Source organism: Dysidea avara, chromosome 4 (assembly GCF_963678975.1).
Source record: "Dysidea avara chromosome 4, odDysAvar1.4, whole genome shotgun sequence".
Taxonomy (NCBI): Eukaryota; Metazoa; Porifera; class Demospongiae; order Dictyoceratida; family Dysideidae; genus Dysidea; species Dysidea avara.
In genome coordinates, this window is record NC_089275.1 from 4,296,304 (window position 1) to 4,368,392 (window position 72,089).

At 37.9% G+C, this 72,089-nt stretch overlaps 1 protein-coding gene and 1 long non-coding RNA gene across 3 annotated transcripts; one reads left to right on the plus strand and one right to left on the minus strand.

Annotated features, from left to right (window-relative positions):
• The first annotated feature begins 994 nt into the window (after positions 1–994).
• LOC136254454 (uncharacterized) lies at positions 995–36,009 on the plus strand. 2 transcript variants are annotated; one of them, XM_066047143.1, is made up of 4 exons: positions 995–1,132; positions 29,009–29,118; positions 29,424–29,544; positions 35,769–36,009. In XM_066047143.1, exons 1-4 carry the CDS (start codon positions 1,015–1,017, stop codon positions 35,786–35,788), a joined length of 369 nt encoding a protein of 122 aa, XP_065903215.1. In that variant the 5' UTR covers positions 995–1,014; the 3' UTR covers positions 35,789–36,009. The 2 variants fall into 2 exon arrangements, 1 of the variants encoding a protein (XP_065903215.1); XR_010700500.1 differs by lacking the exons at positions 29,009–29,118; positions 29,424–29,544; positions 35,769–36,009 and adding an exon at positions 19,583–19,777.
• A 7,616-nt stretch (positions 36,010–43,625) lies between these two features.
• Positions 43,626–46,164, minus strand: LOC136254455 (uncharacterized). The gene is made up of 3 exons (XR_010700501.1): positions 46,062–46,164; positions 44,381–44,452; positions 43,626–43,870 (listed from the first exon to the last, which is right to left on the minus strand). It is a non-coding gene; the product is annotated as an uncharacterized lncRNA (long non-coding RNA).
• Positions 46,165–72,089: the final 25,925 nt, after the last annotated feature.

The following is a 72,089-nucleotide window of genomic DNA, read 5'->3' on the forward strand; positions in this document are numbered from 1 at the left end:
AATAATTACACAAGATTTTACAAAAGGTGATGATTAAACAGTATTTATTATTTTATGGCTGCGCAGTACAGACTTTACAAAAGCAAAGCTTACCTTAAATCGTCACCTCTTGTGTAGTTATTAAACACCAATTATCACTCGCCAGAGTTGGCGATTTCTCGGACAAAAATGGTATGGGCATTTCACCAGACCCTTTTGGAGGGGGCGCTTATAATCTCTAATCGATAAGCGCCACCCCGGAGAATGGGTCTGCGAGGACGAGACTACATGCAGAGAGAGATTTATTATCTCTAAGTACCCCAAGTGGACCCAAATGGACACTGATTGTTTAATTTGCGTGACGTGCAAACCAAACGCTCCAAGGTTGGTATTCTGATTGGAGTGCTGGCTACTGAAAATCAACTCCAGATCTTGCTCCAAATACTCTCCAATCTATTGGTATTAAATCTCCAATGTATTGGTATTGAATAGAAGGCCGAAGGCGAATCTTTGCCACAATGCCCGGCTTGCCTCTATTATTAGTTGTACTACAATTACCTACCTGGGGAAATCCCCTGAGAACTGGAAAGGGCATTCTGAGAACTTTGACTCTGGCCTGAGCTTGAAAGTGAAAGAAATCATGACTTTTACGGTGAGAATTGGTAAAATCCGTGAGTTTAAAGCTACTACTTGTGAGACCTTGAGCTTGGTAGTGAGTCTCACGGTAAATCCGTGAGGGTTGGAAGGCCTGCTTATGATAAGTAACCTAGACTAGTTTACTATTCTACCGTTCTCGTTACACTACAGCTCCCGGTGTTTATGAGTACAATACTGGGTATTTGTCATTTTAACGTACGATAGTAGGTTGTGCAGCAATATGCCATGACGGCCCACGGTTCCAGTCGGCCATCTTCGTCGTTCTAGCCTATCAAATCGCAGAATTAAAAAGCGTCTGATTGGTCAGAAAACCTACCCCAACGCAGTGGGTGGGGCGTGGGCACGAGACTAATATCAATAAAGAGCCCCGCCAGTAAAATGTCTGTCTTAGCCAAGGATCAATTTGAGCGAACTATCAATGTACTCAGCTGTGATGAACTGGCTGAATGGTTAGAAGAATGTGGTATACCGAAAGAAGCATGTCAAGTCTGCAAAGGTACTGACTATAGCGGCTCCTTTTTTTATCCTTTGAGTAGTATGTTAGTTGGGGCACTTTCAGGAGCGTGACCAGTACTAGATTTCAGTAGCTATAATTTCTTAAAGTTAGAGTAAATTGACATTCACTGTGATGAGACTTTCTAATTTGAAGAAACATAACTTGAAGAGCAGTTTCAAACGCAATGGACCACACCCAAATCGCCATGTTTTTGTACCAGACTGTTTGATGCTGCAAGTTGAATAGACACTATCCAAAACCACGCCCACTTTTCGGACGCCATTTTGAATGGGGCCAATTTCAATATCACTGACTGCACTGCATTGAAATTCAGCGATGAAGAAAGCTCGAACTAAGTGGTATTGTCAAACAATAGTCCATGAAAGCTTTCAATGCTGTAAATTCTTTGTTCTGGCTAAAAGCAGGTGATTATCAGGTGATGAACAAGGCGCGAAGCGCTGACGACACTAATTCCTTTGTTTACCTGTACAAGGAGCGCCTGGATGGTCAGCCGCTACTACAGTTACTATCACTAATAATTTACCGCAGTAATGGATACTAAAATACTATCTATTTGTTTTGCAGTGCTTCCTGTGTGGGCCAACCAGCAATTTGGGCTGTCGATGCTTCGCGCCTTGTTCAACCCTGATAACCACCTGCCCCTAACCAATTTACAACCTTGAAGGCTTCCACGGCCAATTGTTCGACAATGCCCCCTAGTTCGAGCTTTATTCATCATCGGATTTCAATGTAGCGCAATAGTAATAATTGATACTGGCCCCATTCAAAATGGCGGAAAGCTGTTGCTATGACGATTACGTAGTTTTGGATTGTGTCTATTCCTCGCTAAATTCATGCCAAGATTTATTAAAACGTAAGTAAAATACATGCCAGTGATAGAGTAAAATGTGTAGGCGAGTTATTAGGCATTAAAAGCTTCCCAAGAGGGCAGTTTCGTAGGAAAGAGAAATGCGTAAAGATGAATTAGGCCAAATTGCGACCTATTCACTGCCCAAAGGTGGTTACAACTAGGAGAAACTTGCAGTATAGGTCTTTATCCAGTACCACAGCAGCATACAACCACATCCAGCTATCCCAGGATTAGGCCACTCCAAATAAGACTAGTTTCCCGTCCTGAGGTTTACGGTGCGGCGGGAGGCTTATCATTATTCATTATTAAAGATTCGAAGAGTATCTTGTTCTTGAGAGGATTTCAAGGTCATGAAAATGGCTTTTTTGCAAGCTAGCAACCATTAGAACCGTTCATTTTAGGTTTCATTGTGCTTTTTAGCAATGCAAAATAAAAGGCTCCATGAGAAGTTTCCAGAAAGCAGCACAGGAAGTGGTTATGGAAAAATAATAACAATATTGACCATTTAATGTGGGTGCCCAGACGTGATGTGGGCGGAGGATGGGAAACTACACTCTCATTTGGAGTGGCCTTAGCCAGAGCTCCTGAAAGGCACGAGACTAGTGATGGTGTACTACCAAATGGTCTTATTTCGCTGTCTGCTTTTTCACACAAAGTGGAAATCCCAGCACATGAGCGATTCTGGCTAACCTGGGGATGGCAGGATGTGGCTGTACAATGCTGTGGTGCTGGATAAAGACCTATACTGCAAGTTTCCCCTAGTTTTAACCACCTTTGGGCAATGAATAGGTCGAAATTTGGCCTAATCCATCTTTACGCATTTCTCTTTCCTATGAAACTTCCCTGTTGGAAAGCAGTACGGATCTTTTAATGCCTAATAACTCACCTACATAGTTTAATCTATCACTGGCATCTATTTTACTTACGTATTAATAAGTCTTGGCATGAATTTAGCAAGGAATTCAACTTGCAACATGAAAGAGTCTGGTACAAAAACATGGCGATTGGGATGTGGTCCATTGCATAACTTTTGGTTATCATGGTTTTGAAACTGCTCTTAAATTTAGAAGTAACCAAGGATCACTGGTGAGAATGCACAGCAAAAACTGGTGCTCTTGAAACAAATATATTGTACTCAAGGGGTCTGCAACTAGGCAGAAATCCAATAAATTGTGTACGAGATTTTGAAATCTTGAAATTTCCTGGGATTTCAAGATTTCTAGGGATTTCCACACGGATTTCTTTGAATTTCAAGATTGATTGATGAAGTTTTAAAGCACGAAAATTGGCCCTGGATGGTTCAAGCAGGAGGTTTACTCTGGCAGTATGACATTTATTATAAAACTATATGTTCAGCATTGTTTGTGTAGGTGTGTGCCATCTTCTCTGCCGGTGATTAGTCCTCTCGATTAAAGTCCACTGAGATTTCAGCCTAGACTCCTTGCTACAGTACAGCTCACGGGTAACGTCGCATGTATACGCATGACGCGCGTGACGTGCGCTTGAGTGACCCGTGTGGATGCAGCAAGGCTACAGTAATGCTCCACGATATCTAACTTTACTTGAGAGCGTCTTGCAAGACCAGATAATAGGTCTCAGCTATGGTCTTGAGAGGTGGAACTGGCTCAGTCCCTCCAGCTGTGAAGTCGATCTCCTATTGCAATTCCTGTGTTGTAGCTATACCGAATACTTGGTAACTTAGCTACTGACTTGACCTCGACTCTGTCACGGACTATACAGTCAGTACTGTAGCTAGCAGCGGCAGCTACTGTAAACCTACTGTAGATGGATTGGTTGCCAAGTAATGCCACAGAAACCCAGTTAGTGCATTTTTCTAATTCGTATTTTTTTTATCTAGATAGTTAAAGCAATGGTCAACCGAAGTTTCAACTCTAGAAGCCAAGAAATTTCGAAGTTACAGCGCAATGAATTGCTAACAGCAAAAAATCGATTTGTACATGCAGTGACAATAAACTACAGGCATTTAATAAAACGATCATGACATACGGATGCAGTCCTGTACCAAGATGAAACATGCACCATCGAATTCTCCATGAACAAGCAAATCTATTGCTGGGTAAGTTTTGTCTTCCAGGCCTTTTCTACGTCCACGGGGGACCGGCGAAGGCGAACGAACGTTAGAAAAAGCGATAGTGAACCGCTCGTCCAATGCAAGGCACACTAATGCTGATAACTTCTGTCTCTTTGAGAGTACTGACACAAAACAAAGATTTTGGAACTCCTCTTGCTTTTGGGATCACAATGCTACCAAGTCTTTTAGTGTTATCACTTTCCTTCATTGTGAAACAAGCGCTTTAGAATTTACAGATTTTTTTGTTTTCATAAATATTCCACTCATTGCGTTCTGCGGGCCCAGCGTGCGTTTATTGGATTCTACTGTATAATTAGCTACAGTAGCTACGTAGGCTTGCACGAACATAATTATGGGACCGATTACAAATGTTTATGTGATTTAAGTGTTGTATGAAGTGACTAAACTCAGTAGCGAGTGTTCTCATGTGTGGCGAGTTTCTCGCGCGGCTAGTGCATATCCACGCGATATTCCACAGGTATTGTACAGTACATTGCAAAAGAATGATCCCACGAGAAGATGCGAGCATTACTTGCATGTGTATACTCGCGACGTTACCTGTGAGCTGTACTGTATATAGCCAAGGGTATTAGTTGATGAATTCACTCAGAGTACAATAACTGTGGCTGTTACTGCGCTACATAACCAGCCAGCACTTGTACTGCTATTGCACCTTCCAGAGTAGCAACTTTCAAGCTGCTTTACTAACTTATTAGCTACATAGCCCAGGAAACGTCTCTTACAGTAACAGATAAAAAAATCGTCATCATAACTACAATGTAGGAGCAATTTGAGATTGACGCGAGGTAATTCAAACATAATGATTTGAATTTATTTACTGATAACTTACTAAACCATTGTAGCTGGCAAATATACTTGTAAATCTTGTAATTCTTTTTTTTTCCTGTGCACATCAGCAGAGCTACCTGCCCAGTAATAATAATTAAATAAATGTGACCCAGTCTGGGAAAACCAGTTTTTTCACCTATTTAAAAGTATCGAGAAATGCTGGGTTTTAAGTATTTAGTGTGTTGTAGCTCGCCAATGGTTGAAGCTATGTTTACAAATTTTCACATGCTTTGCACCAATTCATTACCGTCCAGAGCATCCACTGTGCAAGTAGCCAACTACTAAGTTTTCCACCATTTTAGATAGTTTTTAAGCCAAGGTTGACTGTATCAGGCGAGCTGTAAAAGGGATGGGAAGCAGGGGAGCCTGGAAGGCAGGCAAGATGGTATTTAAAAATTGAAAAGGAAGGTGTAGGGATGAATTAGGCCAAGTTTTGGGCCATTCAGGTTTAAAATTGGTTAAAATGAAAGGAAATTCACAGCAGATGTACTTATTCAACACCACAGAGCTATACAGCCACATGCAGTCATCTCCAGGCTGACCAGAGCTCCATTAAGGCCCCACACCACACGTACGGATTGCCACTGGGCTTGGGGAAAGCAGTTAGCAAAACCAGACCACTCAAGTCTAGCTGATTTTGATTGTGGAATTAGATAGTTTATTCATGTAGCTTTGTGTCCTGGGTGAAAAATCAAATCTGCTGACATGGATGATAAAACCGGCTTTCTCAGACTGGGTCACAAATACAGATAGTTGAATCTGGACGTTACCATCCATTACGTAAGATTACATCATAGAATACCAACATAACCTAAAATATATGTGACCGGATCTGCTAAAAAGAGACATAATCGCACAAGCCTAAATTTACTGTATGGATGGTAAATTTACCCATTGAATACATTGGGTGAAATACTTGCGTATTATTGAAAAATTCCATAAATTGTTAACCCCTCTTTTAGTGAAGGAAGGTATTAACAATAAAAACCTGGATATCATCTTATTCGCCTACTCAAGAAGAGTTAGAAACACTTTGTTTCGTTCCAGTAGACCCAAGGACACGTAAGTTATGAGTGTTTGTTTACGTCATGTCGAAGCGATCGTACTCGATCGATTTTTCTTCATGAATTTCGCCTTTGTATGCAGTGAAGAAGGGCAAGTAAAGGAAAAACTTACCCAGTAATTTATTTCCCTATTCATGGCGAACACGATTGTGAAAAGTTTAGAACTGTATTTTGATCCGTTGGTAAGTTACAACCATTTTTGTAAGCGCCTGTAATTTATTCTCCCTATACTTGCTGTACAAATCAATTTTTCTGTTGTTGCTACTTTGTAGGGCTGTAACTCCCAGAGTGTTTGGCATATGAAGCTGAAATTTTGCCAGTGGGTACACTTGGCTACATAGATTATAAATAGTCAATAAACAGGAATTCAGAAAAAATGTGATTATGTCCTGTTTTTGCAGATCTGGTCACATATGGCAACAAAGATGCTAAGGATTTCAAAATTTCTTGAGATTTTGAATGTAGTGTACAAGATTTCAAGGGAGTTATGGGCCCCTCGAGTGTACTCTTGAAATAGTCTTGCTTGGCCAGACCACTTTTTCTAGGCATGGTGCTTATCGATTGCATTATAAGCGCCTGCCCTGTTTTGAGCAAGCGCTTATAATGCAATCGATAAGCGCCGTGCCGAGAAAAAGTATGATTCTACTCTTAAAACTACTGTAAACGATTTATGTTCCTTGGGGCAAGCACACTTTTCTTGATTTAAAGATTAGCATGCTAATTATTAGAAGATATTAGGCCACTCCAATTGGTAATTATGTTTCTGGTCCACCGCCCGCATCCTTTTTTGGAGAATGTGAAATTTCAGAAATACATGGGAAAAATGCCCGCATCAGCTATTTGAAAAACCTGGATTTCAGAAACAAATATTGGGCTGCAACAAGTGTGCTAGATCTAACTATCTAAGTATTTTATCAGTGAAAACCTGCAAGAAATGGGTGGAGTGTATAGCACTGATCGATATACTCTAATAGAACAGTCAGTAAATCACAAAAAATACTCTAATTGAGCAGTCACTTCATTGTTGCTTCGTTGCTGAATTCCGCCCGCCCGCACCTAAAACTGATTTTCAAAGGACCAGAAACATAATTACCAATTGGAGTGGCCTTATACTAACAACAAGTAGCTATAAGAAAAAATAGGAATTTAAAACTAGAGTAGGGATCAAGTAGAATAAGTGCAACGCCAAAATAAAAGCTTGGGATAGTAATTTTTAAACCAGGAGCGTGCCCAAAGCTGTGGGTGCGTGCCTGGTTTACTGAATTTTTTTCGTAAAAGTTTGTGTGTGTGTACCTATATACCTATCTATGTTTGTCTGTATGCATCCACATGAGCAAAATTGTTATAGTAATGGTTAAAAATGTGAAACTCAATCCCCCTTTATATAGTCAACTCCCCGACACACGATCAGTTTTGTACCCTCTTCGATATTCACACCTGTGCATTATAGTCACCTTGATTCCTGCACAGTACACCAAATAATAATAATAATAAGCAGCTTTTACGCAAGAAGTAAAGTGAAATGAAGTCTATATTAAGTTATGCAAAGGTTTCTTTTTTTGTGGTCTGAAATACAAGTGTGGCAACTCTCTTCAGACTTTGTGAATTACCTTCCCTTCAGGCTTTACAGGCGTTTAACAATTGAGAAACAACAGTGCAGGCCTCATAGACTACCAGGAATAGCCTATCCCTTCGGTTGAAAAGGGAGCATATCCTTACGTATGTGAACGAAAATGAAGAGCAGCTTTGAAGCTTTGTCGAGAGAATTTGTAGGAAAAAACATGATAGTCAAACTATAAAACAGTTTAGAAGATACTTCTGTGTGTAATATGTTGGTAAAAATGGTTTGTTTAACAAGCACTTGCATAGCAGTGCATAGCAACGTAGTCTAACATGTCCGGACCACTTTTTCCGTGTATTGTGTGGGGAAGAAAGGGTCTGGTGCAACTCCAATATGTAGCTGTTTATTTCTGAGCTGTCCCCAGACACTGGGGACGCTAATTGAATAACATTGGCTGCAAAGGAAGCGCCAATGATGTCAGTAAGTAAACTTGAGATGGCTTCGACTTTTTTATCCTTTAAATGAATCTTAATTTGCTACGTTGTTTCTTTTATATCATCTTGAAAGTTCATCCTCGTCGCGTAACAAGACTCACAACCAGAGAAAGAGTGTATGAATATTTCATCGTTTACTGATGTCATGGCGGCTCTTTTGTGAGCAATGTTATTCAATTAGTGTCCCCAGAGTCTGGGGACAGCTCAGAAGTAAACAGCTATTGGAGTTGTACCAGACCCCACCCTATACATGGAAAAAAGTAGTCTGGCCACACGAGACTAATAGCAACGTGATTGAAAGAATTACAAAATTTTCATGAATTACTAAATATGAGAATTACACACACTAATGGTATGTGAGCCACAAGGTTTACTACAAGTTCTATTATTAGTCAAAAACAAGTCACATGCCATACCATATATAGTAACTACTTAACCATGCGTGTTCCTACTATACAATAATAATTGCAACTCTACATGTTTAGTCTGGTCCACATATGCCCCTTTCACTATGAGCTTGTTCTTAAGCTTAAAGGTATATAAAACTGTGGTGGTCACTGGTCTCATGAGAGGTAACAGTGCGACAAATTGACTGTCTCTTTCTAAAAATGTTCAAGTAGAGGTCCACAATGGTGTTACATTCTTGGTCATCGTGCTCTCTGAACTGTCAGCTGCTGCTTGAAAACTGTGTCTCAATCTATTACTGTGAACCACTTTACTCTTCCTGCCTTTATTGAATTGGATTGTCACTGGGCTCTTGACTGACATCACTTTCCAGCCACCTTCCCATCTTGGTTGCAATTTTCCAGCAGTGGGTACTGAGAGCCATACCTTGTCATGCACAGCAAACAAGGGTTCTGTGGACTGCTCATCATAGTGGGTCTTCTGTTGGTCTGCTGCCTTCACTAAATTAAGACTCAACAAAATCTCGTAGTTCAGCAAGCTTAACTCGAAGGTAGTGTTGGTAGGAGCCAGGATCAAAAGTGAGTGGGGAATCAAACAGAAGGTGTAGGGTTCCCTTCCAAGCATCAGTATGTGTGGGGATACACCTGTAGACGAGTAGACTGCTATCCAGTATGTATATAGCGCCAGAGGTAAGTGCCGTTACCACTCAAATTCTTTTGTCAATGTACATGCAGAGGAGCTCCAGTAGAGAGTGATTGAATCTTTCAACTAAGCCAATGCCTTGTGGATGGTAGGCAGTTGTACGTGACTTTTGTAAGCCAAATGCATCAAGCGTCTGTTTGAGTACAGTACTTTCAAAGTTCTGACCCTGGTCTGAGTGCAAAATCTGAGGTAGGCCCATAGTGGAAAACAAGTTGACAAGTGCTTTTGTGATGGTAACAGCCTTCTGATTTGGCAGAAGTATGGCATCAGCCCATTTAGTAAAATAGTCTTGCACAACGAGTAGACATTTGTGACCCAGTATGGGAAAACCGGGCTTATCGCCTATTTAACTAGAGACAGGACAGCTAAAGGAGGATATTACTACAAGGGTGATGGGGTTATGGGCCTCTTGTGGTGCTCGAAATGGATTAGGAAAGGAACCTGTGAGCCTGATTGGAATGCCCGGACAAGCTTGTGATAAAAGTCTTGTCTAACATGTAAGCATGTCCTGATAGTGATTTCAGGCTTGAATAGTTCCTGTAAACTACTGACAGTTTTGGAGACATTTTGGGGATAACCCAGCCACTCTTTGGAAAAATAAAAGTAAGCACCGCCCATGTCACATTAACCTACAGTTAATGGAAAGACGTAGAACAACCCAAGGGGGGGAGGGGTGGGGCTTGAATTGAACAACAACTCCTGAATCGTGTTTACTCGAATGAGCTTGCACACCTTGGGATTGCTTTGAAGTGAGCGCGTAAATGATAGGAATGCTACCGAGGGGGGTAGTCAGACAGGTTTAGAGCCTGAGCAAGCATTTTGGACTTGCCCTACTAGTTAACCCTGTTTAACCTGCTGTTAAACTTGCATTAACTAGAGACAGGACAGCTAAAGGAGGATATTACTACAAGGGTGATGGGGTTATGGGCCTCTTGTGGTGCTCGAAATGGATTAGGAAAGGAACCTGTGAGCCTGATTGGAATGCCCGGACAAGCTTGTGATAAAAGTCTTGTCTAACATGTAAGCATGTCCTGATAGTGATTTCAGGCTTGAATAGTTCCTGTAAACTACTGACAGTTTTGGAGACATTTTGGGGATAACCCAGCCACATAGGATGTGCTAGCCATGGCACATCAGTTTTATCCCCAAACTACAGTATATGAGAGCACCGTGCCCATTAGACCATTACCCACCAAAGCAAATGATGATATTTGCAGTTAACCCGGGCTAGAAAATATAAAGAAAACTATACCACATGAGAGCAATGAGAGATCACTTATCTGCTTATTTATCCCCAGTTACCAGGGGGTAAGTTGAGATTACCATGACTAGTATGTAGAAACAATACAATATGGCAGCATGCGTACAGGTGAATATTAGAAGTTGTCAATGCTGTTCAGAGTGGACATCTGGAGAGTACTGGAGAGACTTGAGCCAATGCTTTTGGATGAATCTTGATGTACAGAAGATATGCAGAGCTTTTCCATCTGCCTAGAGTTTGGATTGTGGAGTCTTGGATACCTGCCATTGCTGCAGTTGTTGCTGCCCCTCTGCGGAAACTATGCCCCGCGAACTTATGAGCTGGAAGTTTGGCAGCAGTGAGAGCTGCCCTAACTTCCTTCACAAATCTAGGCTTGGACAGAGGAGAACCATCTTCCCACTGGAACAGAGGGCCAGGCTTGTTTCCTCTTAGTGCCAGGTAGTGTAGGAGGGCTGACACTGGGCAAAGTTCATCGCCTGTCTTACTGATGACCACTGTTACCCCTTTCCTAGTTTGGTCTGTCTTTGACTGCTTGATTAGCAAGGAGATTGTAGAAGGTTGTGACTTGTGATCTGCTTGAAGGTCCCCAAGAGACAGATGGGTATTTGGGTCATAGTCATTATCTCGTGGAACTGTGAGCTCTCCTGACCTGTAGAAGGAGAAAAAGTTGGTAGTGGAGGCTGCCCAGAGCAGAGAGGACTTGTAGGATGTGCCCTCCTTTTCAATGAACCATTCTGCTTTCATCTTTCGTAAGATTGTAGGGGTAATTGGAAGACGAGCTCTTGGAGCTTTACTTCGTTTACCAGCCTCCACAGCTATGCCTCTGAGTATTTGTCTGAGCCGAGGCATCTGACCCACATTTGGGTCACCAAATCCCATTGCTACTTGAACTTGGCGAACCCCTGACAAATAAGTCTTCACAGTGCTGTGAGCCAGACCCTGCTCAGCTAAGCATGTAGCAAAATAGCACAAGATGCATTCTGATGTAGGGAAGGGTGTAATGCTGAAGTCTTGACAAAATTGACTGTAGCGGTGTTCTGCTGCCTTGTAGGTTTTATGAGAAGAGGTTGCTAAAGCTGCTGTAAAATAGTGACGAACAGCTTTGTCCAGCTTATGGATGTCCATGTGATGTTTTGGGAGACTATGGTTAATAGAGGTGGAGGGATTCTTGATGGAGTGCGGGAAGCCAGAGGTGTCTGTAAAAAGAAAGTGTGCAAATTATTGCGAGATAGAGCATCAGCTGTTGTATTGTGTATCCCTGCAATATGGGAGGCAAAGAACCAAAAATTATGGTAGGAGGCAAAACATACGAGTAGTCTTATTAAGTGCATTAGGTGACTATCTTTTCAAAACAGAGAATTCACTACATGCACTACTGCCATGTTATCAGTACGGAAATGAACTATTTTCCCAGTCCATTGGTTACCATAGATAGCAGCTGAGATGACAATTGGTATCATCTCTTTAGTGGCGATAGGGAGGTGCATCAGTCGGGTACTCCATTTGAAGTGGAACCACCTGTTCTCACAGTATGCTCCACATCCAATGAGCCTGAGGCATCTGAGGTCAGCATGATATCAGCCGATTGTTTCCCCAAGTCCCATAGCATTGATATCCCATTCCAGGTGGAGATGAAGAGATGCCACCACAGAATGTCAGCCATAGTGGAGAGGTTTAGGCGTATGTGGTGAGTGGGTAATTTGCCAATGTTTTGGGCTGAATGAAGTCGCCTCAAGAAGGGGCGGCCAGGCCGGATGACCTTGGTTGCAAATTGTAACAACCCCACTAGGCTCTCCAAGTCACCCTTGGACACAGTCCTTGCTAGGATAAGACTGGCCAGTTCCTTCTTCAGCTGAGATAGTTTATCTTCCGGAAGACGAAGTTGAAAGTTAACTGTGTCAACTTCAATTCCCAAGAATTTGAGGGTTTGAGAGGGTCCCTCTAGTTTTGAGACCTCCATGGGTACCCCCAGCTTTTCCCAGGCTGTTGTTAAAGTATTTTTCTGGATTATGGCCTCTGAGTGGTTTTTGGCAACCAGGATGAAGTCATCCAGGTAGTGGAGTAAATTGAGAATCCCTTGGTTTAGAAGAATCCACTGGATTGCATCAGCTACCGCTGATAAGATTTTTGGGGCAGAGCGTAAGCCAAATGGTAAGGCCTGGTCTATGAAGATTGAATTCTCCCATTTCACATTTAGGAGATGGCAGTCTTGAGGATGCACCTTAATCATTCTGTATGCCTCCTTGATGTCAGCTTTCACTAGAAATGCCCCTCTACCCACTTTAAGCACAAGCGCTGCTAGGTGGTCTACTGAAGAATACGATAATGACGCTAGGGATGTAGAGATGCCATCATTGACACTGCCACCATCTGGTGATGAAAGGTCGACAATCAAACGCCATTTCCCTGGTTTGTTTTTCTTAGGGATTATTCCAATCGGGCTAGTGTGTAAGTTGTGGGGGCGAATGTAAGGTGGGAGTTTGATCATACGACCCAGAGATAGTTCTCTCCACAGGTGTTCTGTGATGATATTAGGAACTAAGGATGGTCTATTGCCAGGGGAAGTTCCCAGCTGGTGTTGTCTGTTGAAGCCAATACGGAAATCCTCCTGTATTCCTCTGAGGATGTACGCAACAAATGAGTGATCTGGGTGATCTGTAAGAAGGACTGCCCACTCAGACTGGTTCAGCGGGGATTGGGCATTGTAGTCCAGTATGAATTCTGGAGTGTTAGCTGTGGCAAGTGGTCTGTACGAGTCCAGTGCCAGCAGGTCTTCCATGTACTCATATGAGTTGCCCCTCAGCATGCCACTGGAATGAAGATCCAGGTCTACAAAGAAACAAGTACCCACACTTAGATCACACCCAAGAGGGTGGAAAGTGGGTTTCACCAGGCCTCCTCCTATTAGAAGTTTTCAGATGAATATTATTGGGAGCATCTAACTTTGACCTAAGGCATGATATGAATGCATAGAGTAGGACCTAATGTATGGGTGTGTGAATCATGTTTTTTATCCAACAGGAGGATACCAGGTGACTTCTAGGCTGGGCAACCCATAAGTGTCATGTCCAAGCCCCGCCACATATTTCAACAATTGACTGATCATAAAGTATAATAACTTGTGCACAACTAAAATATCGGGCAGTCTTGAGCCTGCAAGATCATGCCCACTTACAACTACGTAACAATGAATCAGGTGTGTTAATAATCAAGACTATAGGAATCACAGTCACTGTTCATGGAGTACTCCACTACTTTGAACGTTTTGGAGCTGTGGAGCAGGACGACGCAGAGTGAGGCCCTCCACAAAGCCAGCATGAATGTGAGTATGGGCAGCTTGCTCTGTCACATCGTCCTCGGAAATTCCATCGGAAACATGACTCTTTGGAGTTTGGGTTAGATGATTTCCTGTTACCCGGAACTTGAGTTGGTCTTGGATGAGATGACGTACCTGAGAAACGCTGTTGAGCGGACAGGCAATGCCCGTATATGGTGAAGTTCAGCTCTCCCCACTGTCGCACATTGTGTGCTGCTGCCCACTGGCGATAGTCAATGCCATACTTCATCCACTGGGGGCCTAGTTCTTGGGACAATTGTAAGATAAGGTGAAGGTGGGCTGCTAGACCAGTGGTCTGAGCTGAAGTGGTTGAATCACAAGAAGTCAGCACTGCCATATAACGTGAAAAGGCCTTTAGCCAAGTGAAAATATCTGTGATCTGCTTTCGGCGGCGCTGCACCTGATCCTGGTCTAAAACTAAGATCTGTCCCCCGGTAGGTGGTTGAAGTGTGTATCCCTCAGGCTGTCGGTAGTCATCCAATAGTTGAGCCAAGTCCACATATTCCCATTTCCGTATCCGCTCAACAAGTTTTGTTGGGATGAGTGGTAGACCCTCGTTGATTACTGTAGAGCTGCCGCTAGTCAAAGTGTGAGGTGGTTCATCTTCGACTAGAGACCCTAACGGGGGTAGGGATGGCCCAGATGACAGGAGTGGGTCCACTGGTAAGTGGAACCCAATGCCTCCTCCTTGCGTACCTGTGGGATAAGGCACGACAATCTGCTTATTCATCCTTGTGGGATATGCGAGCTTGGGCGGCTGTAGCCAATTTGTCAGGCGACGGGGAGCCTTGATGCGCATTCCTGCATTCGCTGCTGGGACTGCACGTCTACCTGCTTGACTGAGACTATGCATCTACCAGCTTTACAGAGACTCTGGCGTCTACCAGCTTGTGCGACGACGATGGCATCAAGGTCTTTGGAGGTGGGATTTAACGTCTACCACCTCCGAGCACGATATGCGCTAGAGTAGCATGTGACGTATTGTTGCTTTGAAAAATGCTGGCTATTTTTGGGTGCCAAGCCGCCCATTCTCGTTGTCACCTATAAATATGCGTGCAAATATGGTTTCTGGAATGACTTACCGGAAGTGGATGATGTGGAAGCCGGTGAGGATACCAGAAGAGCGGAAGTAGCGACAGGGTCTGTTGCTGTCAGCGGGTTGCTGCTCGGAATACAGCGAGACTGGATCAAGTCCGCCACCGCGGTAGCTAACTGTTGCACAGTAGAGGACGACAGCGTTGGCAATGATGGAGAGGAAACTGCGACTGGAGGCGTTCTGGAGGTTGGAGCAGTGGCTTCTGGTGACGAGGAAGTGGGAACAGGAACCGAAGGAACAGAGTCGGAGGCTTCTTCGCTATGCATCTTTCCTGGTATCACTGAGCTTGAATTGAACAACAACTCCTGAATCGTGCTTACTCGAATGAGCATGCACACCTTGGGATTGCTTTGAAGTGAGCGCGTAAATGATAGGAATGCTACCGAGGGGGGTAGTCAGACAGGTTTAGAGCCTGAGCAAGCATTTTGGACTTGCCCTGCTAGTTAACCCTGTTTAACCTGCTGTTAAACTTGCATTAAAGGTATCGAGAAATGCCGGTTTTAAGTATTTAGTGTGCTGTAGCTCGCCAATGGTCGAAGCTATGTGTATCAAATTTTCACACGTTTTACACCAATTCCTTACCTCCCACAGCATTCACTGTGCAAGTAGCCAACAACTACGTTTCCTGCCATTTTAGATAATCTTTAAACCGAGGTTGACTATATCAGATGAGCTGCAAAATGGGTGGGAGGAGAAGGGCCTGGAAGGCAGGCAAGATGCATGGTGTTCAAAACATTGAAAAGTAAGGTGTAGGGATGAATTATGCCAAGCTTTGGGCCATTGAGGTCTCAAAATTGGCTAAAATGAAAGGAAATTCACAGCAGATGTACTTATTCAACCCCACAGAGCTGTACAGCCACATACAGTCATCCCCAGGTTGACCAGAACTCCATTAGGGCCCCACACTGCATGTACGGATCACCACTGGGCTTGGGAAAAGCAGCCACCAAAACCAGACCACTCAAGTCTAGATGATTTTGATTGTGGAATTATATAGTTTATTCATGTAGCTTTGTGTCCTGGGTGAAAAATCGAATCTGCTGACATGGGAAATAAGACTGGTTTTCTCAGACTGGGTCACATTTGTTACCATTGGTTGCAGACACTGGGACACTCAGAATATCCATGGCTACCCTTTGCCATGGCTTGCTAATTAGTGTTGATGTCAAGGGTGCTTGAAATGGTAGACTGCTGGCATTTGTGGCACTGGCGACAATATGACTCTCCATCACTGATCATGCTGACCCAATAATCTTCTTTACAAAGGAGTTCTAAGGTTTTGTTAAAGCCCTGATGACCTACTGATGGGGAGTCAATGCATTGCTGCAGTGCTTGTCTTGTAATATCAGCACAATTACTGCTGTTTCAAGGGGTTGTGGTGTGTACTGTTGACCAAAAAAACCCTTCACATAGTGTGAGCTGAGACCATGGCTTGTAGTATCGAGACAGTGGTGACTGGTGCCACTGGCAAGAAATTGGCCTGTAAATATGCTGTTGTACTGCTTCATATACTACCTGCAGTATTGGATCTGCCTGTTGTGCTTCCTGGATGTCCTTTTTGATGGAATCTGAAGATAACTGTGTGGCTGCCACTGCAGGATTGGGAGGAATGTGCCTTGAGAGTTCATTAACATTGCCATTTTGACAGCCCTTGCGGTACTTAATGACAAAGTCAAACTCTTGCATGGCTAGTGCCCACCAGCAGAGCAAGCCCTCCATCTTCTGTGATGACAACCACTGAAGTGGTGCATGATCAGTGAGCAATTGAAATGATCTCTCCAGTAGGCAATGTCTAAACTGTTTCAATGCGAATACTATTGCCAAGCATTCCTTTTGTATCTTACTGTACTGTTGCTCAGCCTGATTCAGTGTTCTGCTTCCATACACGATGACATGACCCCCCTGTTCCAATATAGTACCCACACCAACAGAGCTGGAATCCGTCTGTAACATGAAAACAGGTGATGTTGGGTCAAACTGAGGGTAGGCAAGGATTGAAGCTTGAACAAGTTTATCCTTTAATGTATTAAAAGCTGTGTTGCATTCATCAGTCCAGATAAACTGAGCTTGTTTCTGTGTCAGGTTGTGGAGAGGTTTAGCAATGTCTGAAAACCCCTGTATATAGCGACAGTGATAAGACGCAAGCCCTATGAATTTGCAGACCTCTTCAATATCAGTGGGAGTCATCCAGTCATTAACAGCAACAACGTTTTGTGGATCTGGTGACATCCCTACAGAAGAAAACACATGACCCAGGTAAGACACTTTTGACGTAGCTCTATGGCACTTACTATATACCTCTGAGAGTAAGGTTAGCCTTACTTAGATGATCAAACACTTGCTGAAGGTGTTGAGCATGTTGATGCCGGTTGGCTGAATGAACTAGAATGTCATCAATGTATACCGTGACAAATGGCAAATGCCTGAGCAGCTGATTCATTAACCTTTGGAAAGAGCTTGGGGTCCCTGTCAGCCTAAATGGTATACACTTAAACTGAAATAATCCCATATCTGGTCCTGGACAAAACGCAGTCTTGTGATGGTCTTGAGGGTTGACAGACACATGCCAGTATCCACATTACAGGTACAGGGTACTGAAAACTTCAGAGTTTGCTAGTTTGTCCTGCACTTCATCTGGTAATGGCAATGGGTATGTGTCCTTTTGAGTTTTCTTGTTTAACTCACGGTAGTCCACACACAGGCGGATATCACCTGGTTTCTTTCTAATGAAAACAGCAGGTGCCATCCATGGGCTGCAGCTCTCCTCTATAATGCCTTGGTGTAGCATGGCACAGATCTGCCGTTCAACCTCTTGTTTGTAATGCCAGGGATTCGCCGTGGTGGTACTCTCACTGGGTTTCCTGTGGTTGGGATGTGATGGTAAGCCAAGTTGGTGGCATCTACTACTGATCTAAACAAGTGCCTGTATTCTCCAAGTACCTCACCCATACTAACATCATTGCAAGTAGGTATATCAAAAGTGAGTGATTTGTCATAGTGTGGGATGCTACATTCGTCAAAAACATCATGTTCTGTGGTGGCACCAATGGCAGCAGTGGCATATCGTTTTGCTTTGGCGTCTACTGTGGCATCCCACAATGGTTGCACACTCTCTAACTCGGACATATTTTGCTGTACTGTGACTGGAGAAAATGTAAAGTCTAGACATACATGGTGTTTGTAGAGGAAGTCAGTTCCAAGTATGATAGGATAAATTAATGAGTCCACAACTAGGAACTGATGCTTTGTCGTAAAATTACCGGCCATTTGTATGGGTGCATTAACACAATCAACAATAGGCAATGGATCCCCTGAGGCAGTGACTAACTGAATTGAGGAAAGTTCTCGTAAGGATGGGCAAGTGTTCATTGAATTTGCTTCTCGATGGCGTACTAGGGAAACAGCTGACCCTGTATCCAGCATATTGTCAACAGTAGCATCTCCCACCTTCCTAGTGATCACTGTGGCATTGTTCCTCACTGTGGCCACAGTGACAAAAAGTGGTGGGCTTGTGGGCGGGGATGACCACTACTCCAAGCAGTTTCCCCCTGGCTGTTTCCCTGTGGGCAGGTCCTCCAGCCATGGCCTTGCTGTCCACAAGTAAAACAGAATCTGGGATCTTGACGTGTCAGACAATTATATTGCAGTGGCCAACCTTGTTGCAAAAATAGCATCGCTTTGGTCTGCTCTCCACAAATGCTGGTGGTGTTCTAGAATTGGATTGACGTGTATTGAGGACAGCCACTTGAGCAGTCAACTCAGTTATTTGCTGTTGTAACTGGAGGAACTCGGTGGTAGATTTTGGTTGAGCAGCAGCAATGGGGTTTGCTGGGGCATGTTGTTCTGCAGTCATCAGGATCTTTGCCCGTTCAATTGCTCTCTTTAATGTGGCTGTGGCTCTAGTTGCACAAAGTTGCTTGCTCACCGCATGGGGTAAACCAGTTAAGAATTGGTGTAGTAGTAACTTCTCCATCGTCTGTGCTGAAATGTCCGGCATCGCTTGATTTAACAGTTGTTTTTGTTTGTGAACATACAGAGAGAGTGATTCTCCAGGGTGCAAAACTTGTTTATGGAAGTCGTCCAACAAGATGAAACTCATTGGCTTGATGGTGTCAATGATCTTCTTCTTCGTTGCTGTGTAGTCCTTCTGCTCCTCCTTGGTTAACTCTGACCAGACAGCCAGTGCTTGGCCTTCTAGCAGGGTGGGCAACTTCAGCGCCATTTTGTCATTGTCCAATCCATTCGGATGGCAACATACATGTATTTCGAAGCGCTGGAGCCACTCAGATGCCTTGTCCGTATCAAAGGTCTTTGGTAAGCTAACGTGTGTTGAAGTAGACATCCTCTGTTACCACTGTTATATGAGCCACGAGGTTCACTACAAATTCTATTATTAGTCAAAACAAGTCATGTGCCATACCATATATAGTAACTACTTAATACAAGTACCATGTGCGTTCCTACTACACAATAATAATTCCAACTCTAGTCCGGTCCGCACTAATAATAATGTATTGTTTCACAACCAAAACCTTATTGGTTAAAATAGTTGGCTAATTCAAGATGAGTTAGCTAGCTGCATGGTGCCTGGTTTTTAGAAGTAGCACAACATCAACTTGTTGTTATGACCAGCAAATTACTGTAACACAAAAAGTAAACATTCATACTGTGCTGTGGAATGATTTTTTTTCTTATACGTGTTTCTGTTCTTTTTATAGAACTGGTGATCATCCTACGTAACCAGTTTGTTTCATAAAGATGAATCGATGTAACTGTGGGAAAAAGTCAATCAAAAAAGACCCCATCAATTATTTTGTTGAACATAAACTGTAATTTTGCACATAGATTGGTGTACTAATATTCTACAACAATTGATTTAATTGATTGATTTATATGCCTTATGATTTAAGACAAGTGTACAGGAAATAAGGGCATAGATGCAGGCAGGGGTACCAAGAAGCTTTAAAACAGCTGGAGCACTGGCAAGGCAAACACACACACACAAAGAGAAACAAAACAGACATACATCAATTATTAATTAGTTTAACAGATCTGACAGATCCCACAGTTCTGAGGAGCAAACTTAAAAAATTCTGTATGAGCAGGATATTGCAATTCTGACAGCTTAACCAAACGGTGGCCTAATAGCTCTGGATGATAACTTGCATGCACGAGATGCATTGGTCAGCGTTGCAGATGTAAAGTGCCTAAGCAACCAATTTCAATTGTAACAAGCTGTGCATACAGGCCAGTAGCTACATCAGTTTTCATACAGTGTTGCCATAATCCATTCATAGATTTATGAACATTTTGTCTTGTTTGTGAGCCTGAAATAATCTATGAACTTTTAGCAATCTAATTGCCATTGCTTTTTATCTTGATTTTACCACATTTGCATAGAATAAGTTGGTTGAGGCAGGTATGTGTGGAGGTCTGCTATTTTGAGTAGGCTGCAACCTTTCCTTTTTCTCTTCAGCCCACAGATACACCTATTTATTTATAATGTGTGGGCTTGGTACATGCTGTTTTTCAGAGGGTGACCATTGGATTTATGAACTTTTTATGAACAAATTTATTTTTGCACATGAACATTTGGAGCAATCATCTGGCAACACTGTGTTCATGTAACAAAACATTTTATCTTACAAAGAACTTGCACAGCATAGTAGTGCATTAAGAAACGAAAGCGATTAAACTGTGCTAACTATAGTCAGCACAACCCTGTTCTACTATGCTAAAACACTAATTCTCTGTGAGTGCAGTTCCACTAGGGACCTGTGAGAAGGCTAAGAATGAGTTTTTATCTTACCCATCATCTGAAACAGTCAGTTGAGCTCAAACACTTGAGACTAATCAGCACGTGCTTGTTTCACATTGCTAAGAATGAGTTCTTATCCACCCGTCATCTGGAACAGTCAGTTGAACTCAAACACACGAAAAACAAACAATTAGGTGGTGTTCATAGAATGAAACAGGCCTACCCATTAAGAAACACAAGCAATTAAACCGTGCCAACTAATCAGCACATACCTGTTCTTTGCTAAAAATGTGTTCTTATTCTACACATGTCATCTGGAACAATCAGTTGAACTCAAACACACGAGAAACAAATGTACCGGCCAGCACAGAAAGTCAAGCAGCACATACTAAATAAATTATTAACAGGAAACCACTAATGCGCTATCACGAATAAACGAATGTCTTGCGTTGTCAGCGAAAAGAAATGAGTACAAAGGAAAGTCATGATGTGTGCATTGTACATACCGTAGTTGGTGAAAAGGCACATCTCCGGATGAAGCAACATCGAACAGTGAAGAAATCAAGCCTGTACCTACATCCATTGTTGAGTTATGCTTGGCTGAAGGCATCAGTTGGCCAGAATAAAGTGTTAAATAGAAAATTTTTAAAAATCCACAGAAACTTATTGGAAGGATTTGGGTTGGTCTGAAGACATTTTTTGGCTTGGCTGTGCCTAACCAGTACCGCTAAGTTGCCATGAAGGGAAATTAAAGCTGGTTTTAGGATGATATTTTTGGCTGGAAAAACCCAGTTCTGCACAATCCCTACTACATACAAGTACGCAAAAAAATTGGAATTTTCAACTAGAGTAGGGACCTTAGCACATCGATAAAAAGTACTGAAATAAGTTGGAGTAGTCCATGATATTAAATCACAGTAAAACAATAAGAAGTGTTATATCCCTACTGTGCATTCTGTTATGGTATCTTAAGCACAGTAGGGATATAACACTTCTTATTGTTTTACAGTGATTTAATATCATGGACTACTCCAACTTGTTTCAGTATTTTTTATCGATGTGCTATGGTCCCTACTGTAGTTGAAAATTCCAAAATTTTTTGTGTACTTGTTTGTTAACTTTTTTTGTAAATAATTTTATTATGACTGGTGAACCCACGCATACCGCATCTGAAAAGGTGCCCCAGCTATATCAATTATCATCTGAAAACTGAAGTATCCATTATGCTTCGTTGTCAGCTGTGTTCAACCCGTTACACAGCATTTCAAATCAAGAACTGTTCAAAAAGCACCTCTACAAATCCACGCATACCAAAAGAAAGAAATCGTGCCACATACCCCAATCCAGTTAATTATCATCTGAAAAGTGAAGTATCCATTATGCTTCGCTGTAGGCTATGTTCAACCCGTTACACAGCAATATGAATCAAAAACTGTTTGAAAAGTACCTCTGCAATCGAAATAGCCATGATGAAAAATACGGATGATTTCCATTTCGAAGGGAAGCCATCACGTGCTCTTGCCAAATCGACACCTTTCCCTGTCAGCAAAGATGAATGGGACACAAACGAGGACACTGGTAAGTCCATGAAGAATTCATTGTACGTACTGCGGTTTGCCAAAAGGCACCTGTCGGGCCTAAGCGACGTCGAACAGTGAAAAAATTAAGCCCGTAGCCTTAGCCGTTATTGAGTTACGCTTGTCTGAAGGCATCAGTCAGTTACTTACTTACTTACTCAGTCAGCCAGTAGAAAATTCCGTTGAATAAAAAAATTTTTAAATTCCGTAGCAACTTGTTGAAAGCATTTCGGGTCGATCTGAAAGGGGAACCTGTATTCCGTGGAATATGGAATAGCGGAATAATGGAATTACGGAATAAGTGAAAATCTCATTCTAAACTTTTTGTTATTGTTTATAGCCTCTATAACGTTTTAACATACATTCCTTACCATATAGAGAACACAATCACGATTAGGGCTCAAACGAATATTCTATTATTCGAATATTCGGAGAATATTCGAATATTCGAATACCATTTCTGGTATTCGAATATTTGTTTCAAAGGAAATATATAACATCAGTGGTAGAGTACATGGAAATTCTTGATCCTACATAAGCATACCTATGACATAAGTGATCGAATCATGTTGATTCTGAATTGTATTAAAGAGACATCTTGTACAGCCGCAGGATTATTGATATCTCATCCATATCAATGCTGAAAAAGAATATTCGAATATTCGGTAGTTGTGAATAAAGAATATTCGAATAGTAAAAACCACTATTTGTTTGAGCCCTAATCACGATGGCACCGACCCTCTGGGCAATCGTTTAATAGGATACGCACAAAGCTATTTACTCCAGAACAATCTAACTAAGCTAAACTATACTGTTAACTTCACTACATAATCAAAGTTCTTTTTGCTATACGTACTTGCTCATACCAGCTGTCACACACGAGCAGTTATTTAGCTAACTGGCCGAATAGTTTAGGACAAAACAATCAGTCCATCCCCTAGGTAGCTACCCTACATGCATGGAATAATCTGACCTTTCCTATAACTCTGTTACCATTGCCTAAAGTGTTTCAAATAAATTCGGAGGATAATACTGTTTTCAGCTCACAACATCAGAGCTCCAACCTTAGGGTTAGGGTTAGGGCTCCAATATGACACCAAAAGGTACGTATAAAGGGAAAAAAATGCCATAATGGTTATTCAAACTGGTGCTAGCTGCCAACTTCTCTTATTTTTCCGTATTTAAAATGTCAAAAATGTAAATTACTGTTATCAAACGGAACAGTAGTACCGTTTAAGTATGAATCCCCTCGAAAATGTTACATGCCGTCCAAGATTCCGCCTTCAATAATCATCCTAGCAACATTTTGCATGGCTAAAATCACTTTTATGGAATAGTGGTAGTCCATATAATACATAATACAACATAAAATATAACAAAACACTGACAGGTAGCCAGATATAGAATTTGTAAAAAATCACCAAAACTTGAATTTTAATCTCACCGACAGCCTGCCTCACTGCCTGACCACAGTCTCAAGGCTAGAGGCCAAACGAAGCAGTGCACGGTGACCATTTTATGCCACCATAACAAACTCACCAGTGGGATGTGCGTTTTGGGGTTCCGATGAGTGTGGGCCCTCTGTGCCTTGTCTTTCCTTTTATCTTTAATCAGGCTGCTTGTCTTTTTCTCCATCTAACGGAACCATATTGAGATGTTAATTTTTAATGTTTCTTTTAGCAGCATATTTAGATACCACAGAATTATTTCAGAGCTGGATTTCAGAAGTGCTTCAGTCCCGGCACTACTATAAGAGGTACACTTGCTAGATATCTGCAACTTTACAATTGGGATCTGGTTCGCGACCATGCCCACCAAATAAAGATCTAGGTGGACTAATAGCGAAAGAGTATGGACCCCACCTCATAACAGTCTAGCTATTTACTTAACAACAAGCAAGATTTCCTTACTCCTTATTGGTCTAACTAGCTGCACACCCCTTGGCTGACTTGAGATATACTCTAATACAATAGTCACTCTAATACAACAGTCATGTATAATAGAATTACATTCTCCTGGTAGACATAGCTATTTTTATAAGAAAAAGAAGCAAGCACAATATAAAATCTGCATATATTGCATTATTGTTCTAAAGGAGACAGGTGCCCCTTAGCAACAGCAAGGTCGATGGCTGGAGGCACATAGGGACGCTTGGATCTAGAATGCAATCCCCTGATACACATTACTGAAGAGTGCAGCAAGGAGAACTCCAAACTACAGTCCATAACCATAAATATGGGGAACTCCACTTCTCACTGAGCAAATGGGCAAGATATTTATAAGTTATGGTAACTGCCTCTCCCATACCTACAGAGGTGGTTGGGTGGGTAATGTTCCTTTTTGTTTACACAAGTACGCGAAAAAATTTGGAATTTTCAACTTGAGTAGGGACCATAGCACATCGATAAAAAGTACTGAAACAAGTTGGAGTAGTCCATGATATTAAATCACAGTAAAACAATAAGAAGTGTTATATCCCTACTGTGCAGTTATGGCATCTTGAACACAAACTTGTTTCAGTACTTTTTATCGATGTGCTATGGTCCCTACTCTAGTTGAAAATTCCAAATTTTTTTGTGTACTCATTTGTTAACTTTTTTTGTAAATAATTTTATTGTGACTGGTGAACCCACGCATACCGCATCTGAAATGGCGCTGCGTGCCCCAGCTATATATGTGACCAGATTTTACAGAACCGAACCAAATCGCACATCAGGCAAAATCAAACTAACACCACCAGTGGATAGCTACACTATCTTACTACAAGTTTTGACCCTCAGCACTACTCAAACTACACGAGGCTGGTTTTAATAGACATCTTTTCTGGGTGATGTGGAGTGCCCAAATGGCGGTTTCATGCCTTGTGAAGGACCTGGCTTGGCAAGAATCAGTGGTTTACTGGTGGACAGCCTTATAATGTTGGCCAGACGTGTTCTCTGTAGATTTTGCTACATATCAGCTACTAAGGAGCCAGCACAGCCCTGTAATCTCGTGTCTGGACTCCAATCGTGGTCTGCCTCCATTTTGAGGCCTATCTTTTGCCCTCCCCGCCACCCCCCAGCCTCCACCCCTTTGTGAGCACTCGTGATACTACTTCGCTCGTCCAACTGCTCAGATTTTCTATCTTATTTGGCGGGAAACTGTACAAGCAGCTACAAGTACTGGAAGTGGCTTGAAAGGTAACAGATTGAAGCATCTTTTGTGTAAATTTCATACGCGTGCTTGCTATCCTTGGAGAGTTATGCTGGCTTCAATTCTTTAAAACCGTTTATCTCGAAACTTCTAATGTGCGATTTGGATCGTTTTTCCAAAATCCAGTCACATATATCAATTATTGTCTGAAAAGTGAAGTATCTATTATGCTTCGTTGTCAGCTATGTTCAACTTGTTACACAGCAATACGAATCTAGAACTTTTCCAGAAGAAGTTACCTCTACAGTCTACGCATACCAAAAGAAATGGTACCACATTCCAATTTTATTAACTATCGTCTGAAAAGTGAAGTATCCATTATGCTTCGCTGTTGGCTATGTTCAACCCGTTACACAGTATTATGAATCAAGAACTGCTTGAAAAGTGCCTTTGCATTCTAAATAGCCACTATGAAAAATACGGACGATTTCCGTTTCGAAGGGAAGCCATCACGTGCTCGCGCCAAATCGACACCTTTCCCTGTCAGCAAAGATGAATGGGACACAAAGGAGGACACTGGTAAGTCCATAAAGAATGCATTGTATGTACTGCGGTTTGCCAAAAGACACCTGTTGGGCTGAAGCGACGTCAAACAGTGAAAAAATCAAGCCCGTAGCTTTAGCCATTATCGAGTTATACTTGCCTGAAGACATCAGTCAGTTACTTACTTACTTACTCAGTCAGTAGAAAATTCCGTCGAATAAATTTTTTTAAAATTCCGTAGCAACTTGTTGAAAGCGTTTCGGGTTGATCTTTTTACCTCACCAATACTGCCTCATTGTAGTCAGGGAAAATTGAGGCTGGTTTTAGGGTGATTTTATTTTGTGGGCCACGCCTACTGCTTTGTGGTCCCTACTATACAGTTACTATCGTACTGTATGATAATTTTGACTAGTGAACCCATGCATATTGCATCAAAAGAAAGAATGACACCATATATACAAAATTACAATTTTAAATTTTAAGTGATTTGCATCTGAACATGCCCCAACTATCAATTGCTGAATAGTGAAGTTGCTGTTGTACTTTGTTTGAAACAATTAGTGTCAAATAGAAATGTTGAATTGATAGCAAAAAAAAATTGCGATACTTCATATACCATGATGCACATTCCAAGAATTTCATTAGTTAGTTCTGCAAACTGCTGTATGAAAAATGAGCCGTTAAACTCCTGTGGCATTATTCAAGCAACTCGGTGATTTGTGTTGATTGGTGACTAATTATAAGTGCAGTAGACTGGTGTGTGTAGCTACACCATGAAGAAACTGAATCTACTGAGTAAATTAGGAAAATAGTGCACTCAAGAAAAGTATTGCACATTGCACAAGGGAACTTGGTACAAAGAGAAAGACACAGGCAGCTAACCTGGAAAGCAAACATCACCATGAACTTTGATGCCGAATTCAGTTTCAGTTCCCACATGCGCTGTACTTTTTGTGAGGATCTTGTACATGACATCTTCATTCCCACTGCCTCAACAGTTTTGCTGGCAAAACTGACTTGTCTAGATGGATTTTCAGCCATTGGGACTCCATGCAGACCACTAGTATTGTGTTAAATCTGGGCAATCAACAGCGGTCAGGTTTACGAGAGAAAACAAAGGTATGTGATTCACTTTATGGGCTTATTTTTCACCGAGCAGTTTGACACTTTCCCTCCCCCATTACTAAGGATTTCAAAATCTTTGCAACACATCTGAAATGCTAAGCAGAAAACGTGACCCATTACATCACTTCCTGCCTGTTACTCATGCCATGGTGTAGACTGGACCAATGGTAGTGATTCAGCTGATTCAACCAAGTTGCTTGTTGATAGATTTTATACTCATGTGTCATTGTTTCACTTGTCTCATGACATGTTATAAGGTGTGAATGCATTGTACTTAGGCATTGCAAAGGGAAAGTACTATTACCTGAACTGGACTGAAATCTGGACACTCAATTCTATTTCAATACATACTAGTTAGGCTTAGGGTTAGGTTTGTAGGACACCTGATCCTACAGCCTGTTTAAGGATGTTGTATTAAGTATATTTGAGTGAGAAGTTGCAGAAAGGAGAAAAAACATTCATGACTGGACTTGGGCGGCCTTGACCATCCAATTTACACTTGAATGCATACGAGAGTCTGCCAGGTGGTCATGATATTTGTGACCGGGCCTGCGATAATAGGGCATGTGGGCACATGATTTTTGCCTACTTTTTCACACTTTCATTACTCATAACATTTTGTACCATTATGCTATGGGATAGCAATTTTCAGCTCTTAGTAAGCATTTAATTGGTATCATGATGCAAGTTACAGAATGGAAAAATACATTTCCAATACTGAGTTATGACCTGTAGAGTGATGGGGTGTAGTTTGTGCCCACATGCCCTGTTTTCGCAGGCCCGGTCACATTTTCTCATTGTTGATTTCATTTGTTTGTATCCATACTGTAGGTTGGTAAAGAATGTATGCTTAACTGGAGGGATTAAAATGTTGCGAAGGATCAAAATTTTCTAATAGTGCAATCAGGCATAAATATTTCACATAGTTGTGGGTGGCTTGCACCGTAAATAATAATTAGGGGTGCATAAAACTCTGTAAAAATGATACTTTTCCAAATGCTCAAAATCAAAGCTAAACAACCTGTCTAATAAATAGTGGATTGTTTTCAAACAGAAAAAATTACAGAAGAAATAAAATCTAAATTTCAAAGATTATAAATTTTATAAAAAGTGCACATTTTTTGGAAAGCTTTAGTGGATTTCTAATAAATGGAAATTTGTTTTGCAAATTATGCGCATACGTGCATGCTTGCCATAAACTGACTTACTGATGGAATAATTCCTACCTCTGTACACTAGAGAGAAGATTAGGGAGTCTTGAGTATAGCCACTTGCTTGATTGTATCTATGCTGTAGTAGCAACAGACAGAATCTTTTCCCAACAATTGCCATTCTGAATCACCTTTTTACTGGCTATTGCTATTGGTACAGCAATGATGCTGGTCAATTACTTACTACAATCATTAGTGCTGAGCTAAAACCAGAAAATAACAAGATACATGAGTGAGTCCATGCTGTGGTCTATGCAGAAATGTTGGGTCACATGAAGGCAAGTTACTTTTATTTGTGGAGATTTGTTTTTGAAGAACAACAGGACTTCAAGCCTCTTTGAAATATCCAAAAATCAAAAAACCCTCAAAAACTACCTACTATACAGTGTATCATATGAATGTTCTATAGGAGAAGTCTACTGTTCTATCAGAGTATTTCGATTTTAACATCTTTGTTTACCTTACTTTTAAACAATTGTGACCACCTCTCATTCTCCTTTGTTCTTTCCATCCTTCCATTGCCTATGATTAGATACCTGTAGCTTCTCCTACCTAGCACACAAACTATTGTGAGAAGTTACATACTTATAACACCCAAAGTAACTGCCCCCCCCCTCAAGGATCTCCCCATGATGCTATGCTGAAAAGCCAGTCTAATTGACTAAATTAAATTGAGATACCTCAAATTTTAGTACTAAGTTTAGTGTATAATTATAGATAGCATCTTGCTCTCTCAAATTGCTTCTGTATGAAATTTCCAACTGTTACAATGAATACTTCATCATTCCTTCTTTTCAGTTGATGAAATTGATGGCAAAGCATTCATGAGACTAACAGAAACTGATTGCAAAGAATTGTTACCAGGTAAAAATAGATGGATCAAGAAGATATTACAGCTTCAGAGTGAGGTTGGTTTTTAAAATGTAGTAGTAATCCATTACAGTAGCAAACTACAGCATGTAGTCACACACATGGCAGCATGGCATTGTAGTTAGTATGCAGAAGTTTGCATTTTGCACAGTGATTTCAATGATTTGTTTACTTACTCTTATGCACATAAGTACAGGTATATATGTAATTTAGCATAAATCAAAGAGTGTGCTACAAAGAATGAGGGCCATTTACTGGTTTAGGTAGTGGATGTCTTACTTTATTGTGTTCACTACCTTGTATACATTTTACATAATTATGTACATTCTTTACTGTGCTACAGGTGCTTGCTAGCGAATATGAAAACGCTTTCAAGAGTTATTCTCTTCCAAGGTTCAGTCAACAGGAAGAGGACAATAGGGAGTTTCAAATGAGAAAGCAATATTCTGAAAAATCTTCCAGAGGTACTATATTTACTCACTTAAACACTGTGGCTACATTTAGCCTAGCATCAAAATCAATGCAGCTACTATTCAAGGGCAGCCACTATTTGAGGGTGGCATTGATAGCAGAAACAGCTGTACATGTACTGTATACCTACATTTACTTACTTATACTAATTCATGCTTAGTACATTTCACTGCAATGTACACTAAACGAAACAGCAGATGAGAAGTATGACCGCAGCTCTATTTTATAGAACATAGAAAGTGGGGCCATCCCCTCCACACTTTTTTGGGAAGTGCTTGCAAGATACCCTAATAGACCTTTACATTTCTTTTAAAAGCTGTAGCTATCTATGTACTTAGCAATATTTTTATTTATTTTTCTTAAAGGCAACCCTATCAACAAAGGCAACAGCTATCAATTATCATCTGAAAAGTGAATTATCCATTATGTTTCGTTGTCAGCTGTGTTCAACCCAGTACACAGTATTACGAAAAAAGAACTGTTTTAAAAGCATCTCTGGAATCAAAGTAGAATAGCATCCATAAGTTGCATGCTTCTAATTACAATGTGAAATTTCATTGTCAGGATAGTCTGCTATTCCTTTCCAAATCAAGGATAACTCCTTAGAACAACAAGTACACAAAAATGTTTGGAATTTTCAACTACAGTAGGGACAATAACACATCGATAAAACAAGCTGGAGTAGTGCACAATATTAAAAGTAAAATAATAAAAAGTGTTATATCCCTACTGTGCTCAAGATACCATGCACATGCAGTAGGGATATATCACTTCTTGTCATCTTACTGTGATGTAATATCATGCACTACTCCAGCTTGTTTATGTACTTTTATCCATGTGCAGTGGTTCCTACTCTGGTTGAAAATTCCAATTTTTTTGTGTACTTGTTTGTTAACTTTTTGTAAAGCAAAATTAATTGTTGTGGCTGGTGAACTCACACATATACCGCATCAAAAGAAAGAAATGGTGCTACATGCCGCAGCTATCAATTATCGTATGAAAAGTGAACTATCCATTATGCTTCGTTGTCAGCTATGTTCAACCTGTTACATAGCATTACGAATCAAGAACTGTTTGAAACGCACCTCAGGAATCAAAGTAACTACTATGAAAATACAGATGATTTCCATTAGGCCGTCATGTGCTACCGCCAAATTGACACATTTTGCTGTCAGCAAAGATGATTTGGACACAAAGGAGGACAGTGGTAAGTCCATGAAGAATGCATTGTACATACTTCAGAATGCCAAAAGGCCCTCTTAGGCTGAAGCGACGGCAAGCAGTGAAAAAAAATCAAGCCTGTAGCCTTAGTCGTTATTGAGTTACGCTTTTCTGAAGGATTCAGTCAGCCAGTTACTTACTCATCCAGTCAGTCAGTCAGTCAGTCAGTCAGTCAGTCAGTCAGTCAGTCAGTCAGTCAGTCAGTCAGTCAGTCAGTCAGTCAGTCAGTCAGTCAGTCAGTCAGTCAGTCAGTCAGTCAGTTAGTCAGTCAATCACTGGAAAATTCCATTAAATATATTTGTTTGTAAATTCCGTAACAACATATTGAAAGCATTTCAGATCTCAAGGCTTGTTTTGGCTTAGTTTTGCCTAAGCAATACTGCCTCATCATCGTCTGGGAAAAGCTAGGCTGGTTTTGGGTGACGTTTTTCATGGGCCATGCCTACACCTTTGTGAACATAAGTACTATTGTACTGTATGATCAGGGGCTACAGATTCAAATAGTAGCCATGCTAATTTTTTAAGAGTGGTTATGGTTTATTTCTAAAATATGGCAACTATTTAAGATGTAGCGTTTAACCAAGAGAATACAGTTGCTACATTAAAAGTTTCAACAGGCAATAATATGTCATATTTATGAGAAAGGGTATCAAAATAATAGAGGTACATAGTAAAGAAATTATTTGTTGACTACATTAATAATCTGCTACAGTATATCCATACCAAAAGAGTACAAGGAGAATTAAGAATTTTAAGTTTGACTAAGTAGTGAAACAATAGAGGTCACTTACACCTGAAGGTGCACAATACAATTGTGTATTCAAGAAACACCGTTTTCATGTATCTGTAACTTTTTTCATCAATACCTGCCAGACATCACTGAGATATGTGCCTTCAAAGTTCATCCATTTTCTTTAGATATATCTTATTAGTGTTCTTGCATTATTTAAGACGATATCGCTGCTTCAATACAAAGTCAAACTGTATTGATATATCGTGTATCGTGATGTATCGACATATCAAGACTTGTTACCATCAGGGGCGAATCCAGGAGGAGGACCAGTCCCCCCTCCCCTTCAGAATTTTTTATAGTGTTGCTCGTTGAACATAGCTAGACACCTTAGACACAATTCAAACATTTTTTATGCAGTTTATGACTACTGTATGTGTAATATAATTATTGTGTCTGTAGCAAATTGTTACCCATATTGACATAGCACAAGGGGAACTAGGTGGGATAGAGCACCCTCTATGTTTAGAAATTGAGATACTCTAATAGAACAGTCATTTACTCTAATAAAACAGTCAAGAGTAGCATTATTGTAAAACACTGTTTGTCATTTTAAACAACTAAAGCATCTGTTCTACATTTAGTTAATGATTCTTTCCACACCCTAGTGACTATAGAAATTATCTGGAGATGCAGCTGCACGCCAAATTCCAGGATTATCTATATGTTTAATTTTTTGTGATGCTTGTGCAGGAGACTTTATGCTAATTCTAAAGTTTCAACCTTATTTTAGCCAAAATTAGCACTGAAATCATTCTCAAAAGATCAATTTCTTTGTAGACTTTATAGCTACTCAGTAGAATTCAGCATTGAATTTTCATAAGCATTCAAAAATTTTGGTCAAAATTATCTCACAATGTTAAGGTTTTCAAAATTTCATTAGGGAGCAGTTTAAACTAATTTTACATGGTTTTTAACTCAGTATCTTCCAGTGTTTGAACTATCAACAAATTTCAGTCAAAATTGTCACCAAAGTCAATCTCAGAATGTTAATTTTTCAAAATTTCTATATACACCTATCAATGTTATGCCACATGCCCCACCTCCAGGTGCAAATTTTTTTGTATGAGGTTTTTTTTGTGTCTAGTAGGTTACCCCAAGCATTCAACGTGTCTGGTAGGTTGCCCCAAGCATTCGAGTTTAGGGGACGCGTCTAGTAGGCTGCCCTGAGCATTCTAGTTTAGGGGGTGTGAAAAGTAGTATTAGAGTTAGGGTAAGGGTTCGGGTAAGGGTTCAGCTTTGGTTTCAGCCTTGGTTTCTTCTTCTCACTATATAGATTCTTTCTTCTTTCATAATAGAACACCCTTTGAGGTTCACATTTACATATAAGGTAGAAAATATAGTACAGTGGTAGCTGGTAGCAGTGGTTCAGTGGTTATGCACCGTGACTCAAGTGTGGATGGTGTGGGATGGGACCCAAGTTCGCGAACACGCCATGCACTATGGCATGATCTCGTGATCTCAAACCTATCGAGCCAGTTTATTACAATGAATCATTATGACATCATTGCATCTCATGTATCCTATAAGATTGGTTCAAGTTTCACCCGAAACAAATGCATCTATTTCAGTTTGTGGTACTAGCACTGGGATACATTGCTAATGTACAATGTTGGTCTAATGGACCTCCTGGATTCTGTGTTGCTGAATTTAATGACTTTACCCAAAAAACTAGTTTATCACTAAAGGATGCTGGCTTCATTTACTATGGTATGGTGCGTAAGTTTACACTGTATCCATTCTACACTCACGCCAAGGCATGTTAACTTCAATTTATTGCGTTGCAATAAATTACATCAAATTCAATCTGAGAATGTTAAAATTTCAAAATTTCGTGAGGTTGCATGCCCCCAGACCCCCTAGAAAGCTCATGCTTCGTATTTCGTGTAGTGTGCTTTGCACACTGTGGAGTGACTTCTACCTGTGTACCTCCCTTACAAAATCCTGGTTCCACCCCTGAAAATGATTGACAATCAAATTATTGTACATTGTGGTTAGTATATAATGCTTCTCAAATATAAAATATATAGCTTCTCAAAGAAAAACAAAAGCTCACTTACTTCCCTTAATAAACAACACAGATCATTGTTTAAATTCCACTTTGTATCGTGCAATATATATCTAATCCAAAACAGCCAAGCTGTAAAAAAAGAGTGCGGCCTTCAGAAAGCCTATGGTGAAAAAAGATGTGAAATCCAAGGTGGCGGCCAAGAAATGGCTGTGATGGTAGGTTAATGGTAAAAATTTTTAATAACAGCAGTTCAGGTGAATTTGGTGTCGCTTGGCTGTTTTGGATTAGATTTCACTTCTTTTTGTATTTGCATACCCCAAAGCCGGCCTATGGCCGGCTTTAGGGCTTTTTAACCTATCATTTTTTTCTTTACCACAGGAAGAAGAAAAGATGAAGCAGGTTGGTTTCTTTGTAGGTGAACTCTCTACAAGGTGATCCTTCTAGCTGATTTCTCTACCGGATGACTTGTTTGTAGCTGAACTCTCTACAGGGTGATTTGTTTGTAGCTGAACTCTCCACAAGGTAACTTCTTCTAGTTGATCTTTCTACAGGGTGATTTGTTTGCAGCTGAACTCTCTACATGGTAGTTTCTTTGTAGCTGAACTCTCTACAATGTAACTTCTAGCTGACCTCTCTACAGGGTGACTTGTTTCTAGCTGATCTCTCTACAGGGTGACTTGTTTCTAGCTGAACTTTCTACAGGTGATTTGTTTGCAGCTGAACTCTCTTACATGGTGGTTTCTTTGTAGCTGAACTCTCTACAAGGTGACTTCTTCTAGCTGATCTCTCTACAGGATGACTTGTTTCTAACTGAACTCTCTACAGGGTGATCTGTTCATAGCGGAACTTTCTACTGGGTGATTTGTTTGCAGCTGAACTCTCTACACGATGGTTTCTTTGTAACTGAACTCTCTACAAGGTAACTTCTTCTAGCTGATCTCTCTACAGGGCAATTTGTTTGTAGCTGAATTCTCTACAGGGTGATTTTTTTGCAGCTGAACTCTCTACATGGTGGTTTCTTTGTAACTGAACTCTCCATTAGGTACTTTCTTCCAGCTGATCTGACTACAGGGTGACTTGTTTGTTGTTGAATTCCCTATAGAATAACTTGCAATGTAATAATATATTATAATTGAGTAAATTATAAACGCAACTGAATGCTTTATTAGGGTGACTGTTCTATTAGAGTATCTCGATCTCGGATTTGCTACAAGTAGTTGCCTTTCGAATCATAACTCAATGGTTTGTAACCCGATTCTTCAGTACTACCGCAATGAATTTTTATGATGATTATTCCAGCTACATACTGATTTTCAGCTCGTTGTTCTAAGTGGTTTGCCTGGTAGACACAAAAATTAATAGTTTTTTTATTGATAAAAATCGATCGCGTAATTTTGACACAGGTTGGGTTTTGCATCATATCTCCATGGTCTTTATCTCGATTCCTTTCAAACCACAAAAAGGCACTCCTACGATGGTTGCTCCATCTACATATCAATTTTCAACTGATTCTTCAAGGGGTTTACCCTGTAGATGTGACAGACCTTTGACCTTGTTTTATGCGAATAATCGGTCATAACTCCGTGAATGTTCATCGGATTCCTACCAAAGTTGTTACGGAGATCCACCTTAATGAGCCCTTTAAGTGTGCCAAATTTCAGCCCAATTGGAGCATGCATTCGTGTTTTATGGTGGATTTTGTGAAGTGTGCGCAATGAAGAAGTAGAAGTAGAAGAAAAAAAAAACGAAGAAATTATAACGAAATTTTGTTCGCTCGTATCTCGGAAATGGCTGGAGCGCTTTTCTTTAAATTTGGTATGTAGACTCCCCTTACTGGCCGGCAATTCTCTAGCAAATTTGGTTCCAATCGGATTAGGGATCACAGAGCTACATACGTAGGAGTGATAATTGCATTTTCTTTCTTCCTGTTAATATGCTCATGGGTGGCATGCCGGCTTCTTGGGCTGCACGACACGCCACCGTGTGTCTTGATATCACTGTATTGTGATATGCCAGAGGCAATATACCGATACATCTACACATAGTATCGTTGCAATTCTATCTTACATAATTATTTTTCTTTTCACACACTTTAGCAAAATTGTAATAACACATGCATGCTTAAGTTGAATTGCTTAAAATTTAGAGGCACTAAGAGAATAATGCAGCACATTTACTATCCAATATTTGTACAGATCGATTGAGAACAAGTTAATCCACTTGATGAATAACTTGGTCATGAAGTAACTATTGTAGTGCAAACCTTTTGTGGTTCGAAAGTACTGAGAGTATTAGCTAAGGAATTGGAAGAATTTGTTCACCAGAACCAGAGACCTCCACTTTCATATGCCAACTTCAGTGATTGAGTTGGAAAATATTGACATATCTACTAACCAATTACTAGATATATAACTTGTACTGTAATCATGTATACAGTATGTGTGTAATTTTCTTTGGGGAATTATTTGCTCCTGAGCACATTGGCATGCCATCTACCCAGTAGCAATGAATAAATAAATAAAAATTTGCCCAAATGCTTTGCTACTCTTCCACTTTTGTCAGTTGCTCACATCACTTAAGAAAATTCTATTTTAGTACACTAGAATGGTAAAGTTTTTAAGGCTCATAGATTTGTTGGTGGAAACTCTATGTAGATTGTTATAAGACATTCTATGTGCATTGTATTGTAAGAGTTCGATCAGTGTGCTCTGTTAGAGTACTACAAAAATATTAACAAATAGTCAATATATACTACAGAAATACTCAACAATCACAGATTCAATATACTCTAATAGGGCAGTGTAAATAGTGTGATTTACTGTAATTGTTGACATGCTATCTGGCTAAACCGCTTATGCAAACCATTCAAATTTTCTTGCACATGTCAGGTAGCTATCAAGGTTAAACCTTCAGTAATATAATGAAAATGTGTTTAAATTGCTAATGAGCTATAAAGCTAATGCAGAAACCAACCATTTATGCACATCCATGTGTGCAACAAGCGTGTTTTGAGATAAGCATCTCAATAGAGCAACAATATAAATAAATTCAACAAGTGATATGTACAAAGTTACAACAAAATTTCACAAAAAGTAATTCCAAAATAGTAAAATGTCATTAAAATGTAGTTCTTCTGTAACAACAGCCAGCTTCAAAGCCATCTTCCACAGGCCAGCTGCTACAGGTCGACATTGGTACTTGCGTGTAATATTATTGCAAAATAAACATATCAAAAGTAGCCAATTTGTGAAAAGGGGTGTGGCTTTTCAGGCTAGTGTAGAAAAGATGTAATATTAAAGCTGGCAGCAAAAAAAATGGCTGTAATGATATTGCATTTGTATTGTGACTAATTAATTGGCAGTATAATATCATTGTAGCCATTTCTTGACCACCACCTGTGATATCACATCATATTCACACTAGCCTATTTGGTTGTAACCCAGCTTGGCTGATATAGATTAAATCTCCAGTAGTGTGTAAGCAGCCTTGCTTGTTTTTATGTCTTTGAATCCTAATTTTCCTTTGTTTACTTTTTGTAACATCATTAGGAGTGGTGAACGAAAGACAGGCACCAAGTTTCTGGTCAATGCTTTATTTGTGAGAAAGTGCTAACCTCCATGATCCCAAATACAGTAATTGTAAGGTCACATACACTTAATTATTAGTTTCTCATTCCTGCCCGCATCACCATACTCCAAATTTTTATACCGTTGTTGTCATCCTACACCTTAAGGGTGCTAGCACCTTTTGAAGCCGCTGTTGTTTTACCTTTGATACAGGCAAAAAGGAAGCTACAGGAATCTAAACTACTGCTTCAAGGATTGACCTAACTTTCTACTATACAGAGACCAAAGTATAAGATTGTACTTTGTTTCATTCACACGCTATAGTCCCTCAATGTTAACCCATACATTTTTCTTATTCCGAGATACTGGCTGCTTGCACAGGCATCAAATTTACTGTGAAGATTCTTCAACAAACTTGTGGAAACTTAGCGCAGGGATTTGTCTTTGCACTTCTTCTTTCTTGAGTTATAAAACAAAGTGCAAGTGCCCTCGGGCGAACTTCGACTTCCGGGCCTTGTAACTTCGTGCTGGATCACAATTATAATTCCATGTGCTAAAAGTTTGTAAATTTATCACTGATGGTCCACCAAAAGGTTGGTAGAGATCTGACTATCGTGTATTCCAGAATATCGCCTTTTACAATGCAGTGTAGAACATGCACACTCCGACCAGTTATTACAACAAATTCCAATAAACCACAAATGCCAACTTTAGCCTCAAATAACAAGTTATAAATGAAGTTCTGAACAAAAGAAAAGCTCTTGTTCCTTTTCTTTACACACTGGGACACCTTCCTGTTGCTTGTGGAGTCGCCAAGTCTGCTCTTCGATAGGTAACGTCTCATAACGCACAGCCGATGTCTTGTTACGTGTGATAAATCCAGCTGGAACATCGTCACTACCTAATAACAGGTGTACAATACAAGTATAACTTACCAGCGTACTCTATCACTCGAGAAAATGCATGAAGAACGTGTGTTGGCTACTAATCAGCTTGTATCTCAGCTTGTTCGCACGTATCTTCAAAACTAGCACTAACTTTCAGGCTAATTCACTCTACTGTCACTCTTGGACACCCAGACGATCATTTTTGTGATGGTTTTCAAATGAAACAGGCTGTTTCTTGGCCAATTCCTTTGGGGAAAAACACGGCCGCCTAACACGGATACTTTGAGTATGCGTAATATAAATTATTGCCAATTATGATGTAACAGCCGCATGTGATTATGTGGGTTGTCCCTTGAATGGCTTCAAAAATCCGCTAGCACCCTTAAATAGTTGATAACTAACTAGCTAGAGCAGCGTAGGAAAACTACATTCTGGTAGTCAACTAATACAGCTATCTAGTTAATAAAAAATAAAATCCGTTCTACCTCACTGCTATTATAAGTATTAAGAGTTCTCATGATTAATTTATTAAAATGATTGATTGATGAAAATATGTAATCGATTATCAATTTATTATCTTAATATGTAATCGATTAATCATGTAGTATACATATGTCCTCAATAGAACTCTAAATATTAAACAGATTGAAAGGAACATTTAAAAAAAATTTAAACCAGGCGTGCGCCCACAGCTGGCCGAAGGCTGTGGGCACGTACCCGGTTTACTGAAATTGTATTCTGAAAAGTGTGTGTGTGTTGTTTGTATATTTGTTTGTCTTTCCACACCCACGTGAGCAAAACTTTGTTCGCTAAAAAAAAACCTTTATGTGAGAAATAAAGGCCATATAGAACCTGCATTAAATTTCCGGGTAGGCAAGCTATGATTAAAGATGGTTAATACATGCCAGTTTGAAATATGGGCGAAGCGAGTTTATAAGGATGTGGTGAAGGCCTTTCCCAATGGCTTTACAGATATCAAATAGGAAAAAAAAGCACAGCCGGCCTCCTAGGCTATCTGGTATAACAACTTCCTTTGAGTTGAAAAGGGGCATTTCCGTACATATGTGAATGAAAATGAAGAGTAGCTTTGAGGCTTTTTCTGGAGAATTTGCATAAAGAATGCTATAAAAAGTTAAGAAGATACTTCTGTGCATTTTTTGTGGATTAAAGTGGTTTGCTTGAGGTACACCTCCCTAGCAGTGCTTATAGCAATGTAATTGCAGAATTATGAAATATTTCATCAATTACGAAATACAAATTACTTAATTATTGTGGTGATTGAATTTTGTGTGTAGCAACAAAACATTAGTTTAATACACAGTTAGTTAATTCCAGTTAGGTTTGTTTGCTGCATGACGCCAGTTTTTTAGAAGTAGCACAAAATCAACTTGTTCTCATTAGTAAGAATGAAGCATTACATATCACTGAGAGTTGACTCACCATGGGTGAATTTTCGAAAAACGATCCAAATTGCACTTTAGAAGTTTCAAAATAAAAGGTTTAGAAAGAATTTAAGTCCAGTACTTGTTGCTGCTTGTACAGTTTCCCACCTAATGAGATAAAAAATCTGAGCAGTTGGATACGCAAAATACGTAGTATCATGAGTGCTCACAAAAGGGAAGGAGAGTGGGTGTGGCAGGGTGAGCAAGAGATAGACTTTTACTACAAGTGGAGTCCAGACAGGAGATTGCTGTGCTGACTTCTTAGTGGCTGATGTGTAGCAAAATCAACAGGTAAAACATCTGGCCAACATTATCAGGCGACTCGAGCTCTACACACCACCCAGAAAAGACGTCTGTTAAATCCAGTCTCCAGTAGTTTGAGTAGTGCTGTGGGTCCAAACTATAGTAGTACGACAATGTAGCTATCCATTGGTGGTGTTAGTTTGATTTTGTCTGATGTGCAATTTGGATCAGTTTTGTAAAATCTGGTCACATTTATTAACAACAGCCTTGACAGATTCTGAGCTGTTAAAAATGCCATATTGCAGTGTGTAAGTGCTGACCATAATAGCTAGTGAACTACTAATTGTTACCTATCAACTGCTGCCATTCGCTCAACTCTATCTCCTTTTACCTAGTGCTTAGCAGTATTGGATTTTAATAGGCGGTACGATATTGACTCAATATATGGCAGTTTCTTGGTATTAGGTGGTAAAAACAATTAATTTAAACAACATGTATGTAAGTAACTGTGTACGGTGTGCTTGCATCAAAAGAAAGTAGTATAAATGATACCAATACCACAGAGTGGACAAACTAAGGGTCTGATATGTGTTTGCTTAAGTTGCTGACAAGAAAGATTAATTGGTTCACTTTGTGTGGCTTGATAGCATTTTGCTTACTTCGTACTTCATTGCCATCAATACTAAACACTCTTTCGGATGGCACACTTGTAGCACACTTGTAGCACACACAGATAAATACTTACGGGCTGCAGAAGATAGTAGTAGCATGCAGCTTGCTTCTAAGCTCCACCATTATAGTGGTGATTCATCAATATCTAAGATGGGATATTGCAAATGCATCTCAGCTTCGCGTTGAATGATACAGTAAGTGAGTTTAAGTTAGTAGTAAAAGTAGCAGTCTTACCAAGTATTGAGCTGAATTTTTCTTTTCTTTTCTTAGTGAGGGGCTTGCTACTTTCTGTTTCATTCTGCCCTGTTTGCAAGTTGGACACAACCCTGTCAGCAGATTCAGACTCCAACATGGATGCTTCTTGTAGTAAAACTTGTACTGGCTCATCAGTTAATTTGTGCTTGTCCTTAAATCTTTTATCCAAGAGCATGCTGACTTCTGTACCAGCATAACGATGCTCTAGATCACTGTTCATGCGATCTTTAATTTCACAGGTTAAGACACTTTCATCATCTTGGTGGTTCACCATTGTCTCTTGGATTAACTGCATCATTGGTTTTATTGCTGAGCAAATAACCCTATTTTCACCAGATAGCAAATCAGTTATCTTTTGAAAAGGTTTGATAGCTGCACCAACAGACTGTAAAACATCATTGTCTTGCCAACTAGGAACCAAATGTGATGTTTTACGATCTTAAGCCAGCACTGCTCGTATTGCATCTTGTTGCTCCAGAATTCTTACAATCATGTCACACTTGGATCCCCACCTTGTTGGCACATCCCCCTTCAACATTTTTGTTGGCAATTTTTTTTGTTCTTGGACTACTCTGAGGTCACGTTTTCGTTTCCAACTATATGAGAAGGCTGAAACCACTTTTCTACACAGTGAAAGTACTCGGTCAATGCAATGGTCATTCAGTCCTTTGTTTATTGCAAGGTCTAAATTGTGACCGAAACAACTCAAATGGAGCCATCCAAGCATTTCACAACAAGCTTTATGTTACCTGCACTGTCAGTGGTTATACTGAGCAGCTTTTGTGAGTCAATGTACCACTCCTGAAGGGTGATACTTAAGCATCTTGAAGGTTTTCTCCAGTGTGATCTTCTAGGGTGTAATGAGCCTGCAAGCAATGACTTCTCAGTTTCCAGATTGAATCCACATAATGTATAGTTAAGCAAAAGTAAGGCTCACTGGTGCATGATGACCACAAATCTGCTGTGGCAGAAAATTTTCCATCTCATTTCTTCTTATGTTATTTCATATAGTGAAGGAATAGCAAGTCTGCTGAAGTGATCCTTATATGGCATGTCATATTGGGGATTTAACTTGCTGACTAGTTCACGAAAACCATCATTATCAACTATGAAAATTGGCTAGGGACCCACCGATTATACTGGCATAATAATGAGCATAATAGGTGCCTGAAAGCATCGAGCATAATGCTAGCATAATAGGCAGAAAACTTGTGCATTACCATCTTAGCAACTTACTGTTTTCCCATAAAGTGCAAATTTACTAGAAAAATAGGAACTGAGGTATAAATATTTGAGCATAATAGGTAAATACTGAGTATTAATTTAAGCAAATAGGACAATTTTTGAGTGGTGCAGCATAGCACAATAGGTAAAATAATGAGTATAATCGACAGGTCCCTAAAATTGGCAACGTAACAGTCATAATGCAGCGATTTACAGCATCAGTAAGAGATTTCTGTTCCCTTGAGCTGTTTCCGTACTTTCTGTCTTTCTCAAAACAACCAGTGATAGTTGGTGTACCAGCCGTAGCTGGTCCTGCAGACTTGAATTCTCTAGATTTTGATTACTTCGCTGGCTTGCAGTTCACTGAACTGTACAGGGTGATACATTTGTAAATGACTGGTTAAATTACCCGTATTAGACCACTTTGCTGTTACTTTCTTAAAGCATAACTTACAGGTAGGAGTGTCAAAGTTGGTTGGGTTGCTTGGAACAAATCTAAAATAGTCCCATACTTTAAAGGTAGTATTCTGCTTAGAAATTAACTGTACACTAGTGCCATCATTACTATCAGTACCTGTTGATGAGGGCTGGCTTTCTGTTAAACTCTCAGTCTCAGTCTGATCCATTTCGACATCTAAGGTTTCGCTTGTCATGTTTCATGCCATGCTGTAAATAGATAAATACAGTAGAAAAAATTTCACAGTGTACTAAATGGGGTTTACAGTTGGAATGACACCTCATTACAAAGCTAGCGTGTTTAGTGCTATTGTATGACAAATATCAAGACTCACGCGGCCAGTAAAGCAGAAACGCGCGCCGCAGACAATAAATGACGCGACCACTACGTGAGGATTTTACAGGAACGAATGTTGTCAAATTCGGCCTTCCTGTAACTCACCCGCCACTTACGCTATCCCTCTGAAACTCTAGAGTTGAACTCATCGTGTCACTAGTAACTACCACACAAGCACTGAAGCAAATCCATGCCGATTGTTTCGTGATCGAGATTGCCGACATCAAAGGGCTGAAGGGGCAGTTTCATTAAAAAAAAAATTTTTTTATCGCATGCGGTTAGACGCAACCGCAGGTGTATGCCTTGCGTTCCTTTGTGCATTCCAAACGTTGATTGCCCTGCTATCGCTTCAGTATTCACTCAATCGCCTCAAGATTCACATCATCGATTTCACCATACATGATTACCCTACAGTCGTAATTTCAGCACCAAACAAAGTTTCAGTCGTCCTCGAGGCTAAATGCAAATCCCAGATTGTTGTTTTCCGCAATACTCGCTTGGCATGTAGGGCAATGTATCTTTAAACTGTTCTAAAAGTTTCGTTCAGATTGAAACATATGTTTTCGAGAATGGCTAGTTTGAAATTTGAATTTAGTCGCCCCCACGTAATTTGCTCTCTAAGAATTTTACTCGGAATTTAAAGAATGACGCAGAGCACAACTGCGGTCACTGGGTATTGATGAACTGGCGCTCTATGTAGTTAATCAGTGCATATAGCCACAAAGAAGTGTGCTGCCATAGATTATAGTCCACAGATATAATCTATGGTGCTGCATACCATCGTTCATTTTTAAATTTGAATTTAGTCGCCCCCACCGTGACATAATTTGTCCTCTAAGGGCGCGGCTTAAAGAATGACACAGTACAACTGCGGTTACCAGTTGTTGACACAAGCTGTGAGTAATTAGCACATGTAGCTAGCCAATTGTCACCATGCATTATTGCATTTTATAGCACCCCCACACAAAAATTACACATGTACTTACAACATACAGAGGACACATGAATACCAAACACTTTTCACAACAATAATGTAAGAATTGTACAATAATGACTGTAATATAACTGCTATGAAAATGTTTTCCAGTGGCCCGCCATGGTAGCAAGTCTCATGTATATTCATCCAAGCACAATGGGAGTAACAAGTAAGTACGATGACAAGTTGATATGACTCCATTTGTAGAATCCAGATGAGTGGATGTTGCTCCAGTATGTCTAAACAGTTAACAAACATTCCTGTTATAAATACGTGCTAGAGTTGCAATATAATAGTATAGTATTTAAATGCAACAATACATAGTCTCCATTGCATCACTATTAAACGACACTAAGTGGAGGATATTGTTGCATCTCTAGTATGTACACTCTATCAGTACAACCTGTCTTAATGGCCACCAGTATAGAAAGACAACCTCTCTTGAAAAGCCAATTCCAATTGAGAATTTATACACTGTCACTTGATTATTGAGTGAAGGTGGCAATAAACAATTTCCACCGTAATTTATACACGTGATCTGATCCTGTATATTCTGTCAGTGGATGAGATCCACTTGGCCAGGACAAAATGTGACTCAAATGTCCTGGATGATCCATACTCAACCCACTTATGACCCAGTGGCACAATGGAACTGAGTATAGAGAATACAATTATATTTATTTCTAAGATGTGTGGATGTGTGGACACATTCCAACATATTACATGTACATACAAGACATGCTACGTACTGTTTTAACATTTCAAGTCACCACATTATGTACGGACCAGTCAACAATGCTTCATAGTGCCCATCAGTAAACCTGAAGAAAAGTTACGAAAAATAAAAATTCACATAAGTACAATGAAACCTCATTAATATGGCCAGCTGTGGAACCAAAAAATTTGGCCTGAATAACAAGGTGGCCTTCATAGGCGATTCTAAGGGGGGGCCAGGGGGGGCCAAGGCTCCCCCTGTTAAAAAATAACTTTTAAAAAATCTTGGGGGAAAGTTGCTGTATAGATTGGCATTGTTATTTTTAGCATTTTTCATGTTTTTAGAACAAATTTTAGGCTGTTTTCAAGCCTTTAAATTGCAAAAATCTTGCAGCTTCTGGGGGTTGCACCCCCAGACCCCCCTGAAAATTCTACTTTATACTATAGCCAAACAACAATAGTTATGCTGTTCCCTACTGGCCCCCCCTGTAGGTCAGGTCTAGAATCGCCACTGGTGGCCTTATTAATAAGGTCATAAAGTACTGCTTAGCTATATTTGGGATCTACTAGAGGTGGCCAATATAATGAGGTGGTCTTATTAAAGAGGTGGCCACTAAGTGAGGTTTCACTGTACATACAGTTCACAATCACAATGGTAAACAATATTAATGGTTAACAATATACACTGAAACCTGCAGGTCACTTCTTGTGGAAGATTGCTCTCTACACTAAATGACACATTCAGAGATTGTATTTAGATGGATGATACAGTAACACATTGTGACTTCAATACTCGTGATGTGTCAATGCTAGGCAGCAACCATATACACAGCACTGCCAATGCACAACATCACACTTGTTTGCACACACAATTTTGCTCAAGATTTTACAAATTGATAATTAAGAGGTGTGGAAACTAGTTGTTTGCTTGAAAGACTGTGTGGCAGCTGTTTTCCTTCTGTACAAGTGGCCACCAAGACAGGTCCACTGTGGATGAAAGCCAGGAATTAGATATTTGGTATTTCATGTGTTGAAGGCATTCCAGGGCTTCCAGTAGTCTCAAATCTCACCACAGTTTACCTCAGGCAGTGTTGTGGTCACCACTAAACCACTGGAATGCTGTGTTATGTTCATCTTATGCTTGGCTACTATACTGAAATGGATACTCTAAAAAATACATCCTATGGATAATGACTTCATCACTTTCTTCATCAGGAGCTTATAAGGACCAATAGTGAAACTTTTACACTTTGGGCTGACAGCCAACTGCCTAAGTCTGAAGCAGTGCCTTTGGTGCTCTAACAGATTGGTTGCCCCCTTGCTGCCAGCACTCACTGTCTCATACGCTGTCACACACTAAATCCATCTCTATAGCCAGTTAGAACAGAATGCTTCTTACCTTTTTTAAGGCCGCAAAATGCAGCCACCTCTTTAAAAAGCTAGGTCAGAAAATTTTTGTCCCTACGGCCTGAATAATGACCAGTTTTCACTGTACTATTAGTGATTAGTGATCATGGAGGATTATTTATTAAGATACTAAGATATACAAACGCTACAACCTCTAAATATAGCAGTAAATTTTTTACTCTGGTCCATTGTCTCGTAATAATCGTGAGAGACTACTGTGACAAATACATGTTTATCATGATAATTATGTGCTAATCGCCTTTTTACAATTAAGGTTTACAACACAAATACATGTATAGTTAAACTCACCAATTGTGACTAAATCCCTTCAACACGAAAAGACAAGTAATGAGACAACCTTGGAGACAACAGCCTCACAAGCCTATTCTGGTGCATTTATTTAGTAGTAATATAAATTTTAAAGGCGTTTATTTACAACAGGACATAATTACGCGTCCTTCTATTGTCTCTGTACATACTTGCCTTTTCTTTACTATTCTCATTTCATTTCACAAGATCTCTTGGCAGGAGCGTAGCTTCTTCGCTTGAATTAGTCAATGCTTGAAGTAGATCGAGATACTCTAATAGAACAGTCACATTTCTACAAGTGCCATATTTTTATATTGTAAAGTCTGTAAGTAGCTAGTAATTTAAACTATACAATCCGATGCTAAGCAGAAGTTGTAACTATGCTAAATATTGATTGCTGTGTTACAGCTGTTTTGTGACTGCTCTAATAGAGTATCTTGATCGTTTTAATGCAGTACAAGATGAAAGGCAAAGTGTTATTAAGGGTTTACTAGTTAAAATGGGTGATAGTTGACTGCAGTTGCATGCCACTAACAGGGCCGTCCAGAGAAATTAGAGAGCCCATGGAAAAGAGTTAAAGAGGGGCCCAGGGGCAAGGAAGGGTCTAGATCCTGACTGCTCTATTAGAGTATATCGATCTTTCTTTAAACAGGTATTGAAGGGGCCCCTTTCGGGCTGGGACAGGGGGCAAAATACCCCAGTTACCCCCCATGTGGGCGGCCCTGGCCACTAAAATTACAGTTATATTTTAATATTCTGTCACTGTAATCTGGGGTTTCTGTCAAAACCATGGAAACTCACCTACTGTTATCAATAGTGCATTGCTTATTCTAACAAAAAGTATTGAAATCCCATCCAAAAACAGCTTATAGCTGTAAAAAAGTGCGCGTCCAAGTAAAGCAGAGTTAACTGCGACAAAAAGTAATGATATCATAATGCGGCCATGTGCGAGGTGTGCAAGTTGTAAAATTAATGTTAGCTAATCAGATAATACAATGTTATTGTTAAAGTGTTAATGAGAACTATGTGATGCTGCTATTTTTAAGTGTGTGAGCATCTTCATAAATGCCACACAAATTTAATTCTCAATAAAGCAATGTGTATAGATTCTCTGATAGCAATAAATAATTTGAGTTTGGCCGTCTTTCCTGTATACGGCAATGCTACGAACAAAGGAAAGGTGGCCAAACTCAAACTATTTATTGCTATCAGAGAATCTATAAACATTGCTTTATTGAGAATTAAATTTGTGTGGCATTTATGAAGATGCTCACACACTTAAAAATAGCAGCATCACATAATTCTCATTAACACTTTAACAATAACATTATAATATTATTATCTGATTAGCTAATATTAATTTTACAACTTGCACACCTCGCACATGGCCGCATTATGATATCATTACTTTTTTTCGCAGTTAACTCTGCTTTACTTGGACGAGCACTTTTTTTACAGCTATAAGCTGTTTTTGGATGGGTTTCAATTTACCAGCATGAACATTTTATAGTGTCATCGTTTGTAGAATTAGTACCAATAATTCTGAGTCAACCAGGTGTAACATTTTTTCTAAGTGAGAAATTGTGTCAGGACCCACTGGAGAAATTTTTTGGACTCCAGCGGCAATGAGGAAAGATGACTGATAATCCCACACTTAGTGAAGTGCAGAAGGACAGTCAAGCTTTAAGTGTGAATGGTGACATAAATGTTAAGTCTATTGCTGGAAACTGCAGAGGTCAGAAAAGAAACACTATATTTGCTGAGACAGATGTACATTTACAAAAACGAAAGAAATCAAGAAAAAAAACATTTGTGTATTTGTCAGTGCTAAAACAATTTCTTTCTTAATTATTTTGATTTCTGTGTGCTTTTTTTTGTTTTTGTTTGTATTGTTCCATGAATCCTTTAGCAAAAGCATTTCCTTGAACTGTGGTGTACGAATCAATTGCCATCTTCAACAGTTCATCTCCAACTTCAGTACATGTCATGCCGATTGCAAGGTCGCAATAAAATCTCATATCCACATCGTCTAGTGCCTTGTCCAATATCACATGCTTGACATCACTCAATTGGCTAGCATCGCCATCAAACTCATTTCGGCATATTTTCTCAATAGCCACCAAGCAATTATATAACATTTCATTAATGTGAGTTAATCCACCACAATCAACTGCTTCAGTCCACTTTGCACAATCTAATCCTGTGGGATGGTCAGACTGCAGCAATAGCAAAGTGTCAACAAATGCCTTCTTGGTGATCACTTTGTCATGTAGCTTCTTGATAATATACCCACCAATGTAGTTGATCGTGTTCATTTCTTCAAAGGTCAGCTGGTGGTCTGGTTTACTTGAAACTCCATCTTCTGTCTTTACCTTTGCTCTTAACTTCTTCTTGAAGATTTCCTCAGTGATGTACTGATGAAACAGTGGATTCACTTCTACATCTACTTGTTCACAGTACTTCTTCCACTCCAGTTTTAAAGTATCTTGAACAGCAAATTTATTAAATGCTGGCCATAATGCCATAACTTTCCTAGATTTAGGGTGGTTGAAAACAGCTCCTCTAAAAGACTTTCCAATTTATTGGAAAACATCCTGCTTGCTTCATGTTGTAACAGCCGTGTTGCTGCTGAGTGAAAGAAATGAGAACTTTCCAATTCTTTACCGCTGAATCTCGGTACGTTCAGTACTTCTTTACTCACTTCTGTAAAGTGATTTGCTTCTATCACTGCACCTCGTGATACACGCGCTTACAGAAGTAAGCAGCGTTTATGATAGAAAGGTATTGGTAGTGGTGTGGATGGAGGCGTGAAAAACAACCAGTTTCATATCCCAGGTGGGTAGACAATGTATGTTAGCATGTAAACTGACCTTACACCTTGATAATCAGGACACTTTAGTTGGTCCTTAATACACTGTACTTGCACTGGTTCAGTCAATCCAGCAGTCGTAATGAGAAAGTATGGACACTGGAGAAGTGATTATCAACCTTGTATGTCTCACTTATTGGGTTAAAGGAAAGTGTGATTGTGGATGATTATGCCATTACTTCCATTGAATGCTAATCTTCCTTTGTGAGGATTAGTTTGAGTGTTCTTTGTATTTGTGTACAGGTATCCCATACCAAGAGCATAGTAACCAATAGTATCAAATGACGTATAGTGCTTCCTTGATTATCTAAACACTCAGTTATCCAAACAGCAATTAACTGCTCTATTAGAGTATTTTGTGTAAGATGTATGTTCTATTAGAGTATTTGAGCTCAGTATACAAGTGAATGGGCTTTAAGTTTCTGATTATCTGAATGCGTCTTTGTCCCAAATGGGTTCGGTAATCAAGGGAGCACTGTATTACCGATTAATGATTATGTAAGTGGAGTAACACAGATATTTCAGTATTAGTTTTTATATGAAATGGTAATTTGAAATAGCACTTTGGGTAGGCCTATTTCTGCCCATTCACTAGCTGGAATAAAAATTATTGGCAAAAATGACGTAGGTTATGCTATTTATTATTTACAGTAGTTGAGTAATTTCATCAGTCTATCCAGCCCACATTATTATTACTCCAGGTAGAACAAAATAGTGTGATGGATCTGGCTATGCCACTGCTGCTGTGAAGATCATTATTGTTAAATTTTAACCCTGCCTTGTCACAGTAACTGTTTTCCATTCTGATGTTTTAAACCTACCCTTGTACCATATATTTAAAAAAGTATTATTTTTGTTTTAGCCACTGAGTGTTCCATAACTGCTGAATTGCAGCAGTCTCTTTTACATCCAATAGAATGGTCACTCTATTACAGCTCTTAGTAATATATAAACTGCTAAATTCAGCCTCATGATGAATCTAATGTTTAAAAAAATTCATGCATAGTATGTTTTTAACAAAAGTTTGCATTACTGTAAAATTCAAGGTCGAGATACTGTACCCTAATAAAACAGTCACCCTTATACAATAGTTGAATAATTATACTGTGATAAACTGCTAAAATCACCCTCAGATTCAACCTCAAGGGTCTAATTGTCTTGGGGGTGCATGCCCCAAACACCCTAGGAAGCAACTACGGTATGCCTTCCCTTTACCATGCTAAAATGAGGACACTGGATGAGAGAAATGATTGTCATTTTCCATTGTCTCACTTATTGAGTTAGAAGCAGGTGGGACTGCAGGTGATCATGCCATCTAATCATGCCATCACCTGTGAACCTCATGCTGAAAGGCTTTATGAGAATTAGTGGGTATTCCAATTGAGTGCACAGATACCCGGACAGATAGACATTTTATTCAGAATAATAAGTCCCAGAAAAGTCCCCATATTATATGGTTATATACATAACTGCATTTGTTTGCATGGATATCACATGTGGGAAGAAGCAGTTCTATGTATTCTTGTTTTGTAGAATGATGAATAAATGGAATATCTGTCTTGAGTTACTAATAATGAGTAAAGAAAAATACTTATTGTATCATTTTTGTATGTATTCGACTGTTGTGTGCTTTTACGTATATTGTTACCATAGGATGTAGCATCAGAATTCTTAAACAAATGTTGATTAATGATTGTTCTATTATGTAGGTCATTAAGTGGGTGGCTTTCTTTATCTTTTTTGATCTTGAAAAATCTGCACTGCTTCCAAGCTAAAAATTGCCCTGCTGATGTTACAAACTGACACTACATGTACATTTTTGTGGCATCATCAGGGCTGTGGGGACAAAGTAGAGAGGCTACCTTAAAGTGCTATGCAATTGCGACACAACTAGTTGATGCAGTAGGACCTTGACTATCCGAACCCTCAATTATTCGTTATTTATAAGTCACTGCTCTCATTTGGTGAACGTTCTATTAGAGTAGTTGAACAGAACTCCATATAAACATCATCATTTATCTGAACACTTTATGATTGAACTGGCACACAGATGTTTGGATAATGGGGGTCCTACTGTACTCATTATGCATCACAGTTATACAAAGCAATCACAGATTGTTTTATACGTCATCAAATTTACTTGGTTATGTGTGACCCGGTCCTAGTAATAATAATAATTGCATAACCAAGTAATAAGAATAATAAAAACTTTTGTCATTGTACATCATAAATAATTAATGTACGACGAAACTGCAACGTATGGAAAGTCAACTCACCGGTATTGTGTTCGACCTTAAGTGAAGGAAAAAGTAAACAAAGGAATTATCTTTTCGTCTTCTAGTTAAAGAATACCAAATATATTCCAAATAATGCCTGTTAATTCCTATGCGATTGCTAAGCAATGAGTGGATGAAATGCAGCGCACGTGACCCTTGAAAAATTTAGTACGAGAATTTTAACTGGTAGCAGTAGCATTGTATGCTAAGCTTCAAGGTTAGTTTCTGTGTTATATATTACAATGTAGCCAACTATAACTAAAGCTTATGGGGCAGTCATGAAATGCATAAAAACATTAGAATACACTTACGTGAATTCAAAGCCAAGACAATTAATGATCTCATTGTTGTCCCATCTATATCATTAATTCCAATGTCCACATCCACCAGGAAGAGAGAACACCATATGCCAGGATTGACACTTGCGTACCTTTTCTCCTTCTTGCCTTCAACTATTAAGTTATGGATCAATCTCCCAGAAAACATAGTCAACCAGCCATCTTTGAATGATTTTAAAGAAATATTGTAGAGTTATTTATTTTAGATGATGGAGATTTAGTATTAAGTACTTACTTTGTATCTGTGTCATACTCTGTAGAAGTAATAAATATATATTAAAATAAAGCCAGATTCATATTATCAGGGCATTTTTACAAGTTTGTACTACTGTTTTTTATCACTGATACTATGCTGTTCAGACTGTGTAGTCTATTATTTTATGACTGGATTCATAGTTAGTGCTCTATGTTAGTGCTGTACAGAATATTGGAGAATTTTCCAGCGTGATACACCAACTGAGCAATTAGTTTTAATGCTAAAGAGGTACTTTTACTTGTGTTCAAAGTTGAATATAGGAGGGGAAGGTCCTGGAGAGACATCAAGAAATAAGTTTGCTCAAAATACACTCTAATAAATAGTCATTCTTTTATACTTTATTGTATCTGTATGCACGGTGCCTGTACAGAGTATTTTGTACAAACGGTCACTCATGTCAGACGTGTATATGTAATGGAACATCATAAGGTTGGTTTCTTCTCTTCCACCAAATTTTTGCAGGGTTTAGACAAATTTATTGTGCTACACTTACATGGTACAGAACAATAACATTTCTAGAGATATCCATTTGCATTGTTTCAAATTAGTAATGGCTGCTAGATGCACACCTGGAGAAATAGTGGAAAAATCATTATTATGCTTATGGTAACTGTCAATGCAAGAGAGAGATTTTAGGATACTGGGTCAACCAATGAGCAGCTGGAGTCTAGTGACCCTCAGCTGCAAAAATCAACAAATAATGCAACAACTGCAGCACAGCTTGAACTTATTTTTCTTGCACTTTCTGCTTTAACTCCTGCCTCACTTCTTTATGAAGACAACCTGTGATTAGGCTTGAGACAATTATGCTTTGAAAACAGCTTATTATGCTTTTGAGCAGTGTTAAAAATTCAGCTAAAACCTATGCTTTCAAATCATCATTTCCTGATGGCTGTATTAGATAGAGTACAGTAAGTGACTGCTCTATTAGAGTATACTGAAGATATCTTATTTCCACAAAGTGTGAACAATCAGCCAACAAACAATAAAAATAACATTGCACATTTCCTCAATATGAAATGCAGTACTAATCTGTACTGTCTCCATGATTTGCTGTACATTTTACTTTAAAATCTTGAAAATCAACCTATTATGCTGACATAATGCTTGATGCTTTATGCTAGCCTATTACGCTTGAAATTATGCTGCCATATTTGGCATATACAAGCCTACCTGTGATCATACAGAGAATATTTAGTGTGAAGACTCTCTATATCATTCTCGATCAATGAAATTATTATCATGAATACTATTGGCTATATACAATGAGATAGACGTAATGACTGTGGAAAATCTCAGTTTGTAAATACATGTAGGTAATCTTGTAGTGTAATTACTAAGGTTCTGTTATATGTAGTTCTACTGTATGGCCATTTTACTATATCAGTACGATTTCTGGATCATGGAAATTTGAACTTTATAAACCTAGACCAGAAACCAGTCTCACAATACATATTATCCTGCAGTATTAATTCAGTACTGTATAGTCCAGACCAACTGTACCTTCAGTATAGCCTGAAATACTTACAATAACTTTCTACATTTTTTTTTACTCAGTTGAAATTTTAGACCAGCATAACTTAAGGTTACTGGCTTGACATTTTATTGTATAGTTTACAATGTGTGACTGTTGTTGTACACATGTATGGTGAAATTAAATGGTGGATAACTCGTAATATCTTTCTATGATAGTTCTGTTCCTTGTTGGTTGGTCCATTTGTTGTTCTATAATTTTGACAGCATGGTAGCGAGGTTGTGCTGAACTTTCAGTGTCTTTGTATTGGTACCGGTGACATCAGCTTTATAAGATGACCATATATTATGTGTATGTACACAGTGCACATGGCTTGCCTCTTGTTATCTGTACAGTGGTCTCTCTATTATTTTAATTAACTCATTGGGCCCTTGGTTCATTTAAATATTGGAAAATTTTGATAAATAAAACCCATTGATTTATTATACAGAACTCCATTCGGATACTGTAATAGAACATAAACTAAATACTCTAATAAAACAGTCACTTTTGTTTGGATAACAAAATATTTGGGTATTGATGGCCGAACATTAAAGGGACCACTGCATGGCACTTGGGTATGTGTGAAAAATTAGAGTATTTCATCATTACGTGAATATTGTAAGTGTTTGTTCTATTAGAGTAGTTGAATGTAACTATATAAACAAATGGGCTTCTCAGATAATGGAGGTCCTACTATACTTATACATCACAGTTAGACAAAGCAACTTGTAATAATTAAACAGGGAGTCTACTCAGCTTAAGTAGATTTTCAGTGGAGCCCTGTAAACAGCATACAAAAATACACAACAACACAGATATAACTCTAGTAATAAAGATACTTAAGGTTACGGAATAGTTTTAAATTTGTGGGCAGAACAAATTACAAAACCTGCTTTAAACCAAGCAGGGATAAATAAGTTCAACAACTGTGTTGTGTTAGCAATACAAATAATTGTGCTTATTTGTTTTTACTGTAGAACGACTGTTCTTGGGTGTGTGGTCCACAATAGAGCGATGTTTTATAAAAATGAGCTGCCAAAAACCTGACTAACAGATTACTGAATCCTTATAGTTTCAACACAAGTGACTAAACAACTAAAATATCTAGATCCTGTGGAAGCGATTTTTTAAAGTTACTGGTTGTATAGACGTTTTATTGAACTTTTAGTAGCTTTTTCAAGTGAAACAAGCTCTTTGAAGGCTGGTATCTGAGTCACTGGGAAGAAACATGCCAAAAACGCTTACACAGGACCTAATAAATTTAATATACAGCATCACTATGCCCCAGAAATGCCAATAGAGCCTAAAGCTTTTGCTGTATTTGGCAGTGGAAAAACATGGTAGTGACAGCTGGAGCTGAACGATGTATGGGCTGGCTTACCTGTGTTACAACAACAAATTGTAGTGTTCCACCTGCCTCAAACTACACTGTAGCTACATAAAAACATTAAATATGAAGGCCTTCACCTTCATTTAAAACTTTTCACGCTGCTAGACTGGTTTTATGGGCTTCTCAAAAAGTATCAATAGGCATTCAAAATTTTGAATGATTGCCCGTGACTATACCATAACCTTAATTAAAATACAAATACTTAATGATGACAAAGTGGTAGCCTGTACAACTGTAATGTCAAACTGTTCCATAAACTTGTTCCACGATAAAAGAAACTTCTTTTACCAAAGTTAGTGGCAACTCTGGAACAAATAGATGATTAATATTACAACCACAATAACCTGCCACATCTTTAGAATACCAAAAAACATTTAGCAAATATGAGGGGAAATAATTGTTTACAGACTTGAAAATTTGAATGACCGTGTGGAAACATTGACATTCAGTCAAAGTAAAAGATAACCTGGAAGCACAGAATGGTGGCAACTTCTTGATCAACTTAGAATGTACTATTTCAATCATACTAGTAAACTTGGCAGTAGTATAGGACACTAACTATCTTGAAATAGATTGTGTATTGTAAAGTTTAACCAAATTGCATCCAATTATTTGTTGTATTTTCTTTTATGTGACATCTGTTGACTACGTGCTGATCATTATGATGTGGATATTCAGATGGTGAGTCATGTTATATAATGCTAGATGCTAGAATGTAACTATCTTGAAATAAATTGCGTATTGTAAAGTTTAACCAAATCGTGTACGATTATTTTGTTGTATTTTCTTTTATGTGACATCTGTTAACTACATGCTGATGATTATGATGTGGATATTCAGGACGTGAGTCATGTTATATAATGCTAGATGCTAGAATGTAACTATCTTGAAATAAATTGTGGAATGGAAAGTTTAACCAAATTACGCACAATTATTTGTTGTATTTTCTTTTATGTGACATCTGTTGACTACGTGCTGATGATTATGATGTGGATATTCAGTTGGTGAGTCATGTTATATAATACCAGATGCTAAAATGTAACTATCTTGAAATAAATTGTGTATTGTAAAGTTTAACCAAATTGCGTACAATTATTTGTTGTGTTTTCTTTTATGTGACATCTGTTGACTACGTGCTGATCATTATGATGTGGATATTCAGTTCGTGAGTCATGTTATGTAATGCTAGATGCTAGAATGTAACTATCTTGAAATAACTTGTGTATTGTAAAGTTTAACCAAATCGTGTACAATTATTTTGTTGTATTTTCTTTTATGTGACATCTGTTGACTACATGCTGATGATTATGATGTGAATATTCAGGACGTGAGTCATGTTATATAATGCTAGATGCTAGAATGTAACTATCTTGAAATAAATTGCGTATTGTAAAGTTTAACCAAATTGCTTACAATTATATGTTGTATTTTCTTTTATGTGACATCTGTTGACTACGCGCTGATCATTATGATGTGGATATTCAGTTGGTGAGTCATGTTATATAATGCTAGATGCTAGAATGTAACTATCTTGAAATAAATTGTGTATTGTAAAGTTTAACCAAATCGTGTACAATTATTTTGTTGTATTTTCTTATATGTGACATCTGTTGACTACATGCTGATGATTATGATGTGGATATTCAGTTGGTGAGTCATGTTATATAATGCTAGATGCTAGAATGTAACTATCTTGAAATAAATTGTGTATTGCAAAGTTTAACCAAATTGCGTACAATTATTTGTTGTATTTTCTTTTATGTGACATCTGTTGACTACGTGCTGATCATTATGATGTGGATATTCAGTTCGTGAGTCATGTTATATAATACTAGATGCTAGAATGTAACTATCTTGAAATAAATTGCGTATTGTAAAGTTTAACCAAATCTTGTACAATTATTTTGTTGTATTTTCTTTTATGTGACATCTGTTGACTACATGCTGATGATTATGATGTGGATATTCAGGACGTGAGTCATGTTATATAATGCTAGATGCTAGAATGTAACTATCTTGAAATAAATTGTGTATTGTAAAGTTTAACCAAATTGCGTAAAATTATTTGTTGTATTTTCTTTTATGTGACATCTGTTGACTACGTGCTGATCGTTATGATGTGGATATTCAGTTGGTGAGTCATGTTATATAATGGTAGATGCTAGAATGTAACTATCTTGAAATAAATTGTGTATTGTAAAGTTTAACCAAATCGTGTACAATTATTTTGTTGTATTTTCTTTTATGTGACATCTGTTGACTACATGCTGATGATTATGATGTGGATATTCAGGACGTGAGTCATGTTATGTAATGGTAGATGCTAGAATGTAACTATCTTGAAATGAATTGTGTATTGTAAAGTTTAACCAAATTGCGTACAATTATTTGTTGTATTTTCTTTTATGTGACATCTGTTGACTACGTGCTGATCATTATGATGTGGATATTCAGAAGGTGAGTCACGTTATATAATACTAGATGCTAGAATGTAACTATCTTGAAATAGATTGCGTATTTTAAAGTTTAACCAAATTGCGTACAATTATTTTGTCGTATTTTCTTTTATGTGACATCTGTTGACTACATGCTGATCATTATGATGTGGATATTCAGAACGTGAGTCATGTTATATAATGCTAGATACTAGAATGTAACTATCTTGAAATAAATTGTGTATTGTAAAGTTTAACCAAATTGCGTACAATTATTTGTTGTATTTTCTTTTATGTGACATCTGTTGACTATGTGCTGATCATTATGATGTGGATATTCAGTTCGTGAGTCATGTTATATAATGCTAGATGCTAGAATGTAACTATCTTGAAATAAATTGTGTGTTGTAAAGTTTAACCAAATTGCGTACAATTATTTGTTGTATTTTCTTTTATGTGACATCTGTTGACTACGTGCTGATCATTATGATGTGGATATTCAGTTCGTGAGTCATGTTATATAACGCTAGATGCTAGAATGTAACTATCTTGAAATAAATTGTGTATTGTAAAGTTTAACCAAATTGCGTATAATTATTTGTTGTATTTTCTTTTATGTGACATCTGTTGACTACATGCTGATCATTATGATGTGGATATTCAGTTCGTGAGTCATGTTATCTAATGCTAGATGCTAGAATGTAACTATCTTGAAATAAATTGTGTATTGTAAAGTTTAACCAAATTGCATACAAGTTTTTGTTGTATTTTCTTTTATGTGACATCTGTTGACTACGTGCTGATCATTATGATATGGATATTCAGTTGGTGAGTCATGTTATATAATGCTAGATGCTAGAATGTAACTATCTTGAAATAAATTGTGTATTGTAAAGTTTAACCAAATCGTGTACAATTATTTTGTTGTATTTTCTTTTACGTGACATCTGTTGACTACATGCTGATGATTATGATGTGGATATTCAGGACGTGAGTCATGTTATATAATGCTAGATGCTAGAATGTAACTATCTTGAAATAAATTGTGTATTGTAAAGTTTAACCAAATTGCGTACAATTATTTGTTGTATTTTCTTTTATGTGACATCTGTTGACTACGTGCTGATCATTATGATGTGGATATTCAGTTGGTGAGTCATGTTATATAATGCTAATTGCTTGAATGTAACTTTCTTGAAATAAATTGTGTATTGTAAAGTTTAACCAAATTGCGTACAATTATTTGTTGTGTTTTCTTTTATGTGACATCTGTTGACTACATGCTGATGATTATGATGTGGATATTCAGGACGTGAGTCATGTTATATAATGCTAGATGCTAGAATATAACTATCTTGAAATAAATTGTGTATTGTAAAGTTTAACCAAATTGCGTACAATTATTTGTTGTATTTTCTTTTATGTGACATCTGTTTACTACGTGCTGATCATTACAATGTGGATATTCAGTTGGTGAGTCATGTTATATAATATTAGATGCTAGAATGTAACTATCTTGAAATAAATTGTGTATTGTAAAGTTTAACCAAATTGTGTAAAATTATTATGTTGTATTTTCTTTTATGTGACATCTGTTGACTACGTGCTGATCATTATGATATGGATATTCAGTTCGTGAGTCATGTTATATAATACTAGATGCTAGAATGTAACTATCTTGAAATAAATTGCATATTGTAAAGTTTAAAAAAAAAATTGTGTACAATTATTATATTGTGTTTTCTTTTATGTGACATCTGTTGACTACGTACTGATCATTATGATTTGGATATTCAGTTCGTGAGTCATGTTATATAATACTAGATGCTAGAATGTAACTATCTTGAAATAAATTGCGTATTGTAAAGTTTAACTAAATCGTGTACAATTGTTTTGTTGTATTTTCTTTTATGTGACATCTGTTGACTACATGCTGATGATTATGATGTGGATATTCAGTTGGTGAGTCATGTTATATAATGCTAGATGCTAGAATGTAACTATCTTGAAATAAATTGTGTATTGTAAAGTTTAACCAAATTGCGTACAATTATTTGTTGTATTTTCTTTTATGTGACATCTGTTGACTACGTGCTGATCGTTATGATGTGGATATTCAGTTGGTGAGTCATGTTATATAATGCTAGATGCTATAATGTAACTATCTTGAAATAAATTGTGCATTGTAAAGTTTAACCAAATCGTGTACAATTATTTTGTTGTATTTCTTTTATGTGACATCTGTTGACTACATGCTGATCATTATGATGTGGATAATCAGGACGTGAGTCATGTTATGTAATGGTAGATGCTAGAATGTAACTATCTTGAAATGAATTGTGTATTGTAAAGTTTAACCAAATTGCGTACAATTATTTGTTGTATTTTCTTTTATGTGACATCTGTTGACTACGTGCTGATCATTATGATGTGGATATTCAGAACGTGAGTCATGTTATATAATACTAGATGCTAGACTGTAACTATCTTGAAATAAATTGTGTATTGTAAAGTTTAACCAAATTGCGTACAATTATTTTGTTGTATTTTCTTTTACGTGACATCTGTTGACTACATGCTGATGATTATGATGTGGATATTCAGGACGTGAGTCATGTTATATAATATTATATGCTAGAATGTAACTATCGTGAAATAAATTGTGTATTGTAAAGTTTAACCAAGTTGCATGCAATTATTTGTTGTACTTTCTTTTATGTGACATCTGTTTACTACGTGCTGATCATTATAATGTGGATATTCAGTTTGTGAGTCATGTTATATAATATTAGATGCTAGAATGTAACTATCTTGAAATAAATTGTGTATTGTAAAGTTTAGCCAAATCGAGTGCAATTATTTGTTGTATTTTCTTTTATGTGACATCTGTTGACTACATGCTGATCATTATGATGTGGATATTCAGTTCGTGAGTCATGTTATATAATAGTAAATGCTAGAATGTAACTATCTTGAAATAAATTGCATATTGTAAAGTTTAACCAAATCGTGTACAATTATTATGTTGTATTTTCTTTTATGTGGCATCTGTTGACTACGTGCTTATCATTATGATGTGGATATTCAGTTCGTGAGTCATGTTATATAATGATAGATGCTAGAATGTAACTATCTTGAAATAAATTGTGTATTGTAAAGTTTAACCAAATCGTGTACAATTATTTTGTTGTATTTTCTTATATGTGACATCTGTTGACTACATGCTGATGATTATGATGTGGATATTCAGGACGTGAGTCATGTTATGTAATGCTAGATGCTAGAATGTAACTATCTTGAAACGAATTGTGTATTGTAAAGTTTAACCAAATTGTGTACAATTATTTGTTGTATTTTCTTTTATGTGACATCTTTTGACTATGTGCTGATCATTATGATGTGGATATTCAGTTCGTGAGTCATGTTATATAATGCTAGATGCTAGAATGTAACTATCTTGAAATAAATTGTGTACTGTAAAGTTTAACCAAATAGCGTACAATTATTTTGTTGTATTTTCTTTTACATGACATCTGTTGACTACTTGCTGATGATTATGATGTGGATATTCAGGACGTGAGTCATGTTATATAATGCTAGATGCTAGAATGTAACTATCTTGAAATACATTGCGTATTGTAAAGTTTAACCAAATGGTGTACAATTATTATGTTGTATTTTCTTTTATGTGACATCTGTTGACTACATGCTGTTCATTATGATGTGGATATTCAGTTGGTGAGTCATGTTATATAATACTAGATGCTAGAATGTAACTATCTTGAAATAAATTACGTATTGTAAAGTTTAACTAAATCGTGTACAATTATTTTGTTGTATTTTCTTTTATGTGACATCTGTTGACTACATGCTGATGATTATGATGTGGATATTCAGTTGGTGAGGCATGTTATATAATGCTAGATGCTAGAATATAATTATCTTGAAATAAATTGTGTATTGTAAAGTTTAACCAAATTGCGTACAATTATTTGTTGTATTTTCTTTTATGTGACATCTGTTGACTACATGCTGATCGTTATGATGTGGATATTCAGTTGGTGAGTCATGTTATATAATGCTAGATGCTAGAATGTAACTATCTTGAAATAAATTGTGTATTGTAAAGTTTAACCAAATTGTGTACAATTATTTGTTGTATTTTCTTTTATGTGACATCTGTTGACTACATGCTGATCATTATGATGTGGATATTCAGAACGTGAGTCATGTTATATAATACTAGATGCTAGACTGTAACTATCTTGAAATAAATTGTGTATTGTAAAGTTTAACCAAATTGCGTACAATTATTTTGTTGTATTTTCTTTTACGTGACATCTGTTGACTACATGCTGATGATTATGATGTGGATATTCAGGACGTGAGTCATGTTATATAATATTATATGCTAGAATGTAACTATCATGAAATAAATTGTGTATTGTAAAGTTTAACCAAGTTGCATGCAATTATTTGTTGTATTTTCTTTTATGTGACATCTGTTTACTACGTGCTGATCATTATAATGTGGATATTCAGTTTGTGAGTCATGTTATATAATATTAGATGCTAGAATGTAACTATCTTGAAATAAATTGTGTATTGTAAAGTTTAGCCAAATCGAGTACAATTATTTGTTGTATTTTCTTTTATGTGACATCTGTTGACTACATGCTGATCATTATGATGTGGATATTCAGTTCGTGAGTCATGTTATATAATAGTAAATGCTAGAATGTAACTATCTTGAAATAAATTGCATATTGTAAAGTTTAACCAAATCGTGTACAATTATTATGTTGTATTTTCTTTTATGTGGCATCTGTTGACTACGTGCTTATCATTATGATGTGGATATTCAGTTCGTGAGTCATGTTATATAATGATAGATGCTAGAATGTAACTATCTTGAAATAAATTGTGTATTGTAAAGTTTAACCAAATCGTGTACAATTATTTTGTTGTATTTTCTTTTATGTGACATCTGTTGACTAAATGCTGATGATTATGATGTGGATATTCAGGACGTGAGTTATGTTATGTAATGCTAGATGCTAGAATGTAACTATCTTGAAACGAATTGTGTATTGTAAAGTTTAACCAAATTGTGTACAATTATTTGTTGTATTTTCTTTTATGTGACATCTTTTGACTATGTGCTGATGATTATGATGTGGATATTCAGTTGGTGAGTCATGTTATATAATGCTAGATGCTAGAATGTAACTATCTTGAAATAAATTGTGTATTGTAAAGTTTAACCAAATTGCGTACAATTATTTGTTGTATTTTCTTTTATGTGACATCTGTTGACTACATGCTGATCATTATGATGTGGATATTCAGTTGGTGAGTCATGTTATATAATGCTAGATGCTAGAATGTAACTATCTTGAAATAAATTGTGTATTGTAAAGTTTAACCAAATCGTGTACAATTATTTTGTTGTATTTTCTTTTATGTGACATCCGTTGACTACATGCTGATGATTATGATGTGGATATTCAGGACGTGAGCCATGTTATATAATGCTAGATGCTAGAATGTAACTATCTTGAAATAAATTGTGTATTGTAAAGTTTAACCAAATTGCGTATAATTATTTGTTGTATTATCTTTTATGTGACATCTGTTGACTACGTGCTGATCATTATGATGTGGATATTCAGTTGGTGAGTCATGTTATATAATGCCAGATGCTAGAATGTAACTGTCAGGAAATAAATTGTGTATTGTAAAGTTTAACCAAATCGTGTACAATTATTTTGTTGTATTTTCTTTTACGTGACATCTGTTGACTGCATGCTGATGATTATGATGTGGATATTCAGGACGTGAGTCATGTTGTATAATGCTAGATACTAGAATGTAACTATCTTGAAATAATTTGTGTATTGTAAAGTTTAACCAAATTGCGTACAATTATTTGTTATATTTTCTTTTGTTACATCTGTTTTCTACGTGCTGATCATTATGATGTGGATATTCAGAACGTGAGTCATGTTATATAATATTAGATGCTAGAATGTAACTATCTTGAAATAAATTGTGTATTGTAAAGTTTAACCAAATCGTGTACAATTATTATGTTATATTTTCTTTTATGTGACATCTGTTGACTACGTGATGATCATTATGATGTGGATATTCAGAATGTGAGTCATGTTATATAATGCTAGATGCTAGAATCTAACTATCTTGAAATAAATTGCGTATTGTAAAGTTTAACCAAATCGTGTACAATTATTTTGTTGTATTTTCTTTTATGTGACATCTGTTGACTACATGCTGATAATTTTGATGTGGATATTTAGTTGGTGAGTCATGTTATATAATGCTAGATGCTATAATGTAACTATCTTGAAATAAATTGTGTATTGTAAAGTTTAACCAAATTGCGTACGATTATTTGTTGTATTTTCTTTTAATGTGACATCTGTTGACTACGTGCTGATCATTATGATGTGGATATTCAGTTGGTGAGTCATGTTATATAATGCTAGATGCTAGAATGTAACTATCTTGAAATAAGTTGTGTATTGTAAAGTTTAACCAAATTGTGTACAATTATTTTGTTGTATTTTCTTTTATGTGACATCTGTTGACTACATGCTGATGATTATGATGTGGATATTCAGATCGTGAGTCATGTTATATAATGCTAGATACTAGAATGTAACTATCTTGAAATAAATTGTGTTTTGTAAGTTTAACCAAATTGCGTACAATTATTTGTTGTATTTTCTTTTATGTGACATCTGTTGACTATGTGCTGATCATTATGATGTGGATATTCAGATGGTGAGTCATGTTATATAATGCTAGATGCTAGAATGTAACTATCTTGAAATAAATTTTGTATTGTAAAGTTTAATCAAATTGCGTACAATTATTTGTTGTATTTTCTTTTATGTGACATCTGTTGACTACATGCTGATCATTATGATGTGGATATTCAGTTGGTGAGTCATGTTATATAATGCTAGATGCTAGAATGTAACTATCTTGAAATAAATTGTGTATTGTAAAGTTTAACCAAATTGCGTAGAATTATTTGTTGTATTTTCTTTTATGGGACATCTGTTGACTATGTGCTGATCATTATGATGTGGATATTCAGTTGGTGAGTCATGTTATATAATGCTAGATGCTAGAATGTAACAGCCTTGAAATAAATTGTGTATTGTAAAGTTTAACCAAATCGTGTACAATTATTTTGTTGTATTTTATTTTTGTGACATCTGTTGACTACACGCTGATGATTATGATGTGGATATTCAGGACGTGAGTCACGTTATATAATGCTAGATGCTAGAATGTAACTATCTTGAAATAAATTGTGTATTGTAAAGTTTAACCAAATTGCGTACAATTATTTGTTGTATTTTCTTTTATGTGACATCTGTTGACTACGTGCTGATCATTATGATGTGGATATTAAGTTCGTGAGTAATGTTATATAATACTAGATGCTAGAATGTAACTATCTTGAAATAAATTGTGTATTGTAAAGTTTAACCAAATCGTGTACAATTATTTTGTTGTATTTTCTTTTATGTGACATCTGTTGACTACATGCTGATCATTATAATGTGGATATTCAGTTCGTGAGTCATGTTATATAATACTAGATGCTAGAATGTAACTATCTTGAAATGAATTGCGTATTGTAAAGTTTAACCAAATCGTGTACAATTATTTGTTGTATTTTCTTTTATGTGACATTTGTTGACTACATGCTGATGATTATGATGTGGATATTCAGGACGTGAGTCATGTTATATCATGCTAGATGCTAGAATGTAACTATCTTGAAATAAATTACGTATTGTATAGTTTAACCAAATCGAGTACAATTATTTTATTATATTTTCTTTTATGTGATATCTGTTGACTACGTGCTGATCATTATAATGTGGATATTCAGTTAGTGAGTCATGTTATATAATGCTATATGCTAGAATGTAACTATATTGAAATAAATTGGGTATTGTAAAGTTTAACCAAATCGTGTGCAATTATTATTTGTATTTTCTTTTATGTGACATCTGTTGACTACGTGCTGATCATTATAATGTGGATATTCAGAATGTGAGTCATGTTATATAATGCTAGATGCTAGAATGTAACTATCTTTAAATAAATTGTGTATTGTAAAGTTTAACTAAATCGTGTACAATTATTTTGTTGTATTTTCTTTTATGTGACATCTGTTGACTACATGGTGATGATTTTGATGTGGATATTCAGTTGGTGAGTCATGTTATATAATGCTAGATGCTAGAATGTAACTATCTTGAAATAAATTGTGTATTGTAAAGTTTAACCAAATTTGCGTACAATTATTTGTTGTATTTTCTTTTATGTGACATCTGTTGACTACGTGCTGATCATTATGATGTGGATATTCAGTTGGTGAGTCATGTTATATAATGCTAGATGCTAGAATGTAACTATCTTGAAATAAATTGTGTATTGTAAAGTTTAACCAAATTGTGTACAATTATTTTGTTGTATTTTCTTTTATGTGACATCTGTTGACTACATGCTGATGATTATGATGTGGATATTCAGGACGTGAGTCATGTTATATAATGCTAGATGCTAGAATATAACTATCTTGAAATAAATTGTGTATTGTAAAGTTTAACCAAATTGCGTGCAATTATTTGTTGTATTTTCTTTTATGTGACATCTGTTTACTACGTGCTGATCATTATAATGTGGATATTCAGTTGGTGAGTCATGTTATATAATACTAGATGCTCTAATGTAACTATATTGAAATAAATTGCATATTGTAAAGTTTAACCAAATCGTGTACAATTATTTTGTTGTATTTTCTTTTATGTGACATCTGTTGACTACATGCTGATCATTATGATGTGGATATTCAGATGGTGAGTCATGTTATATAATGCTAGATGCTAGAATGTAACTATCTTGGAATAAATTGTGTATTGTAAAGTTTAAACAATTTGCGTACAATTATTTGTTGTATTTTCTTGTATGTGACATCTGTTTACTATGTGCTGATCATTATAATTTGGATACTCAGTTGGTGAGTCATGTTATATAATATTAGATGCTCTAATGTAACTATATTGAAATAAATTGCATATTGTAAAGTTTAACCAAATTGTGTACAATTATTTTGTTGTATTTTCTTTTATGTGACATCTGTTGACTACATGCTCATCATTATGATGTGGATACTCAGATGGTGAGTCATGTTATATAATGCTAGATGCTAGAATGTAACTATCTTGAAATAAATTGTGTATTGTAAAGTTTAACCAAATCGTGTACAATTATTTTGTTGTATTCTCTTTAATGTGACATCTGTTGACTATGTGCTGATCATTATAATGTGGATATTCAGTTGGTGAGTCATGTTATATAATACTAGATGCTAGAATGTCACTATCTTGAAATAAATTGTGTATTGTAAAGTTTAATCAAATCGTGTACAATTATTTGTTGTATTTTCTTTTATGTGACATCTGTTGACTACGTGCTGATCATTATAATGTGGATATTCAGAACGTGAGTCATGTTATATAATGCTAGATGCTAGAATGTAACTATCTTGAAATAAATTGTGTATTGTAAAGTTTAACCAAATCGTGTAGAATTATTCTGTTGTATTTTCTTTTATGTGACATCGGTTGGCTACATGCTGATGATTATGATGTGGATATTCAGAACGTGAGTCATGTTATATAATGCTAGATGCTAGAATGTAACTATCTTGAAATAAATTGTGTATTGTAAAGTTTAACCAAATTGTGTACAATTATTTGTTGTATTTTCTTTTATGTGACATCTGTTTACTACATGCTGTTCATTATGATGTGGATATTCAGTTCGTGAGTCATGTTATATAATGGTAGATGCTAGAATGTAACTATCTTGAAATAAATTGTGTGTTGTAAAGTTTAACCAAATCGTGTACAATTATTTTGTTGTATTTTCTTTTATGTGACATCTTTTGACTACATGCTGATGATTATGATGTGGATATCAGGACGTGAGTCATGTTATATAATACTAGATGCTAGAATGTAACTATATTGAAATAAATTGTGTATTGTAAAGTTTAACCAAATTGCGTACAATTATTTGTTGTATTTTCTTTTATGTGACATCTGTTGACTACGTGCTGATCATTATAATGTGGATATTCAGAAAGTGAGTCATGTTATATAATGCTAGATGCTAGAATGTAACTATCTTGAAATAAATTGTGTATTGTAAAGTTTAACCAAATCGTGTACAATTATTTTGTTGTATTTTCTTTTATGTGACATCTGTTGACTACATGCTGATGATTATGATGTGGATATTCAGAATGTGAGTCATGTTATATAATGCTAGATGCTAGAATGTAACTATCTTGAAATAAATTGTGTATTGTAAAGTTTAACCAAATTGCGTACAATTATTTGTTGTATTTTCTTTTATGTGACATCTGTTGACTACGTGCTGATCATTATGATGTGGATATTTAGTTGGTGAGTCATGTTATATAATGCTAGATGCTAGAATGTAACTATCTTGAAATAAATTGTGTATTGTAAAGTGTAACCAAATCGTGTACAATTATTTTGTTGTATTTCTGTGACATCTGTTGACTACATGCTGATGATTATGATGTGGATATTCAGGATGTGAGTCATGTTATTTAATGCTAGATGCTAGAATGTAACTATCTTGAAATAAATTGTGTGTTGTAAAGTTTAACCAAATTGCGTACAATTATTTGTTGTATTTTCTTTTATGTGACATCTGTTTACTACGTGCCGATCATTATAATGTGCATATTCAGTTGGTGAGTCATGTTATATAATACTAGATGCTAGAATGTAACTATCTTGAAATAAATTGCGTATTGTAAAGTTTAACCAAATTGCGTACAATTATTTGTTGTATTTTCTTTTATGTGACATCTGTTGACTACGTGCTGATCATTATGATGTGGATATTCAGTTGGTGAGTCATGTTATATAATGCTAGATGCTAGAATGTCACTATCTTGAAATAAATTGCGTATTGTAAAGTTTAACCAAATCATGTACAATTATTTTGTTGTATTTTCTTTTATGTGACATCTGTTTACTACATGCTGATGATTATGATGTGGATATTCAGGACGTGAGTCATATTATATAATGCTAGATGCTAGAATGTAACTATCTTGAAATAAATTGTGTATTGTAAAGTTTAACCAAATCGTGTACAATTATTTTGTTGTATAAAGACACACGGTAGTGTGTCGTGCGGCCCAAGAAGCCGGCGCGCCACACCGTGAGTATATTTACAGGAAGAAAGTGAACGCGAATTTTCACACTTTTGTAGCTCCGTGATGCCTTATCCGATTGAAACCAAAGTTGCTACAGAAGTGCTGACTAGCTAGGGGAGTCCACATTCCAAATTTGAAGAAAATTGCTCCAGTCATTTCCGAGATACGATCGGCCAAAGGTTGGGTTTTTTTTCTTCGTTTTTCTCTTCTACTTCTTCTTTTCGCACACTTTGCAAAATCCGCAATAAAACACGTATGCGTGCTCCAATTGGGCTGAAATTTTGCACACTTATAGGGCTCATTAAGGCGAATCTCAGTACCACGTTTGGTAGGAATCTGATGAACATTCACAGAGTTATGACCGATTATTTGCGTAAAATAAGGTCGAAGGTCTGTCACGCCCACAGGGTATACCGCTTGAAGGAATGAGCTGAAAATTGCTATGTAGATGGAGTAACTATCATAGGAGTGCCTTTTTGTAGTTTGAAAGGAATCCAGTTAAAGGCCATCGAGATATGACACAAAACCCAACCTGTGTCACAATTACGCGATCGATTTTTATGAATAAAATACTAATAATTTTCACGCCTACCAGGCAAACCGCTTAGAGCAGTGAGCTGAAAATCGATGTGTGCCTGGAATGATTATCATAGAAAGTCCATGCAGTAGTACAGAAGGATCGGATTACAAACCACTGAGTTATGATTCCAAAGCCAACTACGTGTAGCATATGCGAGATCTAGATACTATAATAGAACAGTCACCCTAATAGAGCATTCAACTAATTTATTTACTCCATTATAGAATTCTATTACATTGCAAGTTATTCTATAGGGAGTTCAGCTGCAAACAGTTAATCTTATAGACAGTTCAGCAAGAAGCAAGTCACCCTATAGAGAGTTCAGTTACAGATATATCGCTGTAGTGATTCAGAAGAATCAGAACATTACAAGTCACACTGAAGAGAGTTCAGCTATAAACAAGTCATGCACCCTGTGGAGAGTTTGGCTACACTCTCTAGAGAGTTCAGCTACAAACAAGTCACTGTGGAGAGAGTTCAGCTACAAAGAAACTACCCTGTAGAGAGTTCATCTATACAAACAAGTTAACCTATACGTGATTTCGAGTGATTGGCTCTCCAGTGCCTCCTGTCTTGCCGCGTCCTGCGAGCTACTAGGCACGCTGTTCGACTGCCTTCACCGATGCACGGTGTTACGAAAGGTTGGCCAATGCTTTGTTGTCGCGTGGTTTCTCGCTTGTCGCTTTTCTGCAGGGTTGTAGGAGGCATTAATTGGAAATGCGTCGCTCGTCACGACGTAAAGCTGCTGTGGCTGCTGCTGTGGAGGTGAACAACGCTCCAGACAGGCTGTGGTGTTCTTGCCAACAACCAGAGAACAACCGTTTTATGATTTCGTGTGATATCCGCAGTGAGGCTTGTAAGATTTGGTACCATGGAGACTGTGTAGGAATTACCAAGGCTCAAGGGAGGCGAATAGTGCGAAATGGTGAGCAATATATCTGTCCAATTTGTTTGCCGTTCTTTTCTGCCACCTCTGAGGTAGCAGAGGAGGGAGTGGAGCCTGTCCCCTCCGTGGCGGCCCAGCTGCCTCAGTTTTTAAGTATGTCCTCCCCCTCCTTTGAGTGGAATGAAGTTGATGGTGAGGTTTTTGTGCAGGAGATTTCATCCACATACAATACATTAGTGCACTGGCGCTGTAACCTGTTTGTGGTCCCATTTGGGAGGGTTGGCAAAGCCTTTGTTCAGGAATTGGCCAGATTATATGCTGCGTATGGGGAGGGTAGTTCTCTTGAGTGTATTGCTATTAAGGCTGCTATGGTAATGTGTGCTCTTTTACTGCAGAAACCACATCGATCTGCTAAGTCAAAGGATTTTATTGCTTGTTTGGAACGTCGTCTTGATTTGTGGAAGCAAGGCCAGATTGCTGAGCTGCTGAATGAAGGAACAGTTATACAGCAACGTCTTTGTGCACAATCTAAGAACTTTACAGATAACACTGAACATTTGTGCCGTCGATTTGCTAACCACATGTTGCGTGGCAATGTGAAGGCTGCTATCAATCTCATTGATTCCACCGAGCGTTCCGGCGCTCCAATGAAACTAGATACACCTCTGGATCCAGACTCTCCTTCTTGGACCGTTTATAATGAACTTTTGAAGAAACATCCTCAGTGTCAGCCTGCTCACCCTGATATCCTCAAGCCATTGTCAAATAATGATGAAAAATTTCATCCAGTGATTTTTGATGCCCTGGATGGGACTGTGATTCGTCGTGCTGCCCTTCGAACTCAGGGCTCTGCAGGCCCATCTGGACTGGATGCCTATGGATGGAGACGCCTTTGTACCTCATTCCAGCGGGCATCTGATGATCTGTGTAACTCTCTGGCACTGGTTGCTCGCCGTTTGTGCATCTCCTGTGTTGATCCTGGTGGTATCGATGCTTTGGTGGCATGTCGTCTCATTGCCCTCAACAAATGCCCCGGAGTACGTCCTATTGGAATAGGCGAAGTGGTGAGAAGGATCATTGCCAAGGCTGTTTTGCTGATCATTAAGCTGGACATTTTGGAGGCAGCTGGGTCACTTCAGCTGTGTGCGGGGCAGGATGCGGGCTGTGAGGCAGCTGTCCATGCCATGAGATCCATCTATTCTGATCCATCAACAGAAGGGGTGTTGTTAGTGGATGCTTCAAATGCATTCAATTGTCTTAATCGTCAGGTGTCACTCCATAATATGCAGTCATTGTGCCCTCCTCTGACCAACATTCTCATTAACACTTACCGGAAAGACACCCCCCTGTTCATTGATGGTCGCCATATACTTTCTTCTGAGGGAACCACACAAGGCGATCCTTTAGCCATGGCTATGTACTCCATCAGCGTTACACCATTAATTGCCTCACTGCAGGATCCCCATGTGGCACAAGTCTGGTTTGCCGATGATGCGACGGCTGGGGGCACTCTGCGGGGCCTGCATGACTGGTGGTGTAAGCTCAAGGACCTTGGCTTCATGTATGGGTATTTTCCTAATGCTGCGAAGACATGGTTGATTGTTAAACCAGAATGTTTAGATGAAGCCAAACAACAGTTTGCTGGCACGGGGGTGAGCATCACTGTAGAGGGCAAACGTCATCTTGGAGCTGCTCTTGGTTCCTGCACCTTTACTGAGGCATACATTACTGAGAAAGTCGAGTCATGGTCCCGTTGTGTTCGCCGGCTGGTTAATATTGTAAAAACTCACCCTCATGCTGCGTATGCTGCATTTACGCATGGCTTGTGTAGCAAGTGGACCTATTTTGTGCGTACCATCCCAGCAATCTCCTCCCTTCTCGAACCACTGGAAGACATCATCTCTCTTCAACTTTTGCCCGCACTGACTGGGAGATCTATTAGTGATGTGGAGAGGGCTCTTTTTTCCTTACCTGTTAGACTGGGTGGTCTTGGTATCTGTGATCCCAAATCTCATTCTGATGCTGAGTTTGATTCTTCTGTGAAGATTACCTCTGCGCTTGTTGCTTTGATTGTTCAGCAGGAGCTAACATTTAACATTGACACCTTGGAGGCCCAATGCTCGGCTAAGTGTGAAGTTGTGCGAATGAAGCGTCGAGCGCATGATGAGGTCGCTGCC

What these genes read in the sequence shown, in the direction of transcription:
- LOC136254454 (XM_066047143.1), top strand. Translation starts at nt 1,015, where the DNA reads ATGTCTGTCTTAGCCAAGGATCAATTTGAGCGAACTATCAATGTACTC. An exon ending in AGCATGTCAAGTCTGCAAAG is followed by an intron (nt 1,133 to 29,008) that starts GTACTGACTATA and finishes CCTTCTTTTCAG; the next exon opens with TTGATGAAATTGATGGCAAA. An exon ending in TATTACAGCTTCAGAGTGAG is followed by an intron (nt 29,119 to 29,423) that starts GTTGGTTTTTAA and finishes ACTGTGCTACAG; the next exon opens with GTGCTTGCTAGCGAATATGA.